This window comes from Meriones unguiculatus, chromosome 1 (genome assembly GCF_030254825.1).
Source record: "Meriones unguiculatus strain TT.TT164.6M chromosome 1, Bangor_MerUng_6.1, whole genome shotgun sequence".
In the NCBI taxonomy this organism is placed as follows: Eukaryota; Metazoa; Chordata; class Mammalia; order Rodentia; family Muridae; genus Meriones; species Meriones unguiculatus.
The window spans coordinates 91,691,550-91,762,499 of record NC_083349.1 but is presented as its reverse complement, the minus strand read 5'-3'; the positions used below and the strand labels follow the sequence as shown (position 1 = coordinate 91,762,499).

Here is a 70,950-nt window from a genome sequence, read left to right as displayed (position 1 = left end):
TGAGCTTTACAAGGAGGGAAGGCTATGCAGTCCTAGGGCCTGTGATTGGGCCATGAATTAGGAGAGCTTTATGAGGGACGTGCGGCATTCCAGAGGCCATGGTGGGGAGACTTTGTAAAAACATTAACTGTAATGTGGGGCTGGAGAGCTGGCTTAGCAGAGTCAAGAGCGGATACTCTCCTTCCAGAGGACCTCCATTTGATCCCCAGCAAGCCAAGGAGGCAGCTGTCAACTGAAATTAAATTAAGAACAATAAAAATATGCCAGGGGGTGGTAGTGCACACCTTTGATCCCAGCACTTGGGAGGTAGAGGCAGGCGGATCTCTGTGAGTTTGAAGTCAGCCTGGTCTACAGAGCAAGTCCAGGATAGCCAAGGCTACACACAGAGAAGCCCTGTCTTGGGGGGGGGGGGGTTGGAGAACACAGAATAAAAATAAACCTAAAGCATAGAAAAATGGCATGTCAGGGGACTTAAAAGGGAGGTAGCAAGCAGGCCAACTCATGAGTGAGAGAGCCAGAGAGAACCCTTTCTTTGTAGCTTTCTCAGGGGCTGGGAAGCCTGGCCATAGCTCAAAGCAAGTTGAGAGGGTATTCAGGCATCAGCATTGTTTGTTAGGAGCAGAGAGATGAGGAAGCACAAATCCTGTTGGCAGCCAATATAGAAACCAAAGCTGGTAAGAAATGCTTGGCCTGCTATCTTAGGGGAAGGAGGGGCAGCTGGGGGGTCTGTGATGTAATAGTCTCAAGTGCTAGATTACAAGTGTGTGTCACTGTGACTAGTTCATGTCACTGTAAGGACTGAACCCAGGATCCTGTACATGCTAGGTAAGCATCCTGCCAGTCTCTAGGCCCCTCCAATTCTTCTATTTTAATCTTTGCTGTGTTAGGAATTAAACCCAGTATGTATTCCGGTATGCTGGGAAGACAGTCTACTCTTAAGCTATTACAGCTAGCCTTCTCTTTTCTTACAATTCTTATTTTCACTTTGGTTAATTACTACATTGGTATAAATATCCTTTTTCCAGTACTCTAATAATATCTATGAGTAGGAGTCAGTCTCCATTTTAAAGACTAATTTTTAAATTCTGTGTAGAGCTGTGTGTGTTTGTGTATCTGTGTGCATGTTTGTTAGTGCAAGTGCCTTCAGAGACCAGAGGCCGATTGGATCCTCTGGACCTGGATTACAGTTAGTTGTGAGCTGTCTAATGTGGGTTCTTGGACAAAACTCAAGTCCTCTTAAATGCTGTTACTCGCTGAGATGTCAAGTCAGTCTCCATTTTTATAACATTTATGTAAGTGCCAAAAGTGGCAGAACACTTTAATCTTAGCACTCCCAGGCGGGAGGACTGAGTTTAAGGCCAACTTTTTATATAAGCATATTTTTGTTTATTGTTTGTTCCTTATTATCATTATTCCTCTTTGAGACAATCTTACAGTAGCCCAGGTTGACCTAGAATTCATGGTAGAGGGTAGGCCTCCTGCTTCTGCCTTCTAGGACGTAGCTCTACATCGTGCCTGGCTAAACGTGAGTTTATTATAGTGAGATGTTTCTTCTGAGATTTACTTTAGAATACTTTGGGCATGGGAGATAAAGGGGTAGAAGAATGATGAAATAAAATTGGTTGTATGTTATTTTTTAATATGGAGGGTAGGTACATGGCTTCTCTTCTTTTGTGTATGGCATTTTTCTGTAATAGGTAGTGCTTTAAAGTTTACTGGATCAGATTGTTATAATTGAAACAGTCTGGCAGGTTTTCTTCTGGCATACAGTTGGTATGTGATTATTGGTGCCCACGGCTGACTGTCTTAAACTGTTTCCATTGTTTTTCTCCTTTGTAGGTGAAAGGGGAATCCTTGTTCCATTCTTCTAAAAAAATGGACCTGAGAATAAATGGAGAACAACTTGATCTGGACCCCAGTCAGACTCTGATTTACTATGTAGATGAGAAGGCACCTGAGTTCTCAATGCAGGGCCTCACGGCTGGTATCATTGCTGTCATTGTGGTGGTGACGCTGGCAATCATCGCAGGGATTGTTGTCCTGGTGAGTACAAGACAAGTCAGGGCTCACTGAAGGATCCTTAAGTCCATGTTTGAAAGCATATGTGAAGGACTGGATTGCATTTCTGGTTCCTCTTTACACAGTAGTCACTTTTGGAAGAGAGAAAGGATTACTCATGAGAAAAACTTGTGCAGCTGAACCTTGCCGTGAGCTCTCTGCAAGTTGACCAGAGCACAGCAGAATAGAACTCCCAAAATGTGCACTGGGAGACAAATGTAGACAACACAATGCTTCCTTTTTGTTTTTGTTTTTGGTGGTGCTGGAGACTGAGCTCAGGCCCCAAGCATTCCAGGCCAGCACTTAACCACTGAGCTACATGCCTGGCCCCCAAACAACACAGACCTTAAGTTAGCAAGAAAACAGTCAAAAGTAGTACATGTAGCAGTAATTCTAAACAAATAATAAATTTGTGCTGGGTGCAATGGCACATACCATAATCCCAGGGCTCAGGAGGCGAAAGCAAGTTTTAGAGGTTTAAAGAAGTCTGCTAGGCCCTTAGGGATGATTGGTGACAGGTAGTCTCAGCAGTATATCTGAATTCAGGAATCTATTTGAGCAGAGCGGTGGCATACTTCTGTATTCCAAACCCCTGAGAAGCTGGGGCAGGAGGATCAAGGCTTTAAAGCCAGGGGCTGGAGAGACGGCTTCAGTGGTGAAGAGCACTTGTTGCTCTTGAAGAGGACCCAGATTTGGTTCCCAGAACCCACATGGGATTTCACAACCATCTGTAACGAGGTTCCAAGGATTCTGACACTTTCTGTTCTCCATAGGTACCAAGCACACTTGTACAGAGAGTGTTGCTGGTGACGCACACCTTTAATCCTATTGCTTGGGAGGCAGAGGCAGATGGTGGATCTCTGAGTTTGAGGCCAGCCTAGTCTACAAAGCGAGCCACAGCTACACAGAGAAACCCTGTCTCAAAAACAAAATAAAACAGACAAATCTTGGGGGGAATAAACAAAAAGATAAGGCCAGCTGGAGTTATATAGCAAGACATCTCAGAAAAACCAAATAAAGAAAAAAGATAGATTTAAAGGTATGTGGAGACTTGATTTTCAGTCCAGTGTTGTTACCACACCTGGTTCTCCTCTGATAAACACAAACATTGAGTTCCTGTATTATTTATTCCTGTCAGGGTTGACCGAGTTACCCAAGTGCATGGGGCAGGCACGGCAGAGTGAGGGAACATGGAGAGAGTTGGGCAATTCACTTGTGTTCTAACATGAATTCCAGATGAATAACTGCGTACAATGTAAGAAGATAACCTCAAAAGAGATTAGTAAGAGTGCAGTAAAAGAAACCATGTGATGCAAGAAATCTATAAAGGGAAGCCAGATGTTGTAGCGCATGCTTGTGATCCCAGCACTTAGGGAGGCAGAGGCAGGCAGATCTCTGTGAGTTTGAAGCCAGCCTGGTCTGCAAAGTGAGTTCTAGGACAGCCAGGGACACCCAGAGAAAGAAACCACGTCTTAAAAAAATGAAACAAAACAAACTCTATAAAAGGATGTATTAATATATAAATTTATCTTTATTTTTGTGGTCCTAGGGATTAGATTTTAGGGCCTCACATGCTAGACAAGCACTTTACCACTGAGCTATCCAAGCATTTGTCCTTTTGTTTTTGTTTTTTGAGACAAGGTTTCTCTGTGTGGCATTGGGTGTCCTCGCTTTGTCCTTTTGTTTTTGTTTTTTGAGACAAGGTTTCTCTGTGTGGCATTGGGTGTCCTCGCTTTGTAGACCAGGCTGACCTCAAACTCACAGAGATGCGCCTGCTTCTGCTTCCAGAATGCTGGGGTTACAGGCGTGGACCACCACACCAGGTACTGTCTTACTTTTTTATTGGCATGACAAAACACTGACCAGGGCAACTCTTACAAAGAAAGAGTTTATTGGGGGCGCCTGTAAGTTCCAGAGAGTTAAAGTTCATGACTATCATGGCAGGGAGCACTGCAGTAGGCAGGAAGAGTAACTGAGAGCTTACATCTGATCCACAAGCACGAGGCAGAGAGAGAGAGAGAGAGAGAGAGAGAACTGGGAACAACAGAGGCTTCTGAAACCTCAAAGCATAGAGATACACCTCCTAAGCCTTCCCGATCAGACAGTTCCACCAACTCTGGACCAAGCATTCAAATATATGAGCCTTTGAGAGCCATTCTCATTTAACCATTACACCCACCCTCTTTTTTGAACTCTAGCTCTGGTTAGCTTCAAACTCTTAAGCCTCAGCCTCCTGAGGATGTGAGCTTAACACCTGACCTTTTCTGTGAGTCTCTATGTTTGTGTGTGAATTTTTATATCAGTTTTATTTTTGTTTTTAGCAGTGGAAACATAGACAAAGAAAAAATGAGAAAAACTTCTGAGTATAGGAGGAGCTTCAAGAGGAAAACACCCTTTATTTATTTGTTTGTTTATTTACTTTCTTACATGTATGTGTATGTGGTATGCTTGCGTGTATGTGTGGGGATACATTTGTGTGCAAATGCCCATGCACGTGAATTCCAATGTGCATGGAGGCCCAGGGTTAATGGCTTTCTGCTTTACTCTTTAAGGCAGGCTCTCTCAATCTAACCCAGAGCAGGCTGATATGGTGAGGGTGGCCTGCCAGCTTGCTCGCAGGCTGGGGATCTCATCTTTGCCTTCTAATTTGCCTGAATTTCAGGTCTGTTTTCACACTTACCCTGTATTTTTAGGGGGATCTGAACTCCAGTCCTATTGCTTGTGCTGGAATTACTTTAGCTTCTCCCCAGCACAGTTTTTGTTATTTGTGTGTGTTATAGTGTTCATGGTATGTGACTGTGTGTAAAAGAGTTTGTGAGTATACTGCCCATGTGTGCCATGGTTGTGTATGGAAGCCAGAGGTCAACATTGGGAGTCTTCTGTGTGCCTCTCAATCTTTTTCTTTTACTATTTTTATTTATTTGTTTGCATTTATTTGCATAGCCCTGGCTATCCTGGAACTCACCATGTGGACCAGACTGGCCTTGAACCACCTTTATTTTTGAGATTTCTCACTGAACTTGGAACTCAATGTTTCAGTTAGACTGGCTTGCCAGCCAGCGAGCTCTGGGCATGTGTGTGTTTTCTTCCAGACAGGAGTCTACCAAGGCTGGTGTTGAATTCCTGTGTTCAGCTGGAACTATAGGCATGTGCTGCCATGCCCAACTAAAATTAAACATTTTAGCATTTTGAGGTGGGCTTAGTGGCTCATACCTGCAGTCCTAACCCTCAGGAGGCTGAGGCAGGAGGATTGAGAGTTTGGTTGCTTTAGGCTTCCATCAAAAGAAAAAAATTACATTTTCATGGCAAAGATAATATAAAGTAAAAAATAGAAATAAAGCTAGGCGCAGTGGTGCACACCTGTAATCCCAGCACTCTGGGAGGCAGAGGCAGGAGGATCTCTGTGAGTTCGCGGCCAGCCTGGTCTACAAAGTGAGTCCAGGACAGTCAGGACTACACAGAAAAACCCTGTTTCAAAAAACAAAACAACAACCAAAAAAGAAAGAAAGAAAGAAAGAAAGAAGAAAGAAAGAAAGAAAGAAAGAAAGAAAGAAAGAAAGAAAGAAAGAAAGGAGAAGAAAGAAAAAAAAAGAAAGAAGCTGGGGAAATATTGATGATATATAAAATAAATAATTCTTACAAGTTGATGAATAAACCTACAAAAAGAATGACAACAGGGCTGGCAACAGGCAGATCACTTACACTCAGGCCTGATTGAAGGGACTCCAGCAGGCTGGAGCATGGTGGGCCTGGCTCTGGTAGGCCTTGCCCTTCCCCCATTCCCTCTGCCTTGTTAAAGCTACCAAGGTCTATTTCCTATTTGGCCACTTCCTCTTCTTGAGGCTGATTACCTCAAGTATCTGGACAATCAAAAGCTCTCTTTGACTCAACCTAATTAGCATGCCCAACTAAAATTAAACACTTCGTCCTGACACAGGTTTCCTCCTTTACCTTTATAAACTGCCATTTTTCTACAGGCCATGTCTGTCTCCTCTCTATCCAAAGGCAGTCCTTTGTCCCCTGGGGCCAAATATCCCTCATCCCTCTCCTTGCCCCTTTTCTTCCTCTCCCTCGTGCCCTTCTCCCTCTCTCTGCTGTCTTTGTCTCTTATTTTCCGTTCTCTGTCCCTCTGGGGCAAGGCAATCTCCCTTGTGCGGAGGACTTGGTCTTGGGGTTCCTGAGTCTATATTTTTCCCTACACTGGTGGCAACGAGAACTGATGCCTGAGACTTGTTCTCCCTCCTCCACACACATGTGAGCATGAGCACACCTTCACACACACACACACACACACACACACACGAAATAAATGCAATAAAGCTAGACATGGTGGTGTGGCGTATACCTATAATTCCAGCCCAAGGTGCAGGAGGACTGAGGTCAAGGTTCAAGGCTAGCCTAAGCTACAAAGCAGAGTCCTGTCTTAAAACAACAGGTCTCTCCCCTCAACAAAAGATTGGTAGTAAGTAGAGATAGGTGGTTTATAGAAGAGGAATGTCAGGTGGCAAACAGAACAGACAGAAATCTAATTGTCACTTAGAAACCATAGCAGGGGCTGGAGAGTTGGCTCAGAGGTTAAGGGCACCAGCTGCTCTTCCAGAGGTCCTGAGTTCAATTCCCAGCAACCACATGGTGGCTCACAACCATCTATAATAAGATCTGGTGCCTTCTTCTGGCATGCAGGTGTACATGCAGACATAACGCTGTATCTATAATAAATAAATAAATCTTTAAAAAAAAAAAAGAAACCATAGCAGAAGTTTGGTAAAGAAGCTTGATTGAATGTGGTAGCACCTGCTTTTAATCCCAGCACCACAGAGGCAGAGCAGAGTTTGAGACCAGCCTAGTCTCCAGAGTGAGTCCCAGGCCAGCTAGGACTATGCAGTAAGAGCCTGTTTCTAAAGAATCAACCAACCGTGGGCCTGGCTGCTCTTCCAGAGAACCCAGGTTCAATTCTTAGCCAGAAGGTGCCTATGGTGTTGATATAGCTGTTCAAAGAATTGGTACTATGACCAGTTCTTAGACCCCCAAACTTGTACACATGTGTTTACATCTGTTCAAAAAGCACATATGTTAATTTTGGCCACTTTCGTTTGAGTAGTAATAGTAATTGTTTTTTTTTCTAGGTTATTTCTACAAGGAAGAAATCAGCAAAATATGAGAAGGCTGAGGTAAGTGGAGAAAGCGCTATGTTGAGTTCTGACTTGGAGTAACCACTGTCCCGTTCAAGACAGAGCATGGGTACACTTAAGTCCTTTGCGCTATAGACTTTACAGTCTTAGGGACAATCTTGGGATGAGTTCTTATCTAAATCTGAGTCTCTCCACAGTCCATTACTGCTTTTTGCCGCTTAGACAAGCTGTGTAGAAACTTGGCTTTAGCTTCAACATATGTGGAGTCTTGTAGAATCCTGCTGACCTGAGTTTCTGTGTCTAAAACAATTTAACAATCATTTAAGCCAGGTGTGGTGGTGCACGACAGGCACAGAGCTTGGAAGGCTGTGAGCACAACAGAGATCAAACACTCCAGGAGCCACTTCATGGAGCTAGTTCAATTTTAATTCCAGAGAAAAAGGCTGTGTACCCCTTGGGGAATGGGTGGGGGCTCCAAGGATAGGTGTGCATAATTGGTTAAAACTAAGCGCTTCAAGGATGTTTGATTTGCATTGACCAGCATGCTCCTATCATATAAACAGGAACACAGTACCCAGTTATCCTACAGATAGGATAATAGAGAGCTAGCAGGGAGCTGTGTCAAAGGCCATATATCAAATGTGGTTAGGGGCATCTATGTCTAGAGACACTCTCCGGATGAAGTCAGGCAGAGAGCAGGAGGCCCTGCTGGGGAGAGGGGGTCCTGCACCTTCAGAATGGCTGTCTGGACTGGGAGGACTGCAACCCCAAACAGTAGGGTCCTTCCAACAGGACATTGTCTTGAAACACCAAAAACCAAAACAAAGAATTGAAGGTTTCCTCCGTTTTCGTGCATGCTTCGTTGCAGATAAAGGAGATGGGTGAGATACACAGAGAGCTCAATGCCTAACCTCCGTGATTGAGGACGGAACCAGCAGAGAAGCAACTGGCAGAAGAACTCAGACTGTCAATGTATCGACACAGGATAAGAAGACCTTTAAAGGGTTACTGTTTTGTTAGTTAACGTCACATATTTGTAACAGTGAAATTTGTACTCATAAATACATGCAGCTTGACATTGGCATTAGCAATCTTAAATTAGAGAAATGTCTTATGTATGCAGGTCCGGTGTGGAACTCAGAACTTAGCCTGCAAAGTTAAGATAATTTATGCTTGATATCGAAGAGTGGGCCACAAACATTCCACAGTAGAAGACGATGACTAGTCTCATTTTGTGATTAAAGCTGCCTTTCTACATACCTGAGTATTGTACATAATAAACTTTTTGTAATGAAATAAAACATTTTTAAACTGAGTTTTTTAGTTTGTTTGAATCAAATTTCCTAGCATATGCATATATAAGATAATAGATGTTTAAATGCCTCCAAGGAGCACAACCTGTAATTCTAGTACTTGGGAGGTAATGTAGGAGGATTTGGGTTTTCGGGGTACTCTCTGCTATGTATGTAGTTCGGCAATGGCTGGCCTTGGCTATCTGAGACCTCATCTGAAAGAAATAAAAAACAAACATAAAAAGCTCTGATAAGTCTTATGTTGTGGCTCAGGCCTATAATTTCAACACTTGGGAGGCTAAGGCATGACTGTGGTTTTGAGGATAGCACAGGCTATATAGACAGATTCCAGGCTACACAGTGAGGCCTTGGACATTCTGGGACCTGGGGTAGCGGGGTTGGTCGGGGTGGGGGTGGGTTCAGTGGTGGTATGTACTTAGCATGTGAGAGGCCCTGGGTAGCTTGCACCACTAGAAGATATAAAACACGCTTATCACAAGCTGGAGCTTCTTGTGAGTACACAGCATAGGGTGCGAAAGAACCTTTTGTGTAGAACTGTACAGAAAAACAGCCTTACTCTGAATCGGTACACATGGAAAACGGGCTGTGCAGCAGCAGTCAAAACCCTCACTACTGATGTGATCAGCTGCCCTGCTCCTGCCACCATGTTGGACTTGAGCCACAGTAGGCCCTTCCCTCTCTGTATGTTGACAAAGAGAAAAGTGACTAAAACCTCTGTGTTCTTAAATGTTTGGGAGAAAAACCAGAAGAACGCCACTTGCCATGTGAATGTTAAAATGTAGGCAGACCTTTATGAAATGGCTACGATGGGTCACTTGTGCTGTGTGATTCCGGTGCAAGGCTAAGTGATGTCTCAGCCTCGACAGGAAAGGTTTCCTGACTCCAGGTCTAACGTACTGGGAGAAAGCTATTCACAGCAAGTGTCTCACCCTGGAGTTTGAGGCCAGCTTTGTCTACATTCTGAACTCAGGACAGCCAGACAAAGGGCTGCCTTTCTCCAGAAAGAAAAAAAAAATTGAAAAATCAAAAGGCATTCTATAAAATTGCAGCAGTGGGTGTTGAAGGCACTCTGAGAAGCTGTGGACTGAGCATGCTGGAGAAATCCAGAACCAGGGAACAATCCTTTCCCCTTGCGGAGCCTCTCTAGTGCCCTCTGCTGACATAGCTTCATATCCACACTCACAAACCTGGCCCAGAAAAGCGAATTTGGAATTGGTACCCGTGACCATCGTGTTCTATTCTGAAGCTGTCCCTGCTAAGGTGCCCTTGTAAGTGGCCAGTACAGCCTCTCCAAAGCCTATGGTGGTGATAGTTGCTTCATCCCCACCTGCTAGCTGTCTATACATTATCTTTACTGTCTCCTGCTCATCTGCTCCTTTTACCAATTCTGAAATGCTAATGTTTCCAGAATTTGCTCTTCGTTGTGTCTCTCCTCTGTTCATCTCCTTGCCTTGGTTACCTGCTGCCTAAGCCTACATAGCAGATGAATACTCTCCAGTTTTTACCTTTACACCGAATTCCAAACAGTTTCACATAACCTTTGGTGATCTCACACCTTCCTCCACAAACCCATTTCCTCTCTTCAGTTCTGGGCCTGGACTGAGGCATGTGTGTAGGTGTATGTGTGTTAGGTAGCTCTACCACTGACCCCATCCCACTCCAACCATTTAACGGTAAATGGGGCCTGGTGGCCTAGACCTGTAGCATTTAGAATATGGACACAAATGGGCTGTGAAGTTAGAGCTCCTCTTATTTATGTTGTGAGCTGCAGGATTACCTATTGAGACCTCACCTCAAACACTAAAACCAAAAGCAAGGATCTGTTGATTGCATCACCAAGATCAAGCCCAAAATTCTCTATGACCTTCATCTCCAGTCACTAGGCTGTCATTCTTTATGAGAAATACATGTTCCTCTCATCTGTCTTCACTGATCACTCTGCAACCAATATTTTGTTCTTCCTCTTGCCCAAATTCCACATTGGCTCCAAAATAGTTTACCATACTATTTTTTTTTTTGTGTGTGTGTATTTTATTTATTTATATTTGGTTTTTTGAGACAGGGTTTCTCTGTGTAATATCCCTGGCTGTCCTGAAAATCCCTTTGTGGACCAGACTGGCTTGGAACTCACAGAGATCTGCCTGCCTCTGCCTCCCAAGGGCTGGGATTAAAGTTGTGTGCCACCACATCCAGCTTGGGGTGCTGGGTATTGAAACCAGAGTTTCATGCATATTAGGTGAATGTGCATACAACCACTGAGCTATATCCCTACCCCCTGTCAAGGCCAAAATTCACTCTAGACCAGGCTGGCCTCAGACTCATAGAGATCTTCCTGCCTCTGCCTCCTGAGAGCTGGTTACTTATTTTAAGAAATGTATATCCTTGATCCTTTTCCTTTTATTTTTGAGACAGACTCTCACTAAGTTGCACAGGCAAATTGCAGTCCTCCAGCCTCAGCTTTCCAAGTAGCTGCGATTACAGGTCTTTGCCACCAGCCCTGGTTTAACAATCCTATTCTCAAGTACTGCTTACTTGACCTAGTTGAATGTCTTGTCTGTTGTTTATTCGTAGAGATAGGTTCAGAATGTCTGAGGGCAGGAAATGGTTGACTCTAACTAATGTGGCTACCAGAATGACCACCTCCAACTTCATTATAATCCTACCTCCATGTTAAATGACATGCCCCCACATGTACCAGGACAGTTGAAGACTGCCATGACTGGTACCAAAAATAACTGTGAAAAGGGGTGGTGTTCAATTTCAAGAAAATCTCTGACATTCCCAGAAAATACATGAATATTTTTCCTTCATTAGCCTATCCTTCACCCCCAATTTTTTTTACCCCATTTTTGACTTAGTTTTTTAAAAAGTCTCCCTATGTACCCTCGAACTCCTGCTTCACCTGCCCCCACCTCCCAAGTGCTGGGATTTCATCCTGCATCACCGTACCCACCTGCCTTGTTATGGATAATCACAATTGTATGAAAAACCAATTGTGTGAATAACCAGTGAGTGGTATGTAGTTTAAATTCTTTAGATAAAGACCTGAGGCAAGTCAGAGTGGGGGCGGGGAGCACAGTGGACCCTGTATTTCTTAAGGTCTTTATCCAAAGAATTTAAACAACGTATAAACACAGCCCTCACTTCAAAGGGCCCTAAGAGTTTATTTTGGTACCAAATACAGGTGACTACGGCCCAGGAACACAATTTAGGTTATTACAAATACCATGTTTCAACATGATACAAGCTTCATAAAGTTGTTTTTAATTAGTTAATAATTTAGTTGTAGAAGGACCTTTTGGCTACTTCATTGTTATTTTTTTTCTTCTGAAGATTCATTTACTATTTATTTACTTATTATTTATACAGTATTCTGCCGGTATGTGTGCCTACACACCAGAAGATGGCAGCAGATCTCATTACAGATGGTTATGAGCCAACATGTGGTTGCTGGCAATAGAATTCAGGACCTTTGGAAGAACAGCCAGTGCTCTTAACCTCTGAGCCATCTCTCCATCCCTGTGTGTGTGTGTGTGTGTGTGTGTGTGTGTGTGTGTGTGTGTTTTATCCACCTCCCTACACTAACTACCTCTAGCCCTTCCAACCCCCTAACACTAGGTAGGAGAGAAAGAAGGTTAGAGGGAAAAGGGGGTGTCGATATTGTTAGACTACTTCCTGCTGATAAGGGACGCCCTCTGCCTCCGGCAGCATGCGGCCAGCCTACCGGCAGTCAAGCCCCAGGCAGTCCAGAAGCTTGCAGTGGCCTGGGTGGGTGGCTGCCTCACTGGCAGCCAAGCTCAGGGGTCCAGCAGTGACTCTCCAGAGAGGAGGGGAATGTACCCTCCCCCAGAATAACGGATGACTCTCGGGTGGCTGATGGTATCACGGAGCATGAGGTACCCAGCACATTTATTTGAAATCAGATTTATAAACCTTGGCAGTGGGAGAGGTTTCAAGGATGACTGTGTTTGATTTGCTGGGGTCAGGGGTGCCAGGGATGCTTGATCCACATGTAGTGGTACCGTGCTTCGTTTTGCACAGTCCTATCACAAGAAGGAGAACACAGTACTTAATTATTCCATGGGTGGGGGGAAACCTCCAAGTACAATTGAAGATCATTGCTGGAAACTAAGATCTCCTTAGAAGGGTGGACTGTTTCCAGGAATTCACAGGCGCTGAATTTTTTTTTTTTTTTTTTTTAAATCAGGAAAGGGGCTGGCCTGTTATCTTCCCCGAGGGCTATGTGATGCTCCTTATAAGATCTAGGGTTACCAGATCAGGTGGAGAGAGAGCCCCGCTGAAAAGGGGAGTCACCTGTAATAGACTGAGCCCAGTTGGCTATCTGGAAATTACAGACTTCAAGCTTAAAAGCAGGCTTCCACACACATCCATAAGAACATGAGTGTTATAGCTAGGGGACGTGGAAGTCTGTGGATGACTTGTGGGAGACGGTGCTCTCTCTACTCTAAATCTAAGGCCCCCAGACCTTAGCACAAGTGACTCCACGATGGAAGTACCATTTAGGCTGTAACACTCAGCACATATGCAGCACCACCTCCCAAAACTAAAACAAAGGCCTAACCATCAAAGTCCACGGTTCTGAAAAGTGTCAAAATGTACTTTCTGGCTGTGGTAGTTCCACTTCTGACTAACTGTTCTCGTTAACTTAAGTATATCAACCCAGAATAGATTTTTTTTTTGTGCTTTAAAGCTCACCCTGAGAAAAGCTTGGGGCGACACTGGGATCCTGAACACACAGGATAGTCACTGGTCCACTAATAACGATTTTCTATCCTCTCAAACCCATGTCCAAGTAGTTTTCCTTGGTGGTTTCTGCATAACAGATCCAGGCATAGAATTCAGGTTCTCAGGCTTGGTGCAAGTAAGTGCCTTTACCCAGAACCATCTCAATGACCCTCAAGAAATTTTATAGTAAAAGAACAAAGAAAGTTATAAGTCAAGGCATTTTCCCAATATGTATATGAAAACATTAGGTAGGCAGGCTACAATGGTGGGGGATGCTCTTAGAGGCCTTAAATCTTATTTGATGGATGACATTTTTAGTCTTTGAGTAGTAGAAACCAAGGGGCCTGTGACCTGAGAGTCACAGGGCTGCTAAGGTAAACCCAGAGGTGGCCAATAAGCAGCTCATTAGGGGATTAAAATTAGCCCAAGATTATTTGGCTCTGAACTTGCAACATTGCAGCTCTCCACAATCACTTACATCATAATCAGTTAATTAGCCCTATAAATATTTTATCACACTGCAGCCTTTTCCTCTAAGCATCAATTTACACCTCTCTCTCTGTGTACATATATCTACTTTTAAAATAGTGTATTGTCTGTACCCATTCACCAGCATGTAAGTAAAACAAGATGTGACCTCTCTGCCTCCTTTTTCTCCTCTTTTTTTATTGAGACAGGGTCTTGCTATACAGTATTCCAAAGCAGGATATTTATTTATTTTAGACACAGTGTCATGCAGCTCAGACTAGCCTCTAACTGTCTAGCCAAGGATGATATTACACTGGGCTTCTCACTGTTGTGGGGTCCGCTTAAATCCAACATAACACAAACACCAGGTCAACGCAGATGACAACAATTTAATGTAATCAAGCTGCTACTGATCGATCAGGGCCGCAGAACAGACTCGGGAGCTGAGCTGCCACCCTTAAGGGATGTTGTGCAGCGTATTTAAAGGATGAAACCATAAAGCGAGGGGGAGCCGCGTGGGCTGTAGTGTTGTCTAATCGCATTTTGACATAAGGCGTTGAGCAAGGGCGTTTCCATCAATCGCGACAGGAGTAGGTTCCTGGGCCTGGGAACATGAACTTTGTTTGACCCTGCCAGCAAGCTGGAGATGTGTGAGATGGCTGGACTCAGACAACCGTATCCTACAACAGAAGCTGTTCAGCTATTGTGAAGTCTCCAGTTCCCCTAGGACCTGGGACCTTGAACTTACTTTCTCTCAGTGTTTAAATGGAGTCTAAAAATAAAATGGTAGTACTTAGAGTAAGTTTCCCAACACTCACCAGCCCCACCTTAAACTTTTAATCCTACTTCTTTAGAGTTGGGGTTTCAGGTGTGTGCCACCACACTCATTTCCAAAGCGGATTATTGTTTAACGTATAAATGTTCTATCTGCATGTGCACCTGCACGCCAGAAGAGGTGGAGCCACCATGTGGTTGCTGGGAATTGAACTCCTGTGGAGGAGCAGACAGTGCTCTTATCCGCTGAGCCACCTCTCCAGTCCCAAAGTAGATTTTTTATTAGAAAAAAAAATTACCTCATTTGGTGTGTGTTTGTGTGCGTGCAAGTGTCTACAGCTGACCTCCCCTACCCACACCGAGAAACTGGGGGTACAGGTTACGGTGAGCCCCACCAGTCCAGGGGGCTGAACTCAGAAGCAACTGTAAAAACACTAGGAAGCTAAGAAACTGCTGAGCCATCTCTCCAGCCCCCAGAGTGTCTTTTCTGTTTGTTTTTGAGACGCTGTGTCTCTATGTAGCCCTGGCTATCCTGGAACTCGCTGGGTAGACTGAGCTGGACTGGAATTTACAGACCTGCCTGCTTCTGTCTCCTGAGTGCTGGGATCAAGGGCCAGATCAAGGGCCAGTGCCTCCACACCTGGCTTCCAAAGTGTCTTTTGAATGAATTAGACAACGGATGGAAGAAATGCGAAACTGAGTGAGTGCGGCGCTATAGAGAATAAACACGAAATCTTAAATAAAAAGCTTGCAAGGCGAGTGTAGGTCACACAATCAAAACTGCGTTGAGGTTAGTTCTTTGTTTACAAGTTGTGATTTCACGCCTACGTTTCTGGTCACTTGATAGACAATTTCTTAGCTGACCCCGCCTACCCTAGCTACCCATCCACCCGGGCACCAGACGTTGCAGACCTGAAAGCGTTGCCACTGGAGGAGGACGCGCTTCTGTTGGTTCTGCGTGCCTGCAAGTCGGAGGCATGCGCACGAGCCAGAGTCCGGGAGTACGCGGGAAGCTGGCGTCTCGTTCGCTTATGATTGGCTGTCCCTGCAGGCTCCCGCCCACCAGGGCTCAGCGCTGCGTGCTGATTGGGCGAGCCCCTGAGGCCGGATGCGGTTCAGGGGCGAGCGGAGGGGAGGCGGGAAAGGACCCGGCGGTGCAGGGTCGCGCAGTTCTCCCCGTGGGTTGTGTGCATAGGTTCGGAGATGGCGGTGCAGCCCAAGGACACGCTGCAGTTGGAGGGCGCGGCCGAGGTGGGCTTCGTGCGCTTCTTTGAGAGCATGCCGGAGAAGCCGAGCACCACGGTGCGCCTCTTCGACCGCGGCGACTTCTACACTGCGCACGGCGAGGACGCGCTGCTGGCGGCCCGGGAGGTGTTCAAGACCCAGGGCGTGATCAAGTACATGGGGCCGGCAGGTGAGGGCCGCCGGGCAGCGGAGGGGCCGGGGAGCGCCGGGCAGCTCGCAGCGCCCGGAAACCTGGGCGCATCCGCTGGGTTAGCGGCGCTGAGCCCCAGCGCTCGTGTCGTTCTGGTTCGTCTCCCCACAGCGGGCTGGGCTTGTCTCGGCCGGGTAGAGCTCAAGACAAAAATATCTCGTCCCGGCTGTCCTCGAACTCCTGATCCTCGTGTTTCAGGCTTAAGAGTTGATAGGGTTAAAGTGATGCGCTGCCATGCTTAGCTCCAAATCTCCTATTGCAGTCCGCAGTTTAGGAGTGAGGGAGGAGTGGCGGGCGCTTTGGGAGACTCCCTTTACGGTATTCTCATTTGCCAACATAACTTACTCTCTGTCCCTCTTTCGGCACTCCTCCACCCCCCCTCGTCCGGCTTGAGAACATGCAGTAGACCATTGTTGAAGGACAGTGTGACTAAGGGGTCAGGACCAGTTGCAGCTCCCCTGCCATTTGCTGTGTGCGGTTCGGCTAATTGGAAAGCTGTGCTCAGAGTTCACTGTTTCCTGGCTCTTCTAGTATCTAAGAGGTTGCAGAACTCATTTGTGGCCTAGGTAGATTAACCTCCCTCCCCATTGCTTTTTCTTTCAATTACAATGGAATTGTGAGTTCTAATTCTTACCCAGTCATATGCAAATGGATGTTACAGACAAAAGATAGTCCTGTCCTCCTTTTTCACCTCGCCCAGTGCTGCTTGGATAGCCTGGTGTCACCACACCGGTCGTATTCCGTTGTGTTAGACAGCTGTTCCCCATCTTGAGTTAAAGAGTGACACACATACACACACAAAAGAAATCCTGTGTCTATTATTAGTTGCTTGAAAGCGGCACAGCCTTCCCAGCCCTTGCCACTAGTTTATTTTCTTTCTCTAGATATGCTTATTCTGGGATGTAGCATGTAAATGAAGGTTCCAAGTTTCCAAGATATGTGTTACCAGTATATCATTCCTTTTGATTGCTAAATATTGTATGGATCTCCCACCTTTTATTTAGCTCTTTGTTCCTGGGAGTTGTTTTGTTTTGGTGTTTTGAGACAAGGTCTCATTATTTAGCCGTGGCTGACCTGGAGCTCAGTAGATTGGCCAGATTGCCTTTTAACCTTGCACTGCCACTGCCCCTGGGACTCAGGGCACTCACCAGCAGGCTCAGCTGAGCTTGTTTCTTGCACCTGTTCTTTGATTTGCCCCTGTCCCCATTCTTCCCACCATTGCAGCAAGCTTTTGGCAGTGTTCTGGATGCCATCTATGGACTCAATGGGTTTTTGTTGGTTTTCATATTCCTCTGAGCTTGCAGCTGGCGTCTGCTCACTGACGTTCTGCCTGCTAATTATCACCATGCAGTGCTGCATTATTATAAAGCGCTGTGGTTAGAGAGAGCCTCCCACCTCAGCCTCCCAAGTTCAAGTGCTGGAATTACACATGCGCGTCACCACAAGACACGATCTAACCCATTTCCTTTATGTCCCGATATCAGGCACAATTGAATGCAAGTAGTGGTTACACATTATTCTTAGGTGAATTTGAGTGTGTTCCTCCGGGTAGAAGATGGGTAGTTTTTAAGTCTGATCCTGTGTTTCACAGCAGAACAATCAATCCTGTCCCCTTCATAGGTTGGCCCTTCAGGAGCTTGAGGTGTACAGAGACAAGCCCTTCAGATGCCTGTCAGCAAGCGTGCGGTGCCTGCCAGCACTCCTCCTTCTGGAGAAATGGCATCTTCAGAGAATAACCAGCTTTCTAAAAAAAAATTATTATTTTTTTTAATTACAGTTTATTCACTTTGTATCCTAGCTGTGGCCCCCTCCTTCAGCCCCTTCCAATCCCACTCTCCCTCCCTCTTCTCCCTTGCTCCTCCCCCAGTCCACTGAGAGGGGAGGTCCTCCTCCCTTCCCCTCTGACTCTAGCCTCTCAGGTCTCATCAGGACTGGCTGCATTGTCCTCTGTGGCCTGATAAGGCTGCCTCTCCGGGAGGTGATCAAAGAGTGGCCTCTGGCTGCAAGCCTGCTGCCTAGCCTCCCTGGGGTGCACTTATTTGCCTGGGACGCCTGTCTCTGAGACGATGTGGTTAGAAAAGGAGTCACCTCATTTACCGCTTCAGTTCTGTTCCTTAGAAATCAACACAGTTAACAACGAGTTCCAATTAGTAAAAAGACCGAGAAACATTTCCCTGGGTTCTAGCTAATGGAAGGCGATGGTACCCTAGGAACAGAGAAGCCAGGTGTGGTCGCACACACCTTTTATCCCAGCACGGGCAGGTGGATCTCTTGAGATCAAGGCCAGCCTGGTCTACATAGAGAAACCCTGTCTCCAAAGCAAAAAACCCAAAATCATCAATCACAAAAAAAGCAGAGGGTCTTGTATAGGCAAGTGGGCTTCATGAAGTGATGGGCCTTCAACGCACTGCTTCGAGAGCCCTGTACTGCCCAAACAGTGATGGCACATGCCTGAGGACTGCCTCAACAGCCGTCCCAGAGTTAAATCAGACCATTTGTTTTCTCTCCCACAGTGTTTTTGCCGAGTTAGTCTTTGCATATTACTTTCTTGGGAGCTGTTGAAATTTCACTTTTTTCTCACGTTTGAGATAGTGTCTTACTATGTAGCCCTGGCTGGCTTGGAACTTAACATGAGCTCACAGAGATCCACCCGCTTCTGTCTTCCCAGTGTTAATAGGATTCGCCACCAGACTGGTCTCTTCAGCATTTATGGATTTGTTTTATGTGTATGTGCTTTGTCTGCATGTCTGTCTGTGTGTGCCTGGTACCTAAGGAGGCCAGAAGAGGGCATCAGATTCCCTGGAATTAGAGTGAAAAGTAGTTCTAAACTGCCATGTGAGTGCTAGGAAAGTTGAGTTTTTATTCCAGTGGCTGGTGTGGTGATTTTATTTTCATGTATTTTTGTGTGTATATGTATAAAATAGGGTATAATGTTTTTTAAGATTTATGTATATAGGTGGTTTAGTCTGCCTGCTTGTCTGCGCACCATGTGGGTGAGGCCAGAAGAGGGAATTGGATTCCCTGGAACTGGAATTTGTGGGTGCTGGGAACCTAACCCGAGTTCTCTGAAAGAGCAGCCACGCCATCTCTCCACATCTCACCCTTTTACAGTTTTATTTTTTTTTTTTTACGTGTATGGAAGTTTTTGCCTGCATGTGTGTGTGCACCACTTGTGTGCCTGATGCCAGGTTAGGCCAGAAAGGGCATTGGATGTCTGGGCACTGGGCTTACAGCCGGTTGTGAACTATGGTATGGGTTCTGGGAACTGAGCTTGCCCGGGTCCTTCGCAAGAGCAGTATGTACTCTTAACCTGAGCCATCTCTTCAGCCCCAGATTTTATTTATTTTATGAAGTGCTGGGTATTTGTAGATCAGAGCTAAGCTTGAAGTATTTATTCTCTCTCTACTACAGGGTCTCACCCTTTACTGTTTACATTTGGAGAAAAAAAAAATCATTCCTGTTGTGAATCCTGCTCTGGTCAGGTTAACTCCCTGCTCCTGTCTGGTAGATTTCAGAGTGTTGTTGCTCCCTGTGACAACTTAGTGTCCTCCAACATTATCTGTTTCCTGAGAGGAGTGGGGTCACTCCCAGTTTCCTAATGGTGAGAAAGTCTGAAAGCTTTGTAAAGAATTCATGTGTATGGGTCTGCATGTATGTTCGTGTACGGTGTATGTGCCTGGTGCCTACACATGCTGGAAGAGGGCATCTAATCCCCTAAGACCAGATGGTTGTAAGCCACCATGTGGATTCTGGGAATTGAACTTTGGTCCTTTACAAGACCAGCCAGTGTTCTTAACCACTAAGCCACCTTTCTAGCCCCTGAAAACTCTTGTTTTTATTATATTATAATAATAACACTCTTATTATTTTTGGTTTTTTGAGACAGGGTTTCTCTGTGTAGCCTTCTCTGTCCTGGACTCACTTTGTAGACCAGGCTGGCCTGAACCTGGAACTTTATATAGACCAGCTTGGCCTTTCACTCAGAGGGCCTGCCTGTCTCTGCTTTGAGTGCTGGATGCATATGCCACCCAGTTGCCTGAGAACTCTGTTGACTGTAGAAAAATAGATTACACCTAGCCAAAGAAGGGGATAGTGGCATAGTTTATTAAACTCTGTGATAAAATTTGGTTCTGGGACTTTTATCTTTTCAACACATTGGGAGCCTGAAGCCTTTACGGGGTTCTTCATGAAGCATTGTGATGCTGAAGAGATTGACTGTAAATCACTAGACATATCTGCCAATACATAGAAGCCAGGTATGTATTGTTGGAACAGGCTCCGCATATTAAACTTGGTTACACGGAACTGTGTGTTGAAATGGAGTGATTTACATTTGCTGGCGAATATAGACTGAAACCAGAGTCTGTGACTGGCAAACGTCCGTGTAGGGGACAATGCTGAAATAGAAGGAGACCTTGCTGTATGTGTTTGAACCTTTGAATCTTGGGTCTGTGAATGATGAGTAGGTTTTGTCACCTGTTGTGTTGCTGAGACTCTCACCCAAGATGTCACACATGCTGAGCTCAACCCCATCCCTGAGCAATTTCATTTTAAGGAGATCTAAAGTCCTTTGTAAATTTACTTACTGTGTTTTTGCTCTCTGAGGGTTTCTCTGTGTAGCCCTGGCTGTCTTGGAACTCACTCTTGTAGGCCAGGTTAGCCTCAAACTCACATAGATTCACCTGCCTGTGCCTCCTGAGTGCTGGGATTAAAGGAGTGCACCACCAAGCCTGGGTAATGTGTTTTTATTCACTATTTATTTTGTGTGTTATGTGTATGAGCATACATAGTGAATCAGGTCTTCCCTTCAACCTTGAGGAACCCAGCGGTTGAACTCACTGCGTTATCTTGGTAGCCCCCTGTTTAGTAGTTTTGAGACAGTATCTTGCTGTGTAGCCCAGGCTGCCCTCAATCTCCTCCTCATCTTAAGTGATCCTCTCCCCTCAGATTTCCAGGAGACCTGTAGATGTGCTGCATGTCTCCCAGCATGTAGTGTTTGCTCATTTAACAGTTTGGTAAAGGTTGACTTGCTGAGAGAATACGAGGTTGGGCTAATTCGTGAGGTGCTCAGATCCTTTTTAACATTTAATTTCATTTTCTGTTTGTTTCAGGGGCGAAGACCCTGCAGAGTGTTGTGCTTAGTAAGATGAATTTTGAGTCTTTTGTGAAGGATCTTCTTCTGGTTCGCCAGTACAGAGTTGAAGTGTATAAGAATAAAGCTGGGAATAAGGCGGCTAAGGAGAACGATTGGTATTTGGCGTTTAAGGTAATTATATTTCTTTTGGATGTTTCCTTTAGAAAGTTTTAAAAAATTCAGGTGCATGTTTTACCACACTGACTATGTTGTAATAGCAAAGTGCTCGAGAAATTTTGTTAGCTTTTAAAAGTTGCAGTTTGCCGAGCATGGTGGTGCATGCCTATAATTGCCAGCACTTGGGAGGCAGAGGCAGGTGATCTCTGAGTTCGAGGCCAGCCTGGACTACAAAGTGAATCCAGAACAGCCAAGACTACAAAGAGAGACTCTGTCTTAAAAAAAAAAAAAAAAAAAGTGAAATCACAATTTAGAAATCCAGTAGTCCTTGTAAAATGTTTCTGAACACACTGAGCCTTGTCTCGCTGTTCCTAAAGTGAAAGAGCTGTGGATAATAACCTGAACATAAATATTATCATTAAAAGGGGAATTGTTTTATATATTTTTTAATTAAAAAGTTATTTATTTTATTGTGTTAGGGCTGCATGTCTGTCTTGTCTGTGCACCACTTTCGTGCCTGTTGCTGGAGGGAGGAGGCAGAAGTGGTTTTTGGATCCCTTGGGACTATAGTTAGAATTATGAGCTCTCTGTGAGCTAGATCCTGCGAGGTCTTAACCTCTGGGACACCTTTCCAGCCTCCAGGTTTTGGTTTTGTTTTCCCCTTCTGAAGACAAGGTTTCACTCACTATGTATTGCAGGGTGGCCTGGGACTTGTGGCAGTCCTTGAAAAATGCTTAACCGGCTCTGCAGTTGGTGCACGCCTTTAGTCCCAGCACTTGGGAGGCAGAAGAAGGTGGGCCTCTTGAGTTGGAGGCCAGCCTGCTGTACAGAGGGAGGGCTACACAGAAATCCCGTTTCGAAAGCCCAAAAACCAAAACCAAAACAACAACAAAACAGAAAGAAAAATGCCTAACAGCCAAGTTCAGGGATTAAAGAAAGCCACTTATTTTTTAAATATTTTCTTAGGAACAAGCTCAGTCTGCTGTCAGATTGATGGTACTACCTCAGCTTCTCCAGTGCTGTGGTGTTTACAAGCATGCTCTGCCACACCTGGCTTTGATTTTACTATGTCTGAAGATAAAATATGTATAAATACTACATTTGTGACTTTGTATGTACATTTCTCGTTCTACATCTCTAGTGAGAGATGTAGATTCAAGCGAGCCTAGAGTAGTGCTTTTGTCTTTTGTCTCTTGAGATAGCATCTTTCTGTAGCCCCAGCTGGCCCTGAGTTGGACCCTGTCATTCTGCCTCAGTCTCTCATGTGCTGGGACACTTGAAAATCATCTTGGCAGAAAGATTTTTGTTGTTGTTGTTCAAGATGGGGTTTCTCTGTGTAGTCCTGGCTGACCAGACTGGCCTCAAAATCACAACAGAGATCCATATGCCTCTGCCTCTCTGAGTGCTGGGATTACAGACGTGCGCCGCTACTGCCTGGCAGCTGAAGAGTTTTAGATGTACCCAAGTGTTACAAAAGCAACGATAGCCAGGCATGGTGAGATGGGCACTCAGGAAGCTAAGGTAGAACATTATTTTTCTCAGGCCGGGCTAAGCTTCAAAGGAAAAGGAAGAGAGGGTCTTTATAATTGAAATATATCAACAGGTGTGTTTTTGTAAGAAAATATAAAGTTCATCAAGTTTGGATCATTTTTCACTAGTGAAATTTTAAAAATGTTCAATATTCTTAAAAATTGTTTTTGTTGCTTCTCAGGCTTCTCCTGGCAATCTTTCTCAGTTTGAAGACATTCTATTTGGTAACAATGACATGTCAGCTTCCATTGGCATTGTGGGAGTGAAAATGTCCACAGTTGATGGTCAAAGACAGGTTGGAGTTGGGTATGTGGATTCCATCCAGAGAAAGCTAGGGCTGTGTGAATTCCCTGATAATGATCAGTTCTCCAATCTCGAGGCTCTTCTGATTCAGATTGGACCAAAGGAATGTGTTTTACCAGGAGAGACTGCTGGAGACATGGGGAAACTGAGGCAGGTAAGAGAATCCGGTCTAGGAAAGTCTTGAATTATTACCACTTCTCCCATATTTATTTGAACCTGAGACCTCTGGACTGCTAGGCAAGTGCTCTACCACTGAACTGTAGTTCCAGCTGATGACACTTTTCATTTATGGGGAAAACCAGTCCGTTTTATTTCTGATTAAAATAATGGTTTATTTTGAGGACAATCCTGATATTTAACTTTGAAAGAAACTTGGCATCTTTAATCGTCATCAGCACTAGTCCAGCTCACATCGCTTCCCCTTTCTCCTCCTCTATCTTCACTCCAAGAGCGTAATTACAGTAACTATTAGTGTATTTAGTATGGTTTGTCAAATAAACGTCAATCTATTTCTTTTGTATGTTGTTAAGATGTTGGCCAGGAGCAGCTAACGCAAACTTACTGTATCACTGAGCTGTATTAACTCAGACCTGGAATTTTTATTTAAATTTTTAAAAGTTTTTTGAGTCATGGTCTTACTTGATAGCTGAGGTTGGCCTAGAACTCACAGTTATCCTTCTGCCTCAGCAGCCTGAGTTTTGAACCCCACCACTCCTGACTTCTGGTTTTGTTTTGTTTTTTTTTAAATTTAACCTTTTATGTTGTGGGGTGAATGTGCATGCGTGTGTTTGTATGCGTGTATGTGTGTGCACATATTATCTTAGATATGTTTAGGATAGTATCTCATGCAACCGAACCTGGCCTTGAACTTCAAAAAAAAAAAAAAGGTTTTGGGTTGTTGTTTTGTTTGTTTGTTTTTGTTTTGTTTTGTTCTAGTCCTGGCTGTCCTGAAACTCACTCTGTGGACCAGGCTGTCCTCAAACTCCCAGAGATCTGCCTGCCTGTGCCCCCTAAGTGCTAAGTGCTACCACACCCAGCTAAAACTTTAGGAGTGTTTTGCTGACATGTGTATATGTGTACCACATGCATGTCTGGTGTCTGTGAAAGTCAGAAGGCATTAGATGTCATGGAACTGAAGTTACAGATGGTTGTGAGCCAACAGGGTTTTGAGAACCTTGGTTCTCTGGAAGAGTAGCGGTGCTCTTAACTGCCGAGCCATCTCCTCAATGGAGATGTGCTGTCTTTCACTCACGGTACAGTCCATCCTGGCTTGCTCCCAAGTGGCAGGCCCGCGGCTCTGCCTCCCACGTGCTAGGATTACAGGTGTGTTTCCTTGCCTACAGCACTGCCTTGCCATGCCCGGCATTGGTACGGCTTGAGCTGCCAGGCAAGTCCCCTAGGATGGAACGCATCCCCAGCATCTCTGAGAAAGGGTCTCAGTCTGTTTCTCAGGCTGGCTTCCAGCTGGCTCTTCTGTCTCGGCTAGCCTCACTGTGTAGCTCTGGCTAGCCTGGAACTCCCTGTGAAGACCAGGGTGGCCTCGAGCTTAAAGAGATGACAGCACCTACTTCTGCCTCCCGGGTTGGTTCTGAGATTTGAAAGATGTTCCTAAGGACTTGGATAGTGAACAAAATTTGATGTAGATGAAGCCTTCTGAGCTGTGTTTACTGTGTCATTGCTAATGTTAGAAATCCCCCTTTCATGGATTTCCTTGTAGTAATTTGAAGTGTTTGCTGTAACAGGTTATTCAGAGAGGAGGGATTCTGATCACAGAGAGAAAGAGAGCTGACTTCTCCACCAAGGACATTTATCAGGATCTCAACCGGTTGTTAAAAGGCAAAAAGGGAGAACAGATAAATAGTGCTGTCTTACCAGAGATGGAGAATAAGGTACGTGGGTTACAAATGTGTGCTTAAATCGTAATGTGATGTTTTTAAAGGCTACTTTAGTCATTTTAAAAAACTGCATTGTGTGTGTGTATGTACATGCACGCGCATGTCACAGCATACATGTGGAAATCAGGGAAAAACTTTGAAGAGTCAGTTTTCTTCTACCACCGTATGAATCCTGGGGATCAAATCCAGTCTTGGCAGCAAGTGCTTTTACTGCTGAGCCATCTTGTTGGCCCATACTTCAGTCACACTTATCTCAAAATCTAAACTGTGCATCTGTGATAAAGTTTTTGGGGAAACTTAAGAAAATAATTGACTAGAACATTTTACACAACCTTATAGTCTTATGTTTAAAGATTTATTTTTATTTCTAGTTTATGTTCATGTGTGTAGGGGTATTGTGCTGCCCTTGGAGGATAGAGACGGGAACCTCTCGGCTGGAGTCACAGGTGGAGGCAAGCCACCTCATGTAGGTGCTGAGAACTGAACTTGGCTTCTGGGAGACAGTACAGGCTCTTAACTGCTGCACTGTTTCTCAGATTTACATGGCTCGTATCTGTGGGGTTTATGTGTGGAAGGGGCTTTAATTCCATGTGAACTTGGTATGTAAGCCTGTAATCCTAGCAGTTTGAAGGTGGGTCAGAAGTGCGAGCTCATCCTTGTAACTGCAAATTTGAGGCTGACCTGAGAGACCATATTCCAGGAAGAGAAGGGGAAAGGGTGTCACATGAAAGAACTTGATTGCTGTCAGCTAAGTAGGGGGCATAGCGTCGTGTGGCCTGTGTCGGCTTTGTTGTGCACCAGTTCCAGGGATCTTTCATGAACTACTCAGCGGTTTTGAGAGACAGCTTACTGTTTTGTTAAGTAATGATAAATATGCCTGCATTGAAGGATTGTTAGCGAGGTTAGCAAGAAATACAACTGAAAGTATATTTACTTTTTTTTTTAATGAGAAGATAAACCAGTGTGGCCAGGAGATGGGAGCAGTCTTAAATAGTGAGATGGAGGATGTCCTTGGCTAAATGAAACTACCTTGGAAAGGCAAATAAAAACCAATAAGGATGAGAAAAAAAATCTCAGGGCTTAGAAAACTTTCTTCCTTGCTGAAAATATAAAGAAGCTTGTAGAGATTTGGGGTTTTCAGTTGTTGTTGTTGTTTTGAGACAAGGTTTTATTATATAAACCTGGCCAGGAACACAGTGTAACCTTGGCAGGCCTTAAACACACAGGTTTACCTGCCTCCTGAGTGCTGGCAGTAAAGGCATGTGTTCCCTGCTTGTCAGTTAATAATTTCTTATGGCTAGGTATGGTGGCTTACCTCTGGAAGCTGGGGCAGGAAAATTATTGAGCAGAACAAGGCCAGATCAAGGCTGTCTCATAATCAAAACAAAGAATGTCAGTGTATGCCTCCTGATGATGTAATGGGAGACCCTTTGGACAATCTCATATGTTAATTAGTTTGACACAGGCAATTAGAATACTGTTATCATACAGGAAAAAAAATAGGTGTATTAAAATGAACTAGTGTGTTTTGTTTGAAACAGTTTCATGTAGCCCAGGCTGGCCTTGAATTGGTGGCATAGCCTTTGAACTTTTGATCTTGCCTTCACAGTCCTGTGTTTGTAAGGATAGGCCACCATGTCTGCCTTATCAAATATCACAGAGGTCCGCCTGGCTCTGTCTGCCTGAGTGTTAGAATTACAGGTCCTGTACCCCTGGGCCCAGCTATATGTTATTTTTTGTTTGATTGCTCTGACATGAGAGTGGAGGTCAGAAGACAGCTGTCCTTACACCTAAGCTTATCAACCTTGTGCTACGAGTGGGAACACTTACCTAGTGAAACATCTCACCAGCTCTCAAGTATATTTTAAATCAGTATTTGTCATTATTTGATGTCTTAACCTTCTTACTGTTTTAATTTCTTGTTATTTTATATTAATAATGTCGAATATAGCTTATTTATTTCAGGCAGGGTTTCTGTGTGTAGCTCTGGAACTCACTCTGTAGACTAGGTTGGCCTCAAACTCAGAGATCTGCCTCCTGAGTGCTGGGATAGAAGATGTGCTCCACCACGGCCAGGCTCAGCCTGAGTATTCTTAACTGGCATCATTGACTCATTATCATTAGCCCTCCCCAATGCCTCCTGCCGATGTGCTCTTTTGAGACTTACTACACTAGTGGCGATTCTGGTTCTGACTTCTGACAGCATATATAGATAGATAGATTAGTTTGCCTTTTTTTGTTCGTATAAATGAGTTATAGGACTATTCTATAAGATTTGTTTATTGAGGTTGGGGATTTAGCCCAGTGGTAGAGCGGTTGCTAGGCCCTGTGTTTGGTCCTCAGCTCTGGGGGAAAAAATATTTATTTATTATTTGTACAGTATTCTGGCTTCATGTGTGCCTGCACACAAGAAAATGGCACTGGATCTCATTATGGATGGTCATGAGCCACCATGTGGTTGCTGGGAATTGAACTCAGGACCTCTGAACAGCCAGTGCTGTTAACATCTCTCCAGCCCCTTATATGTCTTGTTTTTCCTGCTTCGGTTTTGTAGAAAGGGTTACTACTTGTTTATGTGTACTTCTGAAATAAATATGTGGTTTATTTATAAATGAAAGCAGTAACCATGAGCAGTATTTTAGAAGGTGTAAAGATGCAGCTCAGTGGTGACAGTGGTGGTGGTGGCTACACACACCTTTAAGCCCAGCACTTTGGAGGCATAGGTAGGCTGATCTCTTTAGTTGGAGGCTAGCCTGGACCACAGAGCAAGTACCATGACAGCTGGGGCTACCCAGAGAAACCCAGTCTTAAAAAACCAAAAGGAAAAAGAAAAAAGATGTAAAAAGACTTTAATGGGATGGAATACATGGCCTTCATTTATTTCAGATCAGAGATTTGAGGTTTAATCATATAGAGATGAGGAATCAAGTTTTGCAACCTAAAAATATTTACTTATTAACACTGTATTAATATTTTAGTAAACTCTAAGAGACAAACGTGCATTTGTAGATCTGCATGCTCTGTACTGGCCTGTGAGGACACAGCGGTCATTGTTTGGACACACCCCTTCATCTTTTCCAGTGTGAGCTGCTCTTCACGTCTGCGCAGATCTAGTTCTCTGCCACTTAGACAGGCGGTTTCCATCCTCATCCTTCATGGGAGGTGGCGGGGGTCGCGAGGATGACTGAGTTGCCTGTTCTTCACAGAGGGTGTCCTGCTGGCCCTCTTCCATCTGATCTGGAATCATGAGCTTCCGCAGCCTCTTCTTTTTTTCACATCTTGCTAAAGCAGAGTTTTGAGAAAGAAAACAAAAACAACCACAAATTTTGCTAGTTCTCAGAAGAAATCTCTTAGAAGAGAAAAATCTCTGCCAGGTGGCGGAGGCGTACACCTTAAGCCCCAGCACTTGGGAGGCAGAGGCAGGCAGATCTCTGTGATTTTGAGGCCAGCCTGGCCTACAAAGTGAGTCCAGGACAGCCAAGGCTACACAGAGAAACCCTGTCTCAAAAAACAAACCAAAAAGAAAGAAAGAAAAAGAACAAGCCTGCATGGGGATTGACTCCAGCTCATCAACAGCAGTCCATTTGAGAGATAAACTATCTTCCCTCTGGTTCCCTACTTGTAAGCAACTGGGTTTCCACCGTTTTGAGACAGGGTATTACTATCCCTGCCTGGCCTAGAACTCACTGTGGTCCAGGCTGGCTTTGAACTCATAGATCTCCTGCCTTTGCCTCTCAACTGCTGGAAATAAAGGTTTGTACCACCATGCCTGGTGGGTTTCACCTTAAATATACAAATACATATATAAATTAATTATTGTATGAGCATGTTATGGCTGTGAGGGTGCTCCAGCATGTGTGTGAGGTCGTGAGGGTACTTTAGCGTGTGTGTGTGTGAGGTCGTGAGGGTGCTCCAGCGTGTGTGTGAGTTTAGGAGGGTGCTCCAGCATGTGTGTAAGGTTAGGAGGATGCTCCAGCATGTGTGTGAGGTTGTGAGGGTGCTCCAGCATGAATGTGAGGTCGTGAGGGTGCTCCAGCATTTGTGTGAGGTCGTGAGGGTGCTCCGGCATGTGTGTGAGGTTAGGAGGGTGCTCCAGCATGTGTGTGAGGTTGTGAGGGTGCTCCAGCATGTGTGTGAGGTCGTGAGGGTGCTCTGGCATGTGTGTGAGGTTAGGAGGGTGCTCCAGCATGTGTGTGAGGTTAGGAGGGTGCTCTGGCATGTGTGTGAGGTTAGGAGGGTGCTCCAGCATGTGTGTGAGGTTAGGAGGGTGCTCCAGCATGTGTGTGAGGTTGTGAGGGTGCTCCAGCATGTGTGTGAGGTCGTGAGGGTGCTCCAGCATTTGTGTGAGGTCGTGAGGGTGCTCTAGCATGTGTGTGAGGTCGTGAGGGTGCTCCAGCATGTGTGTGAGGTTAGGAGGGTGCTCCAGCCTGTGTGTGAGGTCAGGACAACTTTCGGGCTCTCTTTCTGCTGTGTCTATGGATCAGACTCAGATCACGAGGCTTGGGGAGCAGGTGCTTTACCAATGAGCTGTCTCACCAGCGTGAGAGACTGGTTGCATTTTGCATTGTTCGTTTGCCCAGACTTGCTATGTATTCCAGGCTGGGCCTCACTCCTGATTTGGTCTTGTATTGGCCTTTCACATACTAGAATTCCAGGGCGTGTGTCCGTGCCCATCTGGTATTACTTTACTTTTGTTTTGAATTTCTGGTATCTTGTCTTGGTGATGGAAGACTGTTATTTTAAATTTAATTTTTAGGTTGCAGTTTCATCATTGTCTGCAGTAATCAAGTTTTTAGAGCTCTTATCAGATGATTCAAATTTTGGACAGTTTGAACTGACTACTTTTGACTTCAGCCAGTACATGAGATTGGACATGGCAGCAGTTAGAGCCCTTAACCTTTTCCAGGTAAAAAAGACAACATGGGTTCAAAAATACTGAATAATTTTAAAAAAGAAGTTTTCTTTTGCAAATAATGATTTATTTCAGGGATTTGTGTTTTGGAACATTATTGTAGTTAGAATACATAAGTAGATTTTAATTGTTATATTTCATTTTTCTAGCCTCAAACAATATATGTAGACTTGTCTTAATCTTTTGAGTAATTTTGTGTGTTCATGGTAGTGCTTTAAAAGTTCTGTTTTTGAGTTTGTTTAAAAACAGCAGTAACTGAACTACAGTAATTGCCAGGCGTAGTGGTGCACACCTGTAACCCCAGCACTCTGGGAGGTGGAGGCAGGTGGATCTCTGTGAGTTTGAGGCCAGCCTGGTCTACAAAGTGAGTCCAGGACAGCCAAGGCTACACAGAGAAACCCTGTCTTGAAAAAGAAAACAAAAGCAAAACAAAAAAATCCTACGGTAATGGGGGTGGGGGCGGACTGGGAAGAGAGGAGGGAGGGGAAGCTTTGGTGGAGTGTAGAAAAACCAAAACTTCAGTGAAGCAGTTTAGCTGAGGGCAAAGTGTAAATCTTTGTAAATATAGATTAACAGGTTGAAATTTGGTTTTATTTTAGAGAAATTTTTGCTTATATTTGGAGAATAATATTTATTCTGTTCCCAAATTGTATTTTATGGCATTTAATGTCTTTGCTGTGAGTGTTTATCTTTTATTTATTTATTTTTTTGTACTAGGGTTCTGTTGAAGATACCACTGGCTCTCAGTCTCTGGCTGCATTATTGAATAAATGCAAAACTGCTCAAGGACAAAGATTGGTTAACCAGTGGATTAAACAGCCTCTCATGGATAAGAACAGGATAGAGGAGAGGTACAGCATTTAGTGTGTGCTTTTCTACCATTGAGCAATCTGCTCTTACTCTATATGATAATGGCACTTCCTCTGATACAGTTTTACACTCCGTTTTTGTTTTGTTTTGGAGTTCTAGGTGTCCTTGAACTCAGTATTTAGTTGAGGATGAATTTGAACTTTAAAAAAAAATTTATTTGTTATGTGTGTGGTGTGTGTGTGTGAAAGAGAGACAGACAGACAGACAGACAGACAGAGACAGGGAGAGGGAGAAAGAAGAGGGAAAAAAGTGAGCACCTATAGGTGTGGAACATAAATTCTCCTTCCATCTTCATGTAGGTTCCAGGGATCAAACTCAATAGACAGTTTTCTCAGTTGAGGGCCTTTATCACTGAGCTGTCTCTCTGGCCTAAGCTTGAACTTGTTTTGTTTTTTAAAGATTTATTTATTTATTCATTTATTATGTATACAGTATTCTGCCTGCAGGCCAGAAAAGGGTACCAGATTTCATTATAGATGATTGTGAGCCACCATGTAGTTGCTGGGAATTGAACTCATGACTTCTGGAAGAGCAGCCAGTTCTCTTAACCTCTGAGTCATCTCTCTAGCCCCTAACCTTGAAATTTTGATCCTCCTGCCTCCACCTCCCCAGTGCTGGTGTTACCTGGTAGAGCCAACACTCCCAGTTTATGTGGCGTTAGAGGTTGAAGCAGTATTGGTTACTCATTTCAGGGGGTTGTGCTTAGCTCTGACTTCAGGGCGTTTAGTCGATGAACGTTCTTGCTTTTAGACTTGCTGCTTTTAGATTTATCTATTTTATATGTACGAATGTTTTGCCTGCGTATATGTTTGTGCACCACATGAGTGCTTGGTGCCTGTGGTGGTCAGAAAGGACGTCAGATCCCCAAAGACTGGAATGGTTTTGAGCTGCCATGTGGGTGCTGGAATTGAACCTGGGTCTTTCTGCAAGAACAGCCAAGTGATTTTAACTGCTCATCCAACCCTCCAGCTTTTACTGTTTTTTGTTTTGTTTTGTTTTGTTTTGTTTTGTTTTGTTTTAAGACAGAATATTGTTGATTTTTGAGACGGGGTTTTAGTATGTAGCCCTGGCTGGACTGGAACTTGATGTGTAGACCAGGCTGCTCCTTAGACCTCTTACTGCCTCTGTCTCCAGAGAGCTGGGATCAGAGGTGGATGTCATCATCCCCAGCCTTGTTTTCTTTCTTTTGGTGTTTTTAGACAGGGTCTCTATATGGAGCTCTGGCTGTCCTGGAACTCACTATGTAGATCAGGCTGACAGATCCATCTGCCTGTAATTAAAGGTGTGCATCAAACTTGGTCTTGACTTTGTTTTTTGTTTGGGTTTCTGCTTTTTGTTTTTATATTTATATTTGTGTTTATATTGGGAACAAGACTAATTCAGGACTTTCCCTGAAGCCCTGATGTATGGAGAAGGGACCTAATTCTTTGTCTAAAACCAGTACTGGCCTGGGGTCATTGGGGGAGCTGCTGCTTTGGATCCTGAGAAACTACTCTTTAAAGGGCCACCATTTCAGTCTCTCAGCCTGTGTGTGATTTGAGATATCCTGAGTTCCGTCTGTGCAGCATTGCCTGGTTAGCTTTCTGATGCTTCAGTCCACTGTACGATCATTTCTATTTTTTCTCACAAGATGCTGTACCTTTTCAGGGGAGAGGGGTGTTCAAGATAGTGTTTCCCTGTGCAGCCCTGGCTATCCTAGTACTCGCTTGTAGATATGCTGGCCTTGAACTCAGAGATCTTCCTGCCTCTGCCTCCTGAGCACTGAGATTAAAGGGGTGTGCTGCCACCGGCTGGTGATGCTGTACTTTTTTTTAATAAGCTTGTTTGACATAAGCCATCAGTTTATGTAAGACCTCCTGCTCACTAAGAATGGCCTGATCCAGGTTATGTCTGAGTGTGTGTATGTGCATCACGTATGGACAGAAGCCTGAGGACATCAGAAGAAAGTATCAGATCCCCTGTGAGCTTGTAATGTCGGTACTGAGAGTCAAAACTGCTTTCTCTGGAAGAGTAGCCAATGCTCTTGACCAAAAAGTCATCTATCCAGCCTCCAAGATGTTGGTTTTAAGATAGGGTTTCTGTGTGGAGCCTTGGCTGTCCTGGACTCGATTTGTAGACCAGGCTGTCCCAGAACTCACAGAGATCCGCCTGCCTCTGCCTCCCAAGTGCTAGGATTAAAGCCATGGTTTTAAAAACTAAACATTGAGTTGTTGAAAGGCTCAGTGTCTGAAGATTGCTCCTTTCAAGCTTGATGACTTCGTTCATCTGAGGGACCCACATGGTAGAGGGAGAAGATTGACTCTGAACTTTGCCCTCTGACCTCTATGTGTTCTGTATCACATCTATAAATATATATATATATATATAAATATATATATATACAGAAATACATGTATATTTTTTTTTAAAAAATCAGATGTTTTATGATTAATTTTCAAAGAGTCCTGCTGGAATTTTAGGGATTAACTGACTCTAGAAGTTTATCTTGCATTCCAATTAAATTGTGAATTAATACTGTATCAAATTTTGTGCAGCTGAGAAATTGAATTTAATTTGACTGATGGGTATATTATGTTAATGGCAGTAGTAGCTTTGAGATATCTAAAACTGATTTTAAAGTGGCATTGTCAAGGAAACAGGCTTTTTTTTTATAACATCTGTTATCTAGAAATGTAAACTGACACTGTAATTACTTCTGAAATGGTTTACTGAATAGGCTTGTGAAACTAGCAATTTATTAAGCTTTTAAGGATGTCTGGGCCAGACTGAAGGATCACTGTGAGTTGCTTTATGCTAGTGTGTTTTGTTTTTTGCTTTGAGGTGGGATGTTGCATAGCCCAGGTTGGCATCAAATTCATGCATGGGTAGGCATGGGTAGCCTTAGCTCCATCCTGGTCCTCCTGCCTTTACCTTCCAGGTGCTAACATCACAGGCATGGTTTACTGTGTGTGTCTCTTGTACTGAGTTTTGTAAAAGATCACTCTTTGTCTCCTGAGACAAGGTTTCTCTGTGTAGTCCTGGTTGTCCTGGAACTCTGTAGACCAGGCTGGCCTCTAACTCAGAGAGATTGCCTGCTTCTGCCTCCTGAGTACTGGGATTAAAGGTGTGTGCCACCGCTGCCTGGCTTTGCTCTTCATTTTTTGAAGGTAATTTTTTCTTTTTTTAGCTAACCATGGTGATGCCCACATGCAATGTAATTCCAGCCTGGAGAGACTGAGGCAGTTAGGATAGATAGTGACTTGAAGTTTTCTTTTCAAGGGTGTATGAGTGTGTGTCTGTGTGTCTGGCACTCCTGTGGAAGTCAGGACAGCCAGGAGTCGGCTCCATGTGCTCTCCTGGAGAGTTCACACAGGCTGTCAAGGTTGGTGGCCAGTGCCTATTTACTGAGCCATGTTACTTACTTTTTTTTTTTTTTTTTTTTTCAGATTAAATTTAGTGGAAGCTTTTGTAGAAGATTCAGAATTGAGGCAGAGTTTACAGGAGGATTTACTTCGCCGGTTTCCAGATCTTAACCGGCTTGCCAAGAAATTTCAGAGACAAGCAGCAAATTTACAGGATTGTTACAGACTGTACCAGGGTGTGAACCAGCTCCCCAGCGTCATACAGGCTCTGGAGAAATACCAAGGTAACGACAGCTTCGCTTTACCTAACTCCTGCTTTTCCACCTTTTTGTCACCCTCTGCTTTATTTCACTCTTACATACCTGGCAAATGTGCTGTTCTTACAAAAGTTAGGTCCAGTATCTCTCTCTGATGATGGTTTTCTAATAGATTTGTATTAAGCTGCACCTTGTGGCAGAAGCCAGAAGTCTTGAGGAAACTTGCAAGTTTTGCTTCTTAGCATTTTATGTGTATGTAATGTAGTGTTGTGCAGAGGTGGTGGCAAGCGAGTCGCGGGGTTTGAGGCCAGCCTGGGCTAACTACATAGGGAGTGCTGGTGTTACTGGGTTTATTACTTATTAATGGGTTAATCACACAAGAGTAGTGGGCAGTTAAAGAGTTTGATTGTAGGGCTGGAGAGTTGCCCAAGAGGTTAAGAGCACTGGCTGTCCTTCCGAAGGTCCTGAGTTCAGTTACCAGCAACCACGTGGTGGCTCATGACCATCGATACTGAGATCTGGTGCCCTCTTCTGGCATGCAGGCAGAATACTGTATACATAATAAATAAATCTTAAAAAAAAAAAAGGAAAAGAGTTTCATTGCTAAAGATACATAGGACAGTGTGTGCAGTGTAGAAAATTACAGGAAAAGGGGACAGTCCAGCAGGAGCATGAAATACAAGGTCTTTGCGGCCATGGAGCACAAGATGGAGGTCTGCAGGGGCTTGAAAAGTGTTTTCCGGGGCAAAGGGCATGGCTCAGTTGGTAGAGTGCTTGCCTAGTGTAGACAAGGTCTTGGGTTCATTCTTCAGCAGTGCAGAAAGATGGGAGTGGGGTACACTCCTGTTAGCCTCTAATTTCAACACTCAGATGCAGAAGACGGGAAGTTCAAGGCCGTCTTCAGCTACTGAGAATTTTAAGCTAGCCTGAGCTAGAGGTCTTGTCCCAAAACAAAACCAAACAAATGTTTGTTTGCTGTCCCGAGAGTACTTTTCTGTTTGGTAACTGTCCTGAGCAGCAGAGCTCTGAGGAGCGCCTCCTGAGGCAATGGGCAAGTCACCAGCCCCAGTCACTACTGAGAAGCTCAACAAGTTACTGTGACCACTCCCTGACTCATAATTAATTATGCAACACTACCATTTGTGTGTTTGCGTTTGTGTTTATTATGGTTATGCCTTACCCGCAGTCATCACCACACAAGAACCTTAACAAATGGCAAGTTGGGCTCTGCCAGGGATCTGTGTCGCAGCTACCCAAGATGTCCAGGTGGGAAGACTGTCTTGGGTCTGAGACCAGCCTGGCCATTCAGTAAAATTCTGTCCGAAAACAAGCTGGCAGGCTGATTAACTCCCACTGCATATTGATGATGGTTAAGACAAAGTGTCTCTGACTCTCACAGTTGAGGTCAGAATGAAGCCCCTAACCAGGTTCCTGACAGGTAGAAGCAGGAAGATCAGGCACTGAGTGTGATCCTTGGGTATACAGTAGATGAAGGGACCTACGCGCTGTGGGTGCTCCCCTCGAGACCACAGTTAGGCACAGACCACACCCCAAAATCAATTTCCAAACACAAGGAGATTCTTTATTAAGTAAGACAAAGAGACAAGGTGGCTGAACCTGGCGGAAACAGCAGGAAATAGCTTTGCGGGTGTTAATTTTAAGAGGGAAAGGGGAGGTCTGTGTTAGAGTGAGTTGAGATGGGTTGGTAGGTTTTGGTAGGGTGCTTTAATTAGGGTAGCTAAATGGGGCTTTTGATTTCTAGACCTTGATGTTTTGATAGTTGGTCCTTGGTGATCAGTCTCAGGAGTGACTCTCAGGCATAAGAAAGTGGCCAAGTAAGGGAATAGGCCTTGGTGGCTAGCTTTAGCTAGTCTAGAGGTTTTTCACAAGGGAGGGGGAAGGGCAAGACCTGTGAGCACCGTTTTTGCCTTGTTTCCCATGCTTGGCCCTGCTGGAGCCCTTCAGCAGGTTCAGGGTCAGCCCAGATACAACACCCTGTCTCAGAAGAAGTTACTAACATGAACGAAGTCCGAAGAATTGATTAACAGCTCACTAGGGTTAAATCCAGCTGGCTTGGCAAGGTGTATGCATGTGCACCGTGGGGGTGTGTGGTTTGTGTGTGTAAATGTGGCGTGGTCACCTGTGTACACACGTGCCCTGTGCTCTCTGCCTTACTGCCGTGTGACAGTTTCTCGCTGAATCAGATGCTTGCCTTCCGGGTTGGGCCGACTGGCCAGTCCCGCCTGCACTGGCGCCCCCAGTGTGAGGTATAGATAGCCATGTCTTATGTGGCGCTAGGGATTAGAACTTTGTTCCTTCCCGCCTTCAAGCCATCGAGCCACCTCCCAGTCTCCCACTGCAGCGACTAGGCTGAAGTGAGTGGAAGTGTCCACCATGCCACCTTCAGGTTTTACAGCTACTAAGTATCTAACTTGTTAAGCATTTTAAGTTTCAACCAAACAACAAGACTCTTAGGACTAAAACATCCCTTAGGGGCTTGGAGGTAGAGTGTTTGTGGGGCTGACTGGGCTTGAGTCCCAGTGTCACAGAATAGAGCTTTCAGCATTCTGGGAAAATTTGGTTCTTTTTTCAGACAAACTTAAATTCAGCTTTATTATGACAGAATACAAATTTAAGTTTTATGTTACCTTTTTTTTTCCTTTAAAACAAAAATTTTTTAGTGACAATATGTATCTTGTGTTAGCTATGGGCATAAGTGCAGAAGTTGGAGGACAGCTTTTGGGAGTTGGTTTTCTCCTTCTGTCATGTGGATCCCAGGCACTGAACTCAGATACTCATGTGTGGCAGCAAGTCCTTTTACTCACTGAACTATTTGGTTGGCCTGAGGCACCCTTTTTTTGTCTGTGTCATAAAAGGTAACTGAGGGCTAGGTCAGCAGTGAACGCACTTGGTACACAGGCATGGAGACTGGAGTTGGCATCTCCAGAACCCATGTACATGTCAGGTGGGATGCTCATAATTCCGGGTGGAGGCAGGATCCTTGAAGCACCAAGCTGGCTGTGCGTGTGCTCTAGGTTTGATAAAGAGACCTTCCCTCCAGACTCCTGCGGAACAGCAGTTAGGGAAGCTTCCTGGCAACAGCCTTTTCATGCGTCTCCATCTACACAAGTATGAGCCTGTGTGCACACACCACACACAATACCAGAAAAGAGGAGAAAGGGAAAGATAACCAAGTGTGCCTGTCTCTTCAAAGTGCCTTCATAGAACTATTTCTCCTCCAGGCTGGTGAGGTGGCTGATGGTGAAGGCTGAGCAGCAAGCCTGGAGACATGAGTGTGCCTCCAAACCCATGTAGTGAAATTGCTGACTCCTTCAGGTGTCATCGGCTCTTCAGACATGCACCAGAGCACATACACAAAGTAGACCAATAAGTTTGCTTTCTACTTGAGTGCTTCATGAGTTGTGAACTCTTGCATTTAATTCCACTGAAGTTAACTTAAAATAGTTCTTGGAGTGACTGGAGAGATAGCTAAATGGTTAAGAGCATTGTCTGCTTTTTCAAAGGACCCGGGTTCAATTCCTAATATCCACATGGCAGCTCACAACTGTCTACAACTCCAGTTCCAGGGGATCTGACACCCTCACACAGATGTACATGCAGGCAAAATACTAACACACATAAAATAAAAATAAATTTAAAAAATAGTTCTTGAGATGTCTTAAGTTTCTACACACTGGCTATGCATTTCTGTTCTTTGTGCCTCAATTTTCCCATCATGTAAATGAGTAGAATCTGCTTTGCATTTCCATATTACATCATTTTGCCTGATTTCAACAGGATCTTTAACATTATAAGGTGATTGGCAAGAATTAGGAATGCAGTCTGACTGGAGATATGCTCTCTCAGCAATAAAGTCTCATTTATATGTCAGCTATTTTGGACTTTTCTTTTTTTCATTTATCTCTCACCTTGAACAGTAAACATACCCTTTTGTTTCCTGATAAGTTACCGAGTACAGATGTCATTATTTGTTTTATTATTTATTTGTTCATTCATTTATTTATCCACTCATTGAATGGCTGAGTGACTGTCTCTCTCGAAGCCCTGGCTAGTTTGGAACTCTGTATAAATCAGGCTGTTGTCACGCTCACAAAGATCTGTCTGGCTCTGCTTCCTCAGTGCTGAGACAAAACGTGAGTGCCACCATGTCTAGCTTTTTTTTTTTTTTGAGACAGGGTTTTCTCTGTGTAGTCTCAGCTGTCCTGGACTCTTCATAGACCAAACTCATGGAGATCTGCCTGCCTCTGCCTCCCGAATGCTGGGATTATAGGCATGCATCACCACATCCAACTGTGATGGGATTAAAGGTGAGTGCTAGTGATCGTCAGCTACATTTGTCCTCTTTTCAAAAATAGGTTCTAAGACTGGGTGTGGTGGTACATGCTTTTCTCTGAGTTTGAGGCCAGCCTGGTCTACACTGCGAGTTCCAAGACAGCCAGTACTATGTAGAGAAACGGTCTCAAAAAACAGAATGAATGAAAACCAAGTTCTAGTCTGTCCTTTTTTGGCATCAGTCTACATCTTCCTCTTTCTACTCAAGTTTCTAAAAGCCTGTGCTTCCATCCTATACCACAGCACTGACCATTTTCTCTTCACCCATTCGCCTCAACCTTTGCTAAGTCTAGCAAAGAGATGCAGCCTGAGTGTGTAGCTGCTATGCTGAGGTCTTGATCTGTATTTTGTGTTCCTTGTCGTATGGGACCTCCCATCCCCATTATTTTTGAAGAGTTCATCACATTCCTTAGTGTGTTGATTTCAAAGAGAAAGCTAAAACTAGACTAAGACTAACTTCTAAGTAAATAAAGCAAGTACAGTATTTTTTAGAGAAAAATTATGATTTAAAAAAGTACATTAGTATTCATTGTTTCTAGAAGTTATATATAGCTTATCATCTTGTGATGGTTTGGTTTGATTAATTCTAGGCTTGCTTTTAGTCCAGAAAAACACTAAAGTAAGGCCTCTTCACAGACAGCAGGGGGCAGCAACAGTGTGGAAAGGAGATTTGCATTGAGTAAAGATTTTCTCTGAAAGAAGTAGGTACTTGCTGGCTTATTCGGTGGTTCTGCCTGGGTAATGTAGCTGTGCAGACACCCTTGACAAAAGTGCTTTTAACCTCTGAGCCATTTCTTCAGTCCTGTGTCTAGTGTTCATAACTTTGTTTTTGTTTTGTACTATGGGCCCGTTTGACTTCTAATCAAACCTGTCCTCAGAATAATGGCTTTAAACACGTGATAAACCAGGTACAAAAGAAGCTAATCCTTGAAGTATAACTGTCAAGATACAAGTCCTTGAAATAGAGCTATGAACTTCTAATTAATGCATTTAAATTGTGTCTGTCCATCTGTCCCTTTGGAAGCCACAATAAGACATTGGATGGATCTCCCAGAGCTAGAGTGAATGTGGTTGTCTGCTGATTAGTGTGGGTCCCTGGATGTATACTATGGTCCTCTGCAGGGGCAGCACAGTCCAAACTGTCCCTCCGTCCCTCCAGCCCCTTACCTACTTCACGCCTTTAAAAGGATTCTAGGGGACTGGAGAGATGACTCAGTGCTTAAGAGCACTTGCTGCTGTTGCAGAGGACCAGGTTTGATTTCCAGCACCTACGTGGTCACTCACAACCATCCCTAACTCCAGTTCTAGGGGATCTGACGACCTCTGTTGGGCACCAACATTTTATATAAAATTAAGAAGGAATACATTTTTAAAAGGAAGAAAGATGTGTGGTTTAATTCTGCGTCCAAGCTATTCGGGAATCTGAGACTCCTGTTGCTTATGCCCAGGTGTTTATGCCAGCTAAAGTAACATAGTTAAGGCTTTGTTTCTAAGAAAGGGAATTTGATAGGCCTACTAACTTGAAGTTTCAATGTAACAGACTTTTATTTTTAATATCTACCTTGGTGTCAAGGTCTGTGGACCTTGCCTTAGCTCGGGCAGGGCTTTCCAGGCTGTGGCAGCTCATGGAGAAGAGAGTTTTTACAAATCCAGTTGGAAATGGGCAACTAAGGTTCAGCAGAGGTTAGAAATGAGGGAAGGACCCTCAAGGGCGGTAGTGAGAGGCTCCAGAAGTCTGTTTTAGAGAGAGTAGAAGACACTGAGGATGAGAGGATGAGAGTTTGCACATCCATAATGGCTATTTTGTTTGGTTTATAGAACAGGTATCTTTGTAATACCATAAAAAAGTGTGTGTGTGCATGCACAGGCAATTTTTCCTGTGGGTACGTACACCACTTTTATCCTGGTGCTCTCCAGGATATTGAACCCTGGAACTGAAGTAAGTTAGTCAGCCATGGGCTGCCGCTGTATGGGGGATGTTAACATCTGAGCCATCTTCTCTAGCCCCGTCATGAGAATTGTTAGAAATCCTAAGTCACGAGCTAGAAAAATAATAGCGTATGGAAAACAGTAGGATTGAGGCAGACCTCAACATGCACAAAAATCATAGAACACTGACAAAAGCAGTAAATGGAAACAATTGTGACCTCTGCAGCCTTCTTACATAGCTTTTGAGGTTATTCCTCTTTTGAGATGGAGACCCTTGGGTTGGGGTATTTACTTCCTTTTTCTTTCTTTTGCTTTTTTTCCCCTCTTCCTTTCTCTTTCTCTCTCTTCTTCCTTCCCTTCTTTCTTCTTCTTCTTTTTTTTTTTTTTTTTTTTGAGACAGGGTTTCTCTGTGTAGCCCTGGCTGCACTGGAACATACCATGGTGCCTCGTTTAAACTCAGTGATCCACTACCTCTGCCTCCATAGCACTAGGATTAAAGCTGTCTACTCCTACCACCTGGCTAGTATTTGCTTTTAATAGAGTCCAGTTTCAACAAAATTACAAATCTGCGCTGAGGGTCAATTCATTCCGTGTATTTGTTGTTTGTTTTAAAGCATGGTCATGTATATATCTTAACATAGTAGAAAGGAAAGTGGCACCTAAACTGATGGCTCTGAAGTCTTAACTGCTAAGGTTTATTCTTGGTGCTTCTGGTTTTAGTTTTTTTTTTTTTTTTTTTTTGAGACAGGATCTAGGCTGTCCTCAAAATGTGACTTCTCCTGCCTTGATTCCCAAAATACTGGGATTACAAGGTTAGACCCCTATATCCCATTGAGAACATTAATGGAGTTGAGGGGGGATTGTTGGTGTGTCATTCTGTGATCCAGCATCACTGTTTTGATTGGCTGCTATTCATTCTTTTACCAGTGGTTGCTAAGCCAAGGGGAAATAAAGAGCCAGACATTGTAACACGACAGACATTATGTAGGCAAAGTGTTGTTTACAATCTGTTTAAGTGTTTCACACATATGTACTGTTTTCTCAGTATGTTAGAGGCTGTTGTGATTAATAATAAAACATTTCATGATAGCTTTTCATCATTCTCATTCAAGAGTTTTTGAAATTGGAACTTAATTCTTTGGAATGAAATTCAGTATGCTTGCTGTGACCTGTAGAATTCCTCTAAGAATTTATTGGCAATGAGAATGTGTCCCAAGTGGTAATTCCTGGTGGTGGTGTATAGGAACTGCAGTGTGGAGCACTGCTTGGCTGCGTGTTGCCTCGTGGACCTCTCTTCTGGGCAGTCGTCATGTTAGTCCATTGCACTGACAAGGAGAAGGGGTTTAGGACACCATGTTGCAGATGAGAAAACCAAAGAGCAGCAAGCGTGGGGCTGGTGTCCGGCTCTAACTATGTTCCCTGCGGTTTACATTGTTGACTCCAGGTCCCTCGGCATGACCCTTAAACAGCCACGTTCCAGTTTAAGTACTTGGCGTGATTCAGCCTCTGTTGGTTGGGGCACCGAGTCGCTGATGGAAGTTAGAAATGTAAATCGAGGTCTTATTTTAATGGCTTTGACTTTGGCTTATTAGAACTGCAAGAAGCATTTAGTCGTAATTATTAGATCTGCAGTGTTCATTTAATCATAATTAATGTTTCTGAATTGCTTATGAAGGAGATGGTGGTCATGCAGGGAGGGCAGGGTTTTATTAGTAAGGGTTTTTGGGTGGTGCCACCACAGTATTTCCCTGTCTAAATAGAGTAAGTTTTGAGAAAACATAAAAGAGGAATTAAGTTTGATACTTGCACAGCTTTCGCTTTCTGGTTCAAAGGGTTCTCTTATTTTAATTTTGTTATGAGCTGTTGTTCTTTATTTGCGTTTCTGCTTTGTTTTAGGAAGACACCAGGCATTGTTGTTGGCAGTTTTTGTGACTCCTCTTATTGATCTTCGTTCTGATTTTTCAAAATTTCAAGAAATGATAGAAACGACTCTAGACATGGATCAGGTATGAAATTTATATTTAATTCCCATGGCAAAATGTTTTTGGGAAGAAAAGAGTAACCAGAAGCAAAACAAAACCACCTAAGAAAAAATGAATAATTTCTGTTGCATTTGTGTTTGTAGCCACTTGGTGTAAACCTAAGTGACAGACAGGAAGACTGGACTCGATAGGCAGCGCTGGGGATTGAACCCAGGGCCTTGAATGTGGTGAGCAAGTGTCTGGTCATTGTGCCCCATCCGGCCCCAGGCCTTTTCTTTTAAAACAGCAGTCATTTGAGTGAAGCTAAGTCGGCGGGCAGAAGCAGTGGCTGTTGAGAGCAGCAGACTGGGTGCAGGAATCCTTCCTTGTTTATCTGGAAATGTGGTATCCACCTGCCTCAGCTTCCCGAGTAAAAGAAGGGGAGCAGTACAAGGATGTTCCCGCTTGAAAGAAAATGGTGTCATGATTCTGAATGTTAAGTGAGTTATGTTTTATCCGAGACAGAAGGAATTTTAGTTACTGGAAGTGTTGGCCATGGTGACTCATGTAATCCCAGCTCTCAGGAGACTGTCAAAAGGCTTGTATAAGTTTAAAATTAAGCTCTGTTTCAAAAAATAGAAAAACTAGGAATAAATAGGATATAAGAAAACATTTTTATTTTTCCTTTGGAGAAGTTGTTTTGGGTTAGTTTGTGCATAAAATAGTCATAGGTGTTTGTTTTTATTTTAGATTTATTTATTTTCATTTTATGTGTGTCTTTTGCTAGCATGCATGTCTATACTGTGTATGTCTGGTTCCCACAGAAGCCAGAAGAGGGTGTCTGATTGCCTGGAACTAGATACAGATGAGTGTGAGTTACATGTGTTGCTGGGAACCAAACTTGGATCTTCAAGAATATCAAGTGCTCTTAACTGCTGAGCCATCTCTCCAGCCAGATCTTACCGTCTGACCACGGCTGGCCTCTAACTCAAGGCAATCCTTGTGGTCTACTCTTTCAAAAGTGTTGGGAATGCAGGCATGCATCACAGTATCTGGCTTAAGTTTTGATAAACTTTTTTTTTCTTTTTTTTGAGACTGTTCTCTGTGTAGGCCTGGCTGTCCTGGAACCCACTCTGTAGAACAGTCTGGCCTAGCAACCACAGATATCCACCTGCCTCTGCTTCAGGGGTGATGGGATTAAAGGCGTGCACCACCATATCTGGTTCATTTTTTATAAATTTAAAAATAAAAAGCTAAACTAAGCTTCCAATTAAACTATGGGGGACTATGTACTCAAATTATTGGTATCAAGGTAACACTTTGGTTGGCCAAATTGCTTTGGGTTCTTAGTATCTGTAGATTTGAGGTGGTTATTTGCCCAGTGTGATAGTGATCTATTTTGGTTGTGTTACATGATGTACATACTGTGTTTGTGTGTGCAGGTATGAGACTCTGTTCTGGAAAGAATAAAATAGAAATTATAGTGTAAAAAGTCTAGCATAGGATGGGTTTTACTTAGAATTGCCAGGTCCAGTGAAATCCCCTAGAAGGCCTGGTTTCTTGAACTCTGATTTTAATTTAATCAAAGCCAGTTTCCTTTTTGGCCCTAGAATGGCTACCAGTAACAGTTGAGCCAATGTTCTGAGCCCTGCCATTCGCCATGATGAGATCACCTAAAGCAGTGGTTGTGGTCGGAAGAATAGAACACCCTAATCCTAACCTGTAAGCCCTGGAGATCTCCAGGGCCAGCCTTCTAGATTACTCAGGAGCCCGGCCCCTTGAGGCCAGGCTGTGCCCCCACCCTCTGCTGGGGCCCGCCCTACAGAAAAAAAAAGTCCACCAGTGTTTGAGCTAGCCCCAGATTCTGGCCGAATAATCCCTCCAATCCCAGGCCGCCCTGGAAAGCTCCACCCCTCCCCAAGACCTCGCTCTGCCCAGTTCTCTGCTGCAGCCACCCTCCTGGGTTTTCCCTCCCACTAAATCTCCTGTGTGAGCTCTGTTGTACAGTGTGACTTTGTGGTGCTGCATGGCCCCCTACTGGCAGGACAGCTTTCCACCCCAGCTGTAACACTCACGCTAGCTCCCTCCAGAAGGAGGAGAGATGTGAGGATGAGCACTGTGGAGGGGGAGGGCTGCTGTGGCCAGTTACTCCTCAGTCACTGGGCCTCGCACAGTTTATAGTGTGATACCTCTTATCACATTCCTGATTAAAACCTCTACTCCTGGGAGCTGGCCTGGCATCTGCTTTCGTTTTCATTTCAAGTGACATGCCTCTAACTGTGTCCCAGGTTATAAGGCAAGTTCAAATCACTGTCACTGCAGATATTTGTAATGAATTTAGGCATTTAAATTACATCTTCAGAACAACTTTGAGAAATTCTCCAGGGATTCTCAGTTGTTTTGTGTCTAATCTTTGAACGCCTCAGTGTTTTCCAGCTGTGCTCTTAAAGGTTCATGTGATGAAGGAGCTGTCACTTACATGATGGTTTGCTTACGGTGCCCTCCCCCCACACCACTCCCAAGCTCTGTGTTTTGGTGGCAGCTTTCCATAAGTCCTTTTTTTTCTTTTTTCTATTTTAGGATAAATGTAGATCAAAAATACTCTAAGCCAAAATTCAACAAGACATTGATTTTCACAAAATTAAACACTTTATTGGTGTTTCAGTGAGTTGTATTAATTTTTCAAGATTTTTGACAGTCTCATACATGTATACAGTTTATCTTGAACATATCCAACCTAGATCTTTCTACTTCCCCTGGATCTCCATTGTCACGGCGTCTTCCTTTCGTCTTTTTCTTTTTTTAATTTACTTTCATTTCACGAGCATTGTTGTTTTGCCTACATGTATGTCTGGGTGACTGTGTTGGGTCCCCTTGACTGGAGTTACAGACAATTGTGAGCTGCCATATGGGTGCTGGGAATTGAACCTGGGTCCTCTGGAAGAGCAGCCAGGGCTAAGCCAGAGCTCAGAGCTCAGCCTTCTATCCAGCCCCAACTTCCGTTTTTCAGTAATACACTAAATCTAGTTAGTCTTGGCTGAGTGCGTGTGGGTGTGGCTGTGTCCTTGGGAGCATGGGCAGACTATCAGTGGAAACACTCCAGAAGACTAATGACTTTCCCTTTCCTGGTAGCCATATTGCCTGAATGCCTTATCCAGCAGGGAACCTCGTGAGCCTTACGTCCATGCTGGAATGTTTACTGCCTTGATCTTATTATTACTTAACTATTCCTGCCATGAGAGCCATGGCCACCCCCACCTTCGGCCAGTGACTTTCCTAGATGTGGTCTTCTGGCCAGGTTTGCAGTACCTGGCAGGAATCCCCTCCTGTGGATCAGGCCTCAAATCCAGTCAGAAGCAGCGTATGAGAGAGGAGGGAGCCTTGATTGAGAAAATGCCAGGGCCGAAAGATGGCTCAGAGGTTAGGAGCACTGGCTGTTCTTCCAAAGGTCCTGAGTTTAATTCCCAGCAACCACATGGTGGCTTGTAACCATCTATAGTGAGTTTTGGTGCCCTCTTCCTGTGTTCAGGCATACAGCAGGTAGAGTGCTGTATAAATAATGAGTACCATGTGGGTACTGGGAACTGAACTCGGGTCCTCTGGAAAAACAGCCAGTGCTCCTAACCTCTAAGCCGTGTCCAGCCCCTTCACCATTTTTTAGGTATGCCTTCTTTAGTGATAATTCTCCCTTGGATCTGATTTTCGTTTAGCTAGTTCCAGGCCGGCCTGGGTCTACAGAGTGAGTTCCAGGACAGCCAAGGCTACACAGAGAAACCCTGTCTTGAAAAACCAAAGAAATGATAAAGAATTTCCCAGCCTTTTCGAGTCTTTTGGGTTTAGGTTAGAGTGCTTACACCTAGCTTGTATTTCTAAAGTTAATACTAGCTTTGTTCGGAGGTGTTAGTCTTCGCACCCGGGGGCTTGTGTAATACATAGCCCTTACCACTGAGCTGTGCCTGTGGCTGGTTCCCCACACCACTTTAGTAACTATTTTAGCCTCGGACACACACTGTATTCGCAGATCTTTGGACTTGCAGCAATTGGTTTGATTTTTCCTTGCCCATTGTCCCCTGCGACAGTCATGGTGCAGCTCAGGCTGACTTCACACAGTGTGTCGGTTACAGGGCTGCACCTGACTGTAGTTACTTCTGTGTTGACTGGGGTTCTTGAGTTTGGGGCTGGGAGTGTAGCTTACTGGTAGAATGCTTGCCTTACTGATGTGTAGAGCAAAATGGAAGGAGGGAGAGAAGAAATTTCTTTCTCTGTGCTCTTTCCCACCCAACTAGGCACACTGATTGGCTTGAAAGTTGTCTCCTCTGTTTCTCTTTCCACTGGTTTTGTTTTTTGAGACAAGGTCTCGTTATGTAATTGCCTGGTCTGCATTTTACTATGTAGCCCAGGTTGGCTAGGTATGCAGTGTGTATGAATGTGCCACCATGCCTAGCATTTTTTTTTTAAACTCATCAAAGTAAAAGCCTGCCCCTTCATTCTGAAAAAATTACTAGGCCCTTAGAATCCCTGGTATCAAATTACAGTCCTTCATTATTGGCCAGTATGTTTAGCTCTGTGCCTTTAAGCTCTTGGGTTTATTTTGTTCTACACTGTAATTGTTGAGTTTAGATTTGAAGTCTGTTTGTTAGAGTGTGCTAGTTAGGTTTTTTATTTCCTTGAAAATGTCTGTTTTCACTCCTGCTACTTAAGAATACTCAGATGTATGGTTCCAGGTTTGTAGTTCTTTCACTTAGTTGCCATAAGATTATTCTATTCTCTGTTTGTCTTGTGGGTATTAGGAGATTTTGGTTCCAGATGTTGTTTCTATATAACAAAGGAATATTATTTCATTCTTTCTTCCTTTGTATTACATTTAGAGAGAGAGAATGCAATTTGCAAAAATCTTATTTTATATTTTTATTTACTTAATTTAGGTGTGATTGTGTGGATTTCCTGTGCCATGTGCACACAGGTATCTGAGGAGGCAGAAGAGGGCTTAGGTTCCTAGAACTGGAGTTGATGTGAGTTACCTGAGGTGGGTGCAGAGTCATAACCCTCTTAACTGCTGAGCCAGCTCCAGTCCCAGGAATCAGTTTTCTCCTACCATGTAGAGCTAGAAACCAAGCTCAAATTATTATGCCTGGAAGCACTTTTATCAACTGAGCTAGCGTGCTAGCCCCAGGGTTCCCCCCACATCTTTTTTTTTTTTTTTTAATAGCCTGTTTCTATTTCTGATCAGTTCTGGAGTACTAGCAACTGTCTTCTGTTGCCTTCTGCTGCTGTGATACAGACCACGACCAAAAGGGTTTGTTTGACCTCACAGATTGCAGTAGGCTCTGAGGAGTGCTGCTTACTGCCTGGCTCCTTCTCTGTTGCTCAGTTTACTTTCTTATTTGCCCCCGGGCCACCTGTCCTGGGATGGCACCATCCACGGTAGGCTGGGCCTTTACACCTCAGCCATCATTGAAAATGGCCCCATAGCTTGCCTACCGGCTAGTCCTGAGGGGCGTTTTCTCATTGATCTTCCCTCTTCTCAAACGACTCTTTTGTCAAGGTGACAAGCTGAGCGACACAGCCAGCTCCTCCTTTCTCATTTCTGGACTGCAGTTGGACACATGCTGGGCTTTTCTGCATGGTCAGGGCAGCTCTCTTCAGGAAGCATTAATGTGTTTAGTCTCTCAGTTTTCCCCCCACAGTGATTGTATGCATGCATGCATGTATGTATGTATGTATAAAGTCAGTTCAATTTTAGCTTCCTACTACTTTAAGTAGGTATTTTTAGTATTTCCCTAAATATCTTTAATATTTACTTTTTCATATCTAAAATTAATTAACGTTTGTTTGGTGCTGGGGAATGAACCTCAAATGCTGTGTGTGGAATGATACTTGCCTGTAGCCCTCTCGTAGGTCTGAGGTTGTATGTGTTTCCTGTTGAAGCCTTGCATATGTGTGTGCATGTCAGTTCTGGCTTGTTTCCTTGTGCATTTTATATGTGTACATGTTAAGTTCTTATTTAGCTGAACTTTGTGTAACTTGTATGCCTCTTCCTGACTGTCCTTGACTAGCTTGGCCTCCAGCTCCCAGAGCTGCCTGCCTGTGCCTACTGAGTGTTGGGATTAAGGGTGCGCTCTAGCCCCAGAGATGTTTTCAGGATTCCTTCTCAGCCTGGGCTTTTCCTATTTATAAGGATGAAGACGAAGCAGTGAATGAAAATAAAAACAAAATGTAGCAGTGAGTACCGGTGACTCAAAGGAGAAAACAACAAGAACGGAAGTGATTGTGTTTGTCTCTTACTGAGATTCTATAGTCTGCATCCCGACAGTCTAGGTGTCAGCACCAGGCTAGCAGGGCAGGTGAGCAGCTCCCGTGGAAGGGACGTGGCTCCTTGGTGCCAGCTCCACCCCTGTTGTGGTTTGTTTTCATCTGCAGAATGCAAGCTGACTTACCTTCCTTCCAGCCAGTTGCCGGGTGTCATTTGTTTTGGAAATGGTACACGTGACTTTGTATTCTCGTGGCCTGCATTGATTGAGAACCTGGTTCTGAGGGAAGCTAGGAAAGATTACCTTTGTTCTCAGTCATATGCTTTATCTTCTGTAAAGATCACTTCGATCACAGAAGCAAGAGCAATAAAAGCCAGTGGCCAGCATCATTTTGGCTGCCAGCATAAATAGGAGGCACTTGCTGCCCAACCCCCATGGCTGGGCGAGAGGATGCTCTGCTTTTACTCCTTCAGGGGCTTCTGATGCAAGGGCTGAGTCTCAGTCAGCAATAAGGTCATGATTGCTGTGATGGGGACATGATTGCTGTGATGAAACACAATGGCCAAAGCAACCTGGGGAGGAAGGGTTTATTTGGCATATGAAGGAAGCCAGGAAGGAACTCAATAAAACAGGAATTGGAGGCAGGCGCTGATGCAAAGGCCATGGAGGATTGCTGCTTACTGGCTTGCTCTCCATGGCTGCCTCAGCCTGCTTTCTTATAGAACCCAGGGCCACCAGCCCAAGGATGGCATCACTCACCATAGGCTGGGCCCTCCCCCATCAATCACTAATTAAGAAAATGACTTACAGCTGGATATTAAGGAAACATTTTCTCAATTGGGGTTCCCTTCTTTCAGATAACTCTAGCTTGTGTCAAATTGATATAAAACTAGTAAACCACCACCAAAAACCGGGTCTTACTCTGGCCATCCTGGAACTGGCTATGTGTAGATTGTAGACAGACAACACTGGCCTCAGATGCACAGAGATCTGCCTGTATCTGCCCCCAGAATGCTGGATTTAGAGGCTTGTGCCACCATGCCTGCATGAAGTAGATTTTGAAATTACCTCCTTGTTTTTATGTTGGAGAGTCTTCATTTGGCAGAAGTTAGACCAGAATTTTCTCCAACTGATTATTTCTTTGGAAAAATGCTTAGAATATTTTTATCTAATACTTCTGGGGTAGTGGAGCTTTTAAAATATTATTATTTAGAAAAATCCCCTGGGCTGGAGAGTTGGCTCAGCGATTACTAGTACGTGATGTTCTTGTAAAGGACCCAGCTTTGATTTTCAGCACCCACATGGCATGGCAGCTCATACCTATCTAACTCCAGTCCCAGGGGACCCATGGATTCCCCTGGCCTCCAAGGTCACACAGTACACAGACATACTAGTAGTCAAAGCATGCAATAAAAGTATTAAAATATACAAAACCTAAAAATATTTAAAACTTCTTAGTATCTTTTATATTTATTTGCTTTGAAATTCCCTCCTCTTTTGATCTGCATGTTCTGTGAAGCCTTCCTGTTCTGTCAAAATTGGTAATTTGATTTCAGCCAAGTCTCTGTTGTGCTGAGGAGTTCTTCAGTGGCTTGGCTAAGACCGACCTTGCCTTTCTCATGCTTTTCATCCCACTATGAGCTCCATGCTTGCTGGTCCTGTGTTCTAGGTCTAGTGTTCTAGGTTCCAGTGGCTAGGTAGGTGACTGAAGTTCAGATCATATGTGGAGGACTACTGAAGGGAGCCCATTTCATGTGTTTCCTTCAGCAGCATTTATTTTAGTTAAAACCTTGTTCCTTTTCCTCTTGTTTTGCTTAGGTCTTCCCAGTAGCTCTTTCTTTTCACATTTTGTTTGCTGCATGCTTATTTTCATGTGTGTGCCTCGATGTATCTGTGCACCACGTGTACTCAGGAGCCAGAGAGGGGCAGAAGAGGACATTGCATCCCCAGCACTGTGCTTCTGGGTGGCCGTGAGCCTCCATGTGGTAGCTGCATGTGGATGCTGGGAATGGGAACCGAACTTGGGTCCTCTGTCCAGCCACCCCTCCAGTCCCCCAGCAGCCTTCCGAACTGTCTTTTGTTATCTCAGGATTTGGGGTCCATTACCTTCGTAGGTGGTACGGTTGAGAATAGGAACTCGGCCTGGCCAGAAGCCTTGCCTGTCTGTAGCTTCACTGGAAAAGGCAGTCGTGAAGCACACTTTCTGCCCACCTTGACAACATTGGTTTTTCCCCTGTAATTGTCCTGTCTTGACCCCTATTTCTGGGTAGTCTTCATTATGCTTAAATGACTGTTCATACACCGTTCTGTCGGTGATTGTTTTGCAGATACTGTGTCTTCAGTTGTGCTGTGAGGATAGCTATACAGAAACCTATCTAGACTTCTGTGTTTATTTTGCTTCTGTTTCATCATTTCCATAGTTTGAATTTCCAGGAGTCGGGTTACAGTGTCAGAGAGTGAACGCATACTGAGTCTCATTGCATTTTGCCTTGACCCTCATCTTGCTTATTTGTCTGTTTCTTTTTCAAGACAGGGTTTCTCTGTGTTGCCCTGGCTGTCCTGGAACTTGCTCTGTAGACCATGCTGGCCTAGAACTCAGAGATCTGTCTGCCTTTGTCTTCTGAGTACTGAGATTAAAATTAAAGTTTCATGCCACCACGCCCAGCCACTGCTCTTCCCCTTTTGAATATGTCTCACAGCCTCACTGTCACTAGACTTGAGTATGTGCTTTCTGTGAAGCCTCACTAGTGCCTGCAGTTCTTTTTCATAGCGTCAGGGCAGGAAGTAGGAAAAGGCTGTGATGGAGTGTCTGCCTGCATGGGGAAAGCTGTAGAGTAGCTTGAGGCTGTTTAAATATTCATATTTTGTGTTAAAGCATTCCCCTCTCAGTTCCTCTCCTGCTCACTGTAGGTGCTGATGTCTGATCATTTAATGACCTTAATACTTCCCTTATGTACAAAGAAGTGCCCTGAAATATTATCTTTTATATTTTTATGGTTTTGGTAAAACTGGTATGTCTTTCATCTTTAAAAGATCTATTCAAAATTTTAGCTTTTAATATTTTATATGGTTGAAATATGTTTATTTTAAATATTCATTTTCTGCTAGCTTTCTGTAATTTGATTTTTATTCCTTATGTAGTTCACTTTAGGAATATGAAGATGTGCTCTGAATAATTAGGAGCATTTGTCTCAGCCTTATTTAGTGAATATGTTTTTGTCATCTTGTTTTAGAAAATTGACTCACTCTCATATTAAGCTTTTATGTATAATTGTCTTTAATAATTTTTAATGCCTGGTACAGATAGACTTTTTTAAAATGTTCCTTTGTAATTTTATTTGTTTAAACTTTAGTCATTTGTTTTAAAAAAAGAACAGTCAGAAGGCTTGAAGACTTATTAACATTGAAGTTTGTTTCCATGGTTTGCCACTTTACTTGAAACCAATTCTATTTAGTCTTCAAATAAATGTTCTTTATAAAGGTGTACATAATAAAGACTTGAAATTCCATCTTTTCTCTTATAAGTGAGATTTTTTTTTTTTTCATTTTCCACCACAGTTTCTGTTGGTTAATAACGTGGGAACAAAGGTCAGGCATAGTGTTGCACAACTTTAGTCCCAGTAGTCTGGAGGCAGAGACAAGCACATCTCCAAGTTCAGTGCCACTCTGTAGCTAGACAGTGAGTCCCTGTCTCCAAAAAAGTCATGTGGGAGCAGTTTACAAACCCAGAGCACTTAAGAGTGCCACAGCTGGGTTCGATCCCAGCATTCACTCCCCACTAAAATGTGTTTTTTAATCATGAAATTTTGAGCCAGTGATAGTATGCACACCTTTAATCCCAGCACTTGGGCAGAGGCAGGGAGATCGCCATGAGTTCAAGGCCAGACTCGTCTAAAAAGCAAGTTCCAGGACAGCCAGGGCTACACAGAAAAATTATGTCTTGGGGGGGAAATCATGGAAAATTGATGAACTTTAGGAGTTTTGAGACAGGGTCTCATGTAGCCAGACTGCCCTCCGGCTCGACACATGGCCCACGATGACCTGGAACTCTGCTCTTCCTGCCTCTTCTTCCCAAGTGTTGCAATTACAGGCGCTTACTGCCGTGCCCAGCTGGATTGTAGTTACTGATCGGTTTTGCATGTGGGAGCGTGGTATGTATGTGTGGGCTTTAGGGATCCACCTGCCCCTGTGCGGTTCTGGAGTTATAGGTGAACGCAGCGTGCCTGGCTTTTCATGCGTTTACCGGGATTTGGCCTCAGAAAGTGCTCTCACCTACTGAATCATCCTTCTACTGCCTCTGCTGCATCTCAGTCTGAAGAATGTTTTCCAGTTCATTTATTTTATTGTTTTCACTATGTAACCCTGGCTGGCCTGGAGCTGACTTGGAGTTCACAGAGAGATCCTCCTGCCTCTGCCTCCTGAGTGTCAGGATTAATGACAAGTGCCTCCACACCTGGCACACAGTTTTTGCGTGTGTGTTTGTGGGGTGTGGTGCATGGGTACCCTGGCTCACCTGTGGAGATCAGAGGACAACTTTTATGAGTCGTTTTTCACCTTGTAACACGTGGGTTCCAGGGATGGAACTCAGGTCACCAGGCTTGCCAGTTACAAGTTCTTTCACCCATGAGCTGCCGTGGTACACTAACTGGATAGATTTTTAAGAGCCGTTGTTTTAGGGCATTGGGAGTGGTGCTGTGCTGTGTTGGAGCTATTATTAGAGATTCTTCAGATGGATCTTTGGTTTGGGAAAAGCCACAGTGTGGTGATGGTTTTGAATATTGAACATTCTTTAGTAATGCTTAAGGAAAATGCAAATACGGTTAGGATTGGAGATGTGCGTCATGGACTTTGGATCATATGAGTACTTTACTTCATGGGAGTAATTCCTATGTATCCAGAACCCTTAAGCTACTATTAAAATCTGTTAATAAGTAGAAGGTTCTTAGAGTTGGCTGATAAGTTAGGGAGGGTCAGTCATGCCACCAATAGCTGATTTACGTAGGTGGAAGAAATGACATGCTTTGTAAATTCTATCCTCAGCCATTTGTATAATTGTCTGTTCCTTGCTCTGTAGGTGGAAAACCATGAGTTCCTTGTAAAATCTTCCTTCGATCCTAACCTGAGTGAACTAAGAGAAGTAATGGATGGGCTGGAAAAGAAGATGCAGTCTACCTTAACAAGTGCGGCCCGGAGTCTTGGTAAGGGAGGATTATGGAGGCTTGAGTCATCCTTTTCACAGCGCCACCGGAATCCCTTTCCTCTTCGCCTCCATGAGGGCGCTTGCTTTGGTCTGAGGCTAATCATTGCTGATGGCAGACGGTAACTGTTGGATTCCCTTTGAAATTTTTGAGGTTTTGTTACTAAAATCTTGTTTTTATTAATGCATGGCTCTCTGCTGCCCTTTCTTTGCAAATGCAGTCTGTTTGTAGTTGTTAATAAATTTAGTTGCTGTTCTTCAGCCAACAGATTTGCATATAGTATTTTTGTTTTTTAGTGTGGTCTAATAATTACTTTGAGTAAAATTATGAGCAGAGGCCATGATAGAAAATTTTACAAATCTTAGGCACATAAAGTTTAGCTAGTAAATCACTGTTTCCTCTGTGGAAATTTCTGTGCGTAATAAGAATATATCCTAGTTTTTCTAGAGTCTAATTGTCAGAGTCAAATTTTTGTTTAGAAATTGCATTTGGTTGCTTTTATTTATTCCCTAATTTTCAAATATTCTTTGCTTAAAAAGAGAAGCCTAGCCTGGGGTGGTGGCTTAGCAGGCAAAAACAGCACCAAGCAGCCCAACTGCTGAACTTAGACCCGCGTCGTGGAGAGAACTGACTCTCATAATTTGTCCTCTGACCTCTATATATAAGCCAAGACACAATTCCACACCTGCCCACGCACAAATAAATAAATGTTAAGAAAAAATAAGTAATAGAAACTTTCTGAAAACTCCTTAAGCGTGGGCCTTGCCATACCCTTTCTCAGAGACCTCCAACACCTGAAAGCTGTGTGCTGCTGACTGCTGGCGCTGCTGACTGCTGGCGCTCTGCCTCCTTGGGTGTGTACCCCATAAAAAGCAACTTTCTCCAGCATGCTGGCGGCCAGCATTTATAACAGAGGTTAAGGATTCAATAGGTATATTTTGTTTTCCAATGAAATGAAATTTGAACCTTTTTTTTTAGTGAGAATAATTTCCAGTATGTTGTCTTGCAGTAAGCACGTTGTGCTATTCAGATGTGATTTTGACCGTTTACACTGAAAAGTGGCTGTGTCTATTTATGACCTGATTTTTTTTTTCTTTCTAATTATAAAGGATTGGACCCTGGCAAACAGATTAAATTGGACTCCAATGCACAGTTTGGGTATTACTTTCGTGTAACCTGCAAGGAGGAGAGAGTTCTTCGGAACAATAAGAATTTCAGCACAGTAGATATCCAGAAGAATGGCGTGAAATTTACCAACAGGTCCGAGAGCCTGTTATGCTCTTAAGCTTTTTGGTAGTTGATGGCTCCTCTGGTAAAATCAGTGCCTTGGACGAGTTTTTACTTTTTCTTTGTTCACTGTTTTTTTAAAAGCATTTATTAAGGGTCAAGCTTTGCTTTCTTCCAAGAAGCTAGTGTTTCAGCACTGTTAGCTTGTGCCTGTGGTCCCAGCTCTAAAGAGGCCAGAGGATTGCAGTGACTTCAAGGACAGCCCTGGCTTCTTCAGAGACTAGTCTCCCAACCGTCTCATCATCTCTTAAAAAACACAAAATATATTGAATTAATTAATGTATCTATGTCCATTAGAGCTAGTTCCCACTTGTCTTCTGCTTTACTTATTTTTCTCTAAAAAGATTTATTTCTATTACTTTACACTGTGTTTAGGTATGTGTGTCTACAAATGAGTATGTACCTAAGACTGCAGGTGTTTGAAGAGATGCGAGGCCTTCGGTCTCTTGGAACTGGAGTTATGGGTGTCATGAGCTGCCTGATGTAGATGCTGGGAATTGAACTCTGGTCCTGGAAGAACAGCCAGTGTTCTTAATGCTGAGTTATCTCTCCAACTCCTCATCTCTATTTTTCTGGGAAACTTTTGGTATCATTTATCAAGTGGAAAGGAAAAACAAAACAAAAACAAAACCCCCTGTGATTTCAATTAAATGTATACATAAATTAGCTTAGGAGACCCCTGACAGCCCTGCTGAGGCTGTTCACTCTAGTACAGCTGCTTTGTGTTTGCAACTGAAAACTGCTTTTTGTTTTTTTTTTTTGGTCTTTAACTGATCTCAGTTTTGGACAGGAATATTCATAGGTAGGAAAGGTTATTTCCGAAAGTCCCATAGAAAGAGCTTTCTCCTTCTCTTTCTCTGCTGTTGTAGGTCCTGTGGCCTGCCTTGCTGTCGTGCTCTAGTATTCCAGTACAGAAACACATACAGGATCTATCTACTCTTGTCTATTGACTTCTTTTGAGTGTATGGCTGTTTTGTCTGCTGTATGTATGTTTGTATGTATGTATGTATGTATGTGCACACTGTGCCCTTGAAAGCCACAAGAGCAGGTCAGAGTCACTGGAACTGGAGTGTTTGACAGTTGTGGGTTACCATATGGATGCTAGGAACTGAACCTGGGTCTTCAAGAGCAGCCAGTGCTCTTAACCACTGAGCCATCTCTCCAGCCCCATATTAACTTACTTGTAGTGTTATTTTATGCTGATATTATTTTAGACACCACGTATGAAAATAGTGTAAATGGTTCTTCATAGCAACTTTCTGGAAGAAATAGGACAGGTATATTTATTTTTCCCCCTCATAGCTATGACAAACCTCATTACCTACTTAAGTGCTAGTAATACTGGTATATGCTAAAGCTTAGGTCTTAGTATACCTTATTGTGTTGTTTTTTTCTAATACATTGTATCACTCCTGTTTCAATAAAATACCACTTAGGTTACATAAAGACAGAACCTGTGGATTACTTAGATAAAGAAGAGATTAGTCTAACTCCCCACAAGGTGTTAAAGTTTTGAAAATCCATTTACCCTTCAGGGTGGAAGGCTTGCTATGTGTCCGACTTGGATTGACCGTATCATTTCTCTTCTTAAAAGGCTTAATGAGCATTCATTATTCAGATTAAAAGCTTGGGCTTGTAGCCTGTGTGATCTGGCAGCAGCCCACGTCTGCTGTAGCTCGACTCTCCCGGCAGCAGTCTGCCTTTTGACATGTTCACATCTTCTCTGTAAGCCTTCCCATCTGAATATTCCTTAGTAGTCTCGTTTGCTGCTGTTATGTCCTTGGCTAAGTACCCAATTGTTGCCTTTGTCAGCTAATTCCTTCTACTTCCTGTGTCCCATCTTTTTGCCCTTAATTCCTTTTCTCTTTAAAAAACTTCTACATTTTATTTGTGTAAGTGGAGTGGAGCAGGGGACACATAAGCAGTATACATGTACAGGCCAGAGGATGACTCGCTTTCTTCTGCCACGTGGGCCCTGGGTTAAACTCGCCAGCAGACTATGGTGGGCCCTTTTTCTGCTGAGCCATTTTTTCAGCAGTTTTTATTTTAACCTGTAATTCTCATTCTCTCTGTCTCTCTCCCTTTCCCTCTCCCTCCTCCTCCTCTCCTTTTCCTCTTGTTTTTTTGTTTTGTTTTGTTTTTTTCCAAGTTGGGTTTTTCGGTCTAGTCTTGGCTGTCCTGGACTTTGTAGACCAGGCTGGCCTTGCACTCATAGAAATCCACCTGCCTCTGCTTTCCTTGCACTGGGATTAAAGGCAAGCATCACAACACTCAGCTTTGTTGTCCATTTTTCTACTTGTATTTCCATTTCTAATTTTCATTCTTCAGATGCTTCGTAAGACAAATCTGGAAATATTTTGTGTAATGCACATTACTTCTGGGAGACATTTTAATACCGTCAGTAATGTCATGTTTTGATTTGCAGTGAACTGTCTTCTTTAAATGAAGAATATACTAAAAACAAAGGTGAATATGAGGAGGCCCAGGATGCCATCGTTAAAGAAATTGTCAATATTTCCTCAGGTAAGTTTTAACAGCACATCAAATGCTTTGAATATCTCCTGGTTTTTTGTTTTGTTTTGTTTTTCTTAATAGAAAAGCTTTTGTTCTCTCTCTCTCTCTCTTTTTTTTTTTTTGGCTTCCCCTTCCCCCCATTTCTCTGTGTAATCTTGGCTGTCCTGGACTCAGACCAGGCTCCTCCTGTCTCTGCTTCCCTGAGTGTTGGGATTACAGGCATATGCCTCCCTGCCTGGCAGCTGCCTCTGTTTTTTCATTTAAAGGCAGGATCTTTCTGTGCTTTTGTGGCTAGTCTGTAATTTCCCTTGCCTTAGCCTCTTAAGTGCTGAGATAGAAGTTGTTATCCACTTTATGGTAATTGTTTTAAATCACTATCTGTGGGTTTACACTGTAGGGTGTGGAAATAAATATCACTAAAGCAAATAGAAATTATGCAAGACAAGCTGTTGATGATTCTGTAAGCTCCTTTATATATATATTTTTAGTGTTGTATTTAAAGGGCAGTATGACTTGGTTGTAAGTATTACTTGCTATACAATGGGTGGATATAGTGGTATGTTAGACCGAAGGTTTACACATGAACTTTACAGAAAACTCCAGATGAGCGCTAACAGCAGTGACCATGGGACAGATGACATGAGCCAAGGTGATTAAGAAGAGCCCCAAACATTAACGTGCTAGGTAAACAAGAAGCATTAGGTAGATCTGGATTGTGAGACAGTCCTTTTCATGTGTGGCCTCTTTACAAATGTTCCTTTCATGAAGCATAAGAAGGACAGGCTCTGTTCTAGATTGAGGGAGACTCACACTGAAAAAACAACCAAGTCAAAGGCCCAGCCACTGATTGCAGGCTCAGAGGCGTGGTTGAGAATAGCTGTAGAGGACATGGCTGGTGGAAATGGGATGCTGTGACACCACCATCATATTCCAGAACACATATGGCAGCATGAAGAAGCAGGAAGATGTTCTTTTTCTGATGGTTGTGAGCTGAATTATTGAGGCATGATGAATTTATTTTTCTTTCTTTTTGTTTTTTTTTTTTTTGAGACAAGGTTTCTCTGTGTAACAGTCCTGACTGTCCTGGAATTCACTTTGTGGACTAGATTGGTCTCACACTCACAAAGTTCAGCCTATTTCTGCCTCCTGGGTGCTGGGATCAAATCGTGCACCACTGTGCCTAGCTTCTGATGAATTCTGTAAATTATTTTACCTATATGAATGTTCATAATAAATCAGAAGAAACACAAAACTTAAGGTTTTATTTTAATATATTCTATGTAGTGGTACAGAGATGAATGGGATGATTTATGAAGATCACATTTTTGCTTGCTGCTATCAGGTAACTGAAGCACAATGATTTAGTTGATTTGTGTTCTTGCATCTAACTTGCATTTTAAAGATCCCTATAAATATAAATACTGTTTATTTCAACTCTGAGTCTTCCTCAAAAATAAATAAATAAACAAACAAACAAACAAACAAAAGCTATTCATCACCTGGCTAGTGAAGAGTATAGGTTTTAACCTTTGAATTGGGAGTTTTATATTTGGAATCAACTTGAATTTATGCTAATTTCTTTTAAAATGTAGTGGAACGTTTTTAGATTTTCCTTTCTTTCTCTTTCCTGTCCTTCTCCATGGGCTCAGATTTTGGACCAAGCTAGCCTCAAAGTTGAAAAAAATATGCTTTAAAAAAAACCCAAACATTATAGGACTTGTAAAATGGCTTGGTTGTTAAAGGTACTTTGCTGTGTGATCTGGGTGTGATCCCCAGGCTTCACGTGGTGGAAGGAAAGACCTCACTGTCCACGTGCGTGCAGTGGAACATGTGTGTCCCACATACTGCAAGTGACCATGGGGCCCAGAAGAGGGCATTGGAGTAGCTGGGCCTGGAGTTGTGGGCAGTTGTGAGCCATCCTGTGTGGGTGACTGAACTCAGGCCTTTTGCAGGGTAGCCAGTACTCTTAACCACTAGGCCATTCTCCAGCCCTGGTGTGGTTGACATCTTAACGAGTGTGAGAGTAATAAAGAATGGGATTATAGGGCCATGAAGAGCTTATCTAACGCCAGTCATGGTGGCGAACGCCTTTGATCCCAGCATTATGGAGGTGGAGGCAGGTGGATGTCTGTTAGGTTAAAAAAAGAAAAGGCTAGTTTCCTAATATGAGATGATTGTTTCATATGGCATTTTATAAGTTAATTGTCACCAGAGCATTGTTTTCAAGTAGAACACGAGGAGAAAAATGAGTGGTTTGGGCATGCTGTTACACACCTTCATCTCATCACTCAGCAGGCAGAAGCAAGCAGATCTCTTCAGGTCAAGGCCAGCCAGCCTTGCCTACAAAGTGAGACCCTATCTAAAAAAGCAAAATTTTTTCAAGTCAAATTTCCAGCCATTTAAACACAAAATCTTATGTATTCTTAACATTAAACTTCCTGGACTGTCCGGAAGCATCTGACTTAACTGACATCCGTATGACAGGATCTGAGCCTGGTGTGTCAGTCACTCTGTCCATTAAAGTTAAACTTCCGGGCTATCCAGAAGTGTCTGACTTAACAGACATTGGTCTGATACAGTCTGAGCCTGCTGTGTCACTGCCCATCAGGACTTAGGATCTGTTCTGAAGCTGACTGCTGTTGTCTTCACACATTTTGTCTAGCCTGTATCAGACAGTTCTGTGTGATAGCTTTTACTTCTGATGCCGTGCTGGAGTAGAATCTTAAAATGTGTGCTAGGTGGCTGTTAGGACTCATATCATGCTGAAATCATGCATGTACTGATTGGACAAAATGAAACGACTACATTTTACAGTCTGTGCTTGCACATTTCTTAATGGTGTTTTGTTTTGTTTTGTTTGTTTTGAGACAGGGTTTCTTTGTGTGGCACTGGCTGTTCTGGAACTCACTCTGTAGACGCTCCTGGCCTCGAACTTAGAACTGCCTGCCTCTGCTGGGATTAAAGGCCTGCACCACCACTGTGCTCTTGTGGTGATCTTAACAGTGCCATCATGCTATCCTAATTTTCCCAATATTTAGGGGAAAGTGCATTTTTGTGATAGGTATTGGGATTTCATAAGGAAGACCTTGTGCTCTATTTGTGAAGCATGTGAATATAGCAAAACACTTAACACCATGTTGAGTTTCAGTTATAGCAAACTTGTTCATTTTTTAAATGGTCTTGGGCTAAATTTTTATTATAAGGTGTATCTTTGTTAGCTGATGATCTTATGGTTGTTCCTTGTTTTCACAGGCTATGTAGAGCCAATGCAGACGCTCAATGATGTGCTAGCTCAGTTAGATGCTGTTGTCAGCTTTGCTCATGTGTCAAATGCAGCACCCATCCCTTACGTCCGCCCGGTCATCTTGAAGAAAGGAGAAGGAAGAATCATACTGAAAGCCTCCAGGCATGCTTGTGTTGAAGTTCAAGATGAAGTTGCATTTATTCCAAATGATGTGCACTTTGAAAAAGATAAACAGATGTTTCACATCATCACTGGTAAAAACAAACAAACACATAAATAAATAAGTAGTTGAGGAGTAAAAGGCACAAACCAAAAAAACCCTACTTTTTGGTCTTTTTGAAGGCTTAACACTTTTTTTTTTTCATGATAGAAGTATGTTATAAATTGATAGAGAAAGTATCTGTTTCTTGTGTTAGGGAAAGAATATTGCTCTGGTTGGCAATTCTCTCAGATCCTGATTAGAAGGAAGACTCTTGAGGTGGTTAAAGTTTAGGAGCTAATATTGTAGCGATATAAAAGGTCTGTTTTACCCGCAAAGCTCACCAGACCCAGTCCTTCCAAGAATGGGTAGGAATTGTCTTCAGGAAAAACTTGAGCTTTAAAAGGTAGCTGAGCTGCCCTGAGAGTCCGTAACCAGATCTAGAGTCCAGAAAACAATAAGGAAGTAAGAGTTATACGGACAAACTTGGGGAATTATGATTGCACTCTATTATTTCCCTAGGTGACACTGCAGAGGAGCTGAGCTAACAGGTGCCCCAGCCCCAATCACCCTTTTTAAGACAATAGAAAGTACATCCAGTTCACAGGCAAACGATCACAAACTAAGAATGCCTGTGGTATATTACAGATGAATCTGCAAATGCATTGCATCCAGGGGCTCAGACACCCACACCTAAGGATAGACGCAGTGGGCATTTAAGTTGTTTATTTAACCTACCTCAAGTGAGCAAATTGTACATCTGCCAAAAGAAGGGTTGTGTAGCATGAAGTTTTAAGTGACTAGAGTTCGCCCAGACGGATTATTTGTAACTAGCCATTTTATCAATGAAGAATAATAATACTGAGTAATCAGTTGGGTCTATTCTTGGTGTCATTAAATTAGCCTGTAAGTATCTGTGAGCCAGGGGGAACGTATGTAGCTCCGAGTTATGCTTGATGATCCGCCTCTCCTTGTAAGGCACTCTGTGTAGGTTTGTCTGAAGAAATGCTAAGAGCATTCATTATATGTGGGGGCTTTGTGGACAGTGACTTTGTGGTTTTTTGATGGCTTTGTGGGGGGGGTGTCTGGTTTGCATATCATTGTAACTTAAGTAATCTTCAGTTACGGTTTTGGACTACTAGTAGCTTAATTGTTAGCAGTAAAAAATCAGTGATTTTGATTTTTTATATAATTCATTTATAGGTCCCAATATGGGAGGTAAATCAACATATATTCGTCAAACTGGGGTGATTGTTCTCATGGCCCAAATTGGGTGTTTTGTGCCTTGTGAGTCAGCAGAAGTGTCCATTGTGGATTGCATCTTGGCTCGAGTTGGGGCTGGTGACAGTCAGCTGAAAGGCGTGTCCACATTCATGGCTGAGATGCTGGAGACTGCGTCTATCCTTAGGTATGTGTGTCTGAGCCCCTGGATGCAATGCATTTGCAGATTCATCTGTAATATACCACAGGCATTCTTAGTTTGTGATCGTTTGCCTGTGAACTGGATGTACGTTCTGTTGTCTTGAAAAGGGTGATTGGGGCTGGGGCACCTGTTAGCTCAGCTCCTCTGCAGTGTCAGGTGGAAAGAACTTGGCCTTGCTGTTTGACCATATGGGTGTTGTTCTTCCATCCTTATCAAAGGGAGTGCGAACCTTCTCTCTTTTCGTACAACACGGGCAGAATGGGGGAAGCAGCTTGTTACCTTTTGAAAAAGTTCTTGGACTGGGGAGATGGTTCAACAGTTCCAAGCACTTACTGCTCTTGCAGAGGACCCGTGTCTGGTTTCCAGTACCCACATGGTGGCTCACAGCTGTTTGTAACTCTCGTTGCAGAGGCATAGTTGTAGATCTGATGTCGCTGACCATCGCATGTTCTGTGTGCCCGTGGTGCACATGTGCACTGAAGCACACACGGGTGCATACATAAAATAATATTAAAAAATAAAGTTCTTAATGTTTGTAGTAGCTGCCTCTGCTCTTGCTTGCACTGTTCCTGCCACCTGGGACAGTCCTTGTCCTTTACGCAGGTCCTTCCTCGACTTTAAAGCTCGCGGCAAAGATAGCACTTCCCTGATGGTTCCTTCTTTTATCTTATATGCATTGGTGTTTTACCCTTATATGCATTGGTGTTTTGCCTGTGTGAAGGTGTCAGATCTTGGAGTTACAGACGGTTGGAGCCTTTATGTGGGTGCTGGGAACTGAACTTGGGTCCTCTGAAAGAGCTGCCAGTGCTTCTCTCTAACCCCCTACTGCTGTTTTGAGTGCTGAAAGCCTTAGTGTTGTTGCAGTTTAACACGGATAATTGCATTAATAATTGATTAGTAAATCCATACCTATACCTTTTAAAATGAGGTGGCAATTGATGGAAAAGAAGCTTGGAGAGTGGTGACTCAGGCCTTTAATCCCAGCACTTGGGAGGCAGAGCAGGTGTATATCTGTAAGTTCGAGGCCACCCTGGTTTATGTAATGAACTCTAGAATAGCTAGGACTACAAAGACAGATGTATCTCAAAAAGTGGGGGAGGGCAGGGAAGGAGGGCAGGAATGGGAGGGAAAGGGAGGACACATGAAAGACTGTCAAACTCAGTAATGCGAGTTAGTTGTGCTCTCCAAAAAGTGCTGTGTTGCAGATATCCAGCACTACTGGCTCTTGTGGTTTTTCTGTCCCCTTTTCCGTGATGCCTTCCGGACTACATTTTATGTCATATATGATTGTGCATTTCAGGTCAGCAACCAAAGATTCCTTAATAATCATTGATGAGCTGGGAAGAGGAACCTCTACTTACGACGGATTCGGGTTAGCATGGGCTATATCAGATTACATCGCAACAAAGATTGGTGCCTTTTGCATGTTTGCCACACATTTTCATGAACTTACTGCTTTGGCCAGTCAGATACCAACTGTTAATAATCTACATGTCACAGCACTAACTACTGAAGAATCCTTGACTATGCTTTACCAAGTGAAAAAAGGTAGGTCTACTCAAATGCTAAGTGGGAGTTTAGTATTTGAAGTAGCATCAGTTGCATTATTTATTTTCCATTGTGATTAATCATTGTTATTGTTTAAGAACAATAAACATTGTTTATTGTTTACTTTTTAGTCTGGAGACAAGAACAGAATACGTTACTTGTGTTACTGCATCGGAATGATAAAGGGGGAGAGAAGTTGATTAAGTTTGTGTGTGGCGGAGAGAGATCATATTGACATAATTTCTTCTAAGGATCTAGTTTGCTTTAACTAGTTTATGTATGCCTGTGTGTGGGTTGGAGCGTATAGCACGGGTTGTTGAATCTCCTCAAGCTGCAGTTGGAGGAGGTTGTAAATCACTTGAGTGCTGAGATGGACCTCGTCCTCTTGAAGGGCTGTCTACGCTTTTAACCATGGAGCCATCTGTCTGGCTCTTCGTGTTCTAAAAACATGTCCTTTTAAACCTGGTGAGCGCGGATGCTGTGACACTGTTAGCGGCAGCTCTGGAGTTGTCCATTTGCTATTTGCTGGTGTGGCACCCACTCATATCACTGACTCCATGGTGCATTAGGAGGTTTTTGTGTCATACTGGATAACTTTTTATCAGTCATCAGAATAAAGTTTTTTACATGTCTGTCTTGATTTTCCATGAAAATGTTTCTGTTTTTTTTTGTTTTGTTTTTTTCTAGACAGAGTTTCTCTGGGTAGCCTTGCCTATCCTGGACTCACTTTGTAGACCAGGCTGCCTCCAACTGACAGAGATCTGCCGACCTCTGCCTTCCAGAGGGCTGGGATTACAGGCATGTGCCACCATGCCCAGCTATGTTTCTGGTTTTTTCATTCTTGTCCACATAGTCTGTGTTATTTTTGCCTCAGTGGGGATTATTTTGAGTTGCTGTTTGCATTATTGGTATTTGTTGGAGAAGACAATGTTTGTAGTAGAGCTGGCATTTAGCATGGAAGTGTGGCTCTGCTTTTAGGTTGTTACTTGTGTGTTGTGTACTGCAGAAGTGGTTTAAGAATTGTTACAGGCAAGGTAAGTATGGCGCAGATAGAAATGCAGAGCAAGCGTACCCCTCACTGTGGGTATATCCATGGTTTACTTTTGTTTATTTCTAACTGAGCAGTGTCCAACTTTATGTACAACGTATGAGATAAGCAAGTACTGACTTGCTTTAAGTGATTGGGACAGTTGAGTGCAGCAGCTCTCTGATAGTACCACTGGCACTTGCATGCAGCTGCACAGGCCTGGGGTCACTTGTTATTCTGGTCCCCATTTGTTTGCAAATACGACAGAATGAGAATGAGGATGTGAGTCATATCATTGGCGACCCATTGAAAGCTTTTATCTGAGGAGCTTTGGCTAATGTATTTGAAATAATATAAAATTGCGTGTTCTAGTGAGGCACTAAAAAGGACATTCTGTTTACGTAAATGCTGTTTCTTCCCTCCTCCCACTCCACCCCTGTTTCCTGTAGGTGTTTGTGATCAGAGTTTTGGGATCCATGTGGCTGAGCTTGCTAATTTTCCTAGGCATGTAATAGAATGCGCCAAGCAAAAAGCTCTGGAGCTCGAGGAGTTTCAGAACGTTGGGACCTCTTGGGGACCTGGTGAAGCAGAGCCAGCTGCAAAGAGATGCTGCCTGGAAAGAGAGGTTGGTCAGCAGGGTTTTAGTTGCTGACTCTGTGTCATTGCTTGTCAGGTGACCAAGATGAGTTACCCTTCCCCCTGTAAGGATTTCAGTATGTACTTTTTGGTCATTGTTACTAACTCATATTTCTTAGCATAACCAAAAATCTATCCCTGGCTTGTTTGTTGTTATTTTTTATTGAGTTTATTTTTTGAGATAGGGTCTCACCACTATAGTGCTGGCTGGTCTGGAACGCACTGTTTAGACCAGGATGACCCTGAGCTTGTGGATAGAAATCCACCTGCCCCTGCCTCCAGAGTGCTGGGATTAGACATGCGAACCACCATACCTGGCCCAGCTAATCAGTAATCAGTTTCTCGTTTCCTCCCGCCCTCTGGTTTCCTGCAGCATCCTTTGTGTGATGGAAGGATTGGAGCTGGAGTACAGTGCCACAATAGAGCACCTGCTGGGCATGCAGGAGTCTGGGCCTCTGGGTCCTGTCACAACCACACTGCCCTCCCCCAAATGTCATTTAAAAGTACTAGATTTGATAGTAGAAGAATAAGTAATTAAATAAATGTTAATCCAGATTTAATTTTCAAAGCTGTAGATGTCCAGTTCAGTTGAATAAGTAAAACAACAACAGCAAAATTACTACCCTCCATTTTGTTTAGAATGTATTTTTGCAAGTAAGAGAAATGGATGTCCTTGGCCTATTAAGGAGCTGTTTGTGGGCAGTGTTCATCACCAGAAGGGGATGCTATTTGCACCTTCTCTGAGTTAACGGGTCAGGTTAGATGTTCACACAGTGCCGTAGCATATGTCTAACTTGTTTCTTTTTAACAACCACAGGCTCCCTCAGTAATAAAGAACCTTCACTTGCCGACTGCTCCTGGCAGCATTACAGTGGCGCACATTGTGACAGACTTTTACTTGGCATATTTTTAGCTCTTACCCAGTGGGCTTTTTCCTCCCCTGTAAGGACAGATAGTTGCTATACAAAAAGGAAAAATATATCATAACTTGCTCATAATTTTAGATATGGAAGGCTGCCATCCTGAGCAAGGAATGATTTTGTATCTGCACTTCCCTTTAATATATCAAACTCACAGATCCTGATGATCGGGATTAGGCAGGCTGTTTTATGTAATTCCTGGTTTCCAAGAAAACTGAAACCTACTTTTGATATAAGAAGACATGTTTTGAAAAGTTTTAAAGCTAAAGGAGACAACACATTCTTACTGCTGTTAGTATAGGCTTTTGGTCTTTGTTTTTTTTAGATAGTCCATTTTTATCTTTTGACAGTGCTGGAGTTTGAATATCCCTGAATGAAGGGAGGTAGGGGCAGGGAGGGAAAGGGGGTTTGGGGAGAGAGAGAGTGAGAGAGTTTATGCGTGTCTGCTCACAATGGTGCACATGTGGAGTCAGAGGACAGCGTTCAGGGGTCAGTTCTCTGCTACTGTGTAGTCTCAGCGCTCTAATTCAGGTGGCCAGGCTACCTTTCGCATGCCGAGCCGCCATCTTGCCAGCTCATTATATATGCTTTTAATGGAGAAGTATCTCTTTTTACTAGTTGAATATCTACTTCTTCCCTGTTAGGTCCTCCCTGGTTGCTTGTATGAGAACAGGTAGTACTCGTGTATGAACACAGGCCATATAGTTCTGCTTCACATGCTATAATGAATTATATAGTATTTGCTTCAGACCTGCTGTAAAGTCTTTGAGTCCTCACAACAAATGTGTGAAGTTGCTAATATTAATATCCTCATTTTGTAGATGAGGAAGTTGAATGAAGAAATTGTCCCAAAAGGTAGTAGCCCATGTTATTTGGCATAGCACTGAGCAGTAAATAAACATCCTGTGTGCACACATGGCATTCATCTGTGTACATGTAAAAGAATTTCAGGGTATATGCCTTAAAGTCTGCCTTATAAACCTTAAGTTCTTGTTCCTGAGATTAAATTCCGTGCCAGTTAAAGCAAATGGACTTAAAAGCTACCAAATTTCGAAAAGAAAGTATAAATGTCTTCTACTTGTTCCAGACCTGCTCTGGAGAAATTCATAGCAACCAGGGCTTTGTGATTCTAGCAGTTGCTGTACACTTAGGATAAAAATGCTTCTTAAACCTCTAGTGGTGTGTTTAGATGAAAGTTAAAGAGTTCCTTGCTCAGGCTGGAGAGATGGATGACACAGCAGGAAGAGCACTTGCTGCTTTTTCAGAGGCCTCAAGTTTGGTTTTCAGCACCCATATCAGGTGGGTCATGACCACCTGTAAATCCAGCTTCAGGGATCCAACCCTGTCTCCTGGCCTCTAAGAGCATCCGTGGATATATGCCACCCCACCCCACCCACGGGTAAGAAGAGAAGTTTGTTATTGACTGAAATGGCTTTAAGGGGCTACTGTAATGACCATAGGACATGTGTTTTTTAGCAAGGTGAGAAGATCATTCTGGAGTTCCTGTCCAAGGTAAAGCAAGTGCCCTTTGCTAATATGTCGGAGGAGAGAATCACAGTGAAGCTGAAACAACTGAAAGCCGAGGTGGTCGCAAAGAATAATAGTTTTGTAAATGAAATCATTTCTCGGATAAAGGCTCCTTGAGAAGACAGCGGGATGAAGGTAGAAGGATGAGCGCACCGCACCCTCTGTGTAGTTTTCTGCAGTGCTCGCTGTCAGCACCTGGGGCCGCGTGCTCGAGTGTTTACTAATACTTTCACCTGGAAACAGTTTCAAACATATGTTCAAATTGCGATCTGTGGCTTGGTACTGTTTAAATGGGCATGGACAAGTTCAAACACTATGCTGAATTTTATAAATAAAATCATGTACTTCCTAGATTTGGGGTGCCTTGTATTTCTTGCAATAGGACTTTTGTGTACATTTACTATACTAATATTTACCTATAGACATTGTACAAATCTCAAAAAGAATCTCAGAACAGGCCATGAAGATCTGCACACACACAATACATAATTTAAAAACAAAAACGTGGTGGCACACACCTTTGATCCTAGTATACGGGAGGCCAGCCTGCTTACCCTGCCTCAAGAAAAGTTCCTACAGAGCTGGTTAACAACAAAATTGGCAAAAGACCTGAATAAATACATTTCCAAAGAAAATAGGTAATGAATGGGTGATGAGCCAGTGAGGAAGGAGAAATGAAGGGAAAACTATGAAACACTTCACCGTGAGTCGGCATGGTTAGAGTTCAGTGGACATTGGGAAGGGAGTGGAGAGGCACAACTCTCCCACACCAGTGGGAATATGAAATTCAGCCTCTTTGAGAATGGGTCTGACAGGTTCTCAAAATCAGTCTTTCCCATCCTGGGTGTGTATCCAAGAGGAAGAAAACATCACACAAAAATTGGCACACAAACACCAATATTTTCTTTTTTTTTAATATTTTATTTTATGTGCATTAGTGTGAAGTTGTCAGATTCCTTGGAATTGGGGGCGTAGACAGTTGTGAGCTGCCATATCGGTGCTGGGAATTGAACCCGGGTCCTTTGGAAAAGCAGACAGTACTCTTAACCACTGACCCATCTCTCTAGCCTCCAAACGCCAATATTTTCATTTTTTATTGTAGCCAAAAGGTAGAAAGAGCCCAAATGTCCTAACAGTAGGTGAGTGTGTTAATAAAATGTAATCTGGCTATATGATATTAATCTGTGTTAAGAGGAACAAACTAATACACGGGCGAGATGCCTGTCCCAGGAGTCCACACACAACACTCTCCTGCCAGAGATGAAGTAGGTAAGCAGTGGTTTGGGCTAGGGCAGTGGTAGCTGTTGGGCTCAGTGTTTGTGAGACGAAAGTTCAGTCCTGAATGTGCACACCTGTGAACACACCAGAACCCTGGAGTTGTGGACATGAGATGGATAATCACTAGGTGAACAGTATCAGTGAGGATTTCTTTATGCAAGAGGAAAGGCGAGTGGGCAGCTATAAACATAAAAGGGGTTTGGGACCGGGCACGACAGCACACACCTTTAATCTTAGCACATCTCTGAGTTCACAGCCTGACTATTCTACATAGTTTCAGGGAAGCCAGGGCTACATCGTCAAACTCCCTCCCCCGATTTTTTAATTACCAGATACCCTAAAAAAAAAAACAAAACCGCATACCAGGCGACTGCTTGCTGCACCCCCTAATCCTGCCTACAGTTTCAGGTGGCAGCGCCCCCTGTTGGTCAGGATACAAGGGATGTGCTGGTGGGTATAAGCTCGGTAAAACTGAAACCATGGCCCTGGCATCCTATCAAACATCCAGCGGGCACGTTAGAATATTAGTGATAGCTGAAAGACAGAAATGAACCACAGATCCACAAGATTACTCCACAGACCTCGAAACAGGAAGCAAAAGAAAACATTCCAGTTTCCCCAATTTACATGAAATGTGTATATTATTACGTGTTTGTTTTGTGTGCAGTGTTTCTCCTGCATGTGTATCTACACCACATATGCCTGCTGCTTCTGGAGTCCAGACAAGGGCATTTGATCCCCTGAATCCGGAGTTACGTACAGGAGTCACTATGGGGAACCTGAGAATTGAACCCCAGTCCTCCGGAAGAGCAGCAAATGATTTTAACCACTGAGCCATCTCTCCAGACCAGTATGGCATTTCAGTGAGTAAAGTGTAGAAGTGTGCACACAGCAGGCTGCAAGGAATGAGACAAATGAGGGCTGGAGAGATGGCTCAGAGGTTAAGAGCTCTTCCGAAGGTCCTGAGTTCAGTTCCCATCAATCACAGGTTGGCTCACAATCATCTATAATGATGTTTGGTGCCCTCTTCTGGCATTCAGGCAACAGGCACACAGGCAAGCAGAACACTGTACATAATAAATCTTAAAAAAGACTAAGTTGGGAGAGTCATCCTCATAAGGTGGACTTTTTCCCAGGGCCTCTAGAGAGCTAGTGTTCAAGAGTGTGGCTTTGTGTGTGTTGGGGTGAGGGGTTATTTTGTCACTTACAATTACTGTGTTACTGTTAAGCTATATAGTTTTGTTTCGTCCATGTAATTTTGGTGTGATGATAAATTGGAAATTGAGCCTAACCTTTAAAATACTGTTTACTGTGCCCTTGTTCTTCACCATCGGCTAGCTTTTCTTTCAAGAATAACAAAAACCTGGGAA

The 70,950-nt window shown here is 43.5% G+C and overlaps 2 protein-coding genes and 1 pseudogene across 2 annotated transcripts in view; 2 read left to right on the top strand and 1 right to left on the bottom strand.

Annotated features, from left to right (window-relative positions):
* Epcam (epithelial cell adhesion molecule) overlaps positions 1–8,505 on the top strand; it is a 16,555-nt gene extending 8,050 nt beyond the window's left edge. The window contains exons 7-9 of the mRNA XM_021644493.2: positions 1,840–2,043; positions 7,185–7,229; positions 8,059–8,505. Of these exons, the coding sequence (XP_021500168.1) occupies positions 1,840–2,043; positions 7,185–7,229; positions 8,059–8,100 (291 nt within the window). The 3' untranslated portion in view covers positions 8,101–8,505. The remainder of the gene's footprint in view (positions 1–1,839; positions 2,044–7,184; positions 7,230–8,058) is intronic.
* Positions 8,506–15,596: 7,091 nt separating this feature from the next.
* On the top strand, positions 15,597–68,653 carry Msh2 (mutS homolog 2). The gene is made up of 16 exons (XM_021644497.2): positions 15,597–15,905; positions 21,038–21,192; positions 22,889–23,164; positions 24,753–24,899; positions 29,662–29,811; positions 30,535–30,668; positions 34,113–34,312; positions 42,464–42,573; positions 53,854–53,977; positions 55,087–55,237; positions 57,690–57,787; positions 61,031–61,276; positions 62,425–62,629; positions 63,945–64,192; positions 65,669–65,844; positions 68,252–68,653. The coding sequence occupies exons 1-16, from the start codon at positions 15,695–15,697 to the stop codon at positions 68,417–68,419; spliced, it is 2,799 nt and encodes a 932-aa protein (XP_021500172.1). The 5' UTR covers positions 15,597–15,694; the 3' UTR covers positions 68,420–68,653.
* On the bottom strand, positions 62,804–62,895 carry LOC132652048 (U6atac minor spliceosomal RNA; annotated as a pseudogene).
* Positions 68,654–70,950: the final 2,297 nt, after the last annotated feature.

Coding starts and splice junctions, on each gene's coding strand:
- Msh2 (XM_021644497.2), top strand. CDS start 15,695: ATGGCGGTGCAGCCCAAGGACACGCTGCAGTTGGAGGGCGCGGCCGAG. Junction 23,165..24,752: donor ACATGGGGAAACTGAGGCAG/GTAAGAGAATCC, acceptor TTGCTGTAACAG/GTTATTCAGAGAGGAGGGAT. Junction 53,978..55,086: donor AAGTGCGGCCCGGAGTCTTG/GTAAGGGAGGAT, acceptor CTAATTATAAAG/GATTGGACCCTGGCAAACAG.